Source organism: Panthera tigris, chromosome D3 (genome assembly GCF_018350195.1).
Source record: "Panthera tigris isolate Pti1 chromosome D3, P.tigris_Pti1_mat1.1, whole genome shotgun sequence".
Lineage (NCBI taxonomy): Eukaryota > Metazoa > Chordata > Mammalia > Carnivora > Felidae > Panthera > Panthera tigris.
In genome coordinates this window covers 83205646-83277734 of record NC_056671.1, presented here as the reverse complement: position 1 = coordinate 83277734, position 72089 = coordinate 83205646, and the positions used below count along the sequence as shown (strand labels likewise).

At 37.0% G+C, this 72089-nt stretch overlaps 1 pseudogene; it reads right to left on the bottom strand.

The window, feature by feature from the left end:
* Window positions 1-38427: 38427 nt before the first annotated feature.
* LOC102952321 lies at window positions 38428-56193 on the bottom strand (annotated as a pseudogene).
* Between the last annotated feature and the right edge of the window lie 15896 nt (window positions 56194-72089).

The following is a 72089-nucleotide window of genomic DNA, read 5'->3' as shown; positions in this document are numbered from 1 at the left end:
AAATCCAAATGGGGAAAAATAGCTGCAAATGCGAGCGAATATCTATTCTGCATCTGTAATTATTCTCAGTGTATCTAATGGAGCCGTTCATTGAAAGTACCTCTCTGGCACTGCTTTTTCACAAATAGGTAGAAATGAGTAAGAGACGAATGTTCATTGAGATATAAAATTTCTACTAAAACCTCACCTGGACGCACTGCAAACTCAGGAGTTGATTGTCTACACAAAACTAGGCACACATTTGGGGCTGGCTGGTAGAAATCATGAATTCGAAACAAGCAGGTTTGTTTATTTAAAGGATATATAAAGACAAAAATAATGTATTGGAATAATTGTTTTAATGGGTCAGACATTCAATATGAAAGAGAAAAAAAATGACTCTTTAGAAGAGGAAACTTAGAGTGAAATATTGTATAGAGAGAGACACACATAAATACATTCCGGTAGAGTAAAATTCATTCTGATGCTGATTATACGTTTACACAATGGAAGGTACTTGAGTGATAAAAATCAATTGCCTTTTTCTTATATTTCAGTTATCATCAAGGTATACCCATAGAAAAGGATAAAGAGTGTAGTCCAGTTTACAATGACAAGGTATAACTCCAAATGGTGGGGAAAGTTTAGAGGCTAGACCACATAATAGAAATAGGAATACTCCAAGAAGTGAGTGAAATCTCTGAAACATAAGAAGATGTGTTGCTTTGTTTCCTATATCTGAGGGAGAAAGTTCACTGGTTTGGTTATAAAAGAAAAAAAAAAAAGTTCAGTCAATTAGAGCATAACAGCCTTTTATAATATTTATCTCGGCGTGGTACAGAAACGATTTGGATTTTTGATTTCACAATGCCTGTGTATTTTTATATATTGCTATTACAAGTAATCTATTTTGTATCATTCTACATAAATAATAAGCTGTAACTTTAAATTCATTGTTTCCCCTACTTGAGTTACAAGTTCTTTTAATTTGTTGATGAAAATTGATGGGTCAAAATGGAATTTTGATGGTAAAGCCTCAGGTCATAAAATGCTTCATTTACATATCACATAGAATAGCACTTTCAATTTTTGCATTATTCTAAAATGTAACTGAGTATAACAACATTATTCTTTGCTGCACTGGAAGCGGCACAGTACATTAGCATGATTGTGGATTGATTAGATTTCATTCTACATTGATGAGTCAAAGGAGACAGCACAGGGACCGTGCTGACTCCGAATTTATGAAATGGCAAGTAAAACACTGTCCGTTAACCAAGCGGCAGTTAAAGTTATTTCCGATTCCCTGAGAATCCATTCTAAACTCTACATCATAAATACCATAGGCATTGAACCCTGAGTAAACTAAACGAAACGAAACTAAAAGAATGAAACTTGTATATCTCAACTGCAGTGATTTTTTTTTTTTGGGGGGGGGGCAGCTATTACCTCAAAGATAACAATGCTACCATTTATCTCAAGGGAAACGAAATATGTCAGCTTTACCATTGAGGTATCGCAAACCTGGCCAAGAGCGATCTAGAAATCAAAACAGCAGGATTGGTACATAGGTGATGTCCTGAACCAATCTGTATGAATACAAGGCTACTCTAATTTACATTGACACATTCAGGAGTAAATTATTGAATACTGTTATATATCAGACACTGTGTTAAGCTCTGAGGATACAGTAGTGAGCGAGACATTTTTTTTTTCTGAAACATTTTATTATTGTCCATTAAGACTTAATTTCTCAGCAAAAATTGCGAAGTTGGCGCCTTTTTTCCTATGCCTTTTATTTTCCTTTGGTTTCAAGGTCATGGCAATATCTTGTTTCTCCTTCTCACCTCTCTGACTTTTACGTTACTGTCTCAATAAACATTTTCTTTTCTTCTAATTTTAGACTTTCCAAAGGTTTTGCCTCAGAATAGCTCCCAATAGTCATATATATAGCTATGAATCCTGATCTATGTTTCAGGTTCTGATTCACTTCTGATATCTTTACCCAGATGTATGACTTACTGTCATTCCAAATATAAATATATATATATATATATATATATATATATATATATATATATATATATATATATATTATTTTCCCCCCCAGAATCCTGTCCTTTTTAGTTCTTTTTAGTTCTTTAACTGGCCCCAATAACTTTCTTTCTACTTGGTTTCAAATCTTTGGCATCAACCTTTTATCTTCCCCCCGCCCCACTGTTTATTATTTACTTATAATTAATTGCCATGTGTAGTAAATACCACCTAATTTCCTTCCTCAAAGACTCTGTTCTAATCAGGTCTTAAATACTCTTTGATACACAACCTAATAAAATATTCACACTTCATTACATGCATTCTCTCTTTCCTTTTTCTTCAGGCCATCTCTACTCTTATGAAAGCCCAGGCTTCCCTTTAATTCTAAAATATGTTCAGAAAAATGAACTTAGTGGTGCCTCACCATCTCCTGAAGTAAATGCTGTTTTCATTATAGCATTTAAGACCCTCTGTGTTATAATTACCCCGTGTTTTCCAACTCACATTATCAAGAACTGTACAGAATCTGAAATTTTAGCCTGATTTCAAGTTTCAGTTTCATGGATACCGGAAGAAAATGTGTCACTCCTGGGTCAGACACAGAACTTTGTTACTCACTGCACAGCAGGGAGCAGGAGAGGCAGGTTACTCTTGCCTTCCAAGTCCGGCTCAGTTGGACAGGGAGCTTGCATCATAGCAGAGAAACTCTCAGTTTATTTATTTATTTTTAAGATGAAATTTATTGTCAGATTGGTTTCCATACAACACCCAGTGCTCATCCCAACAGGTGCCCTCCTCAATACCCATCACCCACCCTTCCCTCCCTCCCACCCCCCATCAACCCTCAGTTTATTCTCAGTTTTTAAGAGAGTCTTAGAAACTCCGAGTTTAGGGAACCTCGGACTATTTAAGGAGGAGACACTGAGAAACCTTTCCAAAGTAGTGAAATAGTGTCTTTCATATTCCAGCCAGAAAACTGATCTTGTCTTTTCCCCCAGGCGGAGACAACACCCTTGTTTCCTAAGGCTGGTTGTTATGTAAATATCTTCAAAGACAGAGTCTAGAACAGAAGAAGTTAAAAGATGTGAAAACATGCAAAGAAGTGCTTAACTAAAATGTATTCCACTCCATTGTCTCCCTCTCTATGAACTCTGATTTTATATTAGAGATTTTATATATTTTATATATCAAGGAGGCTTAGGACCCTGATGAAATGTGGTGACCCATGTAGTGAATTGTTGCTCGGATGAATGTAAATGTAGCCGACAGGGTTTGTTTTGTGCCCACCTTGATTTTAGTCACTCGATTTTCTACTTTCCTGGTAAATAAAAAAGCCAGGCAGCCTGTTGACAACAAATATTCATATTTAAAGTTGCATATAAATGTGCACACAGATGATCCTTTAATTACAAGGGTGTGGCAGGGATAGGGGTAAAACAAGGCAAAACACAGAAGCTTGATGGTACCGGCAACCATGTCATTATCCCCATCAAAAAGCAACACGGGATCTTGTTCTGGAAGGAGAATCACATAGACCCAGAAGAATTCCTGAAGAAGAGCAGTGATCTTTGGTCAAGTGACAATAAGCAGCTTAACGAAATCTCCAGGATGGGGAAAAAGAGAATAAATGTAAAATCCTCATTATTTCATTTTACTTCCTATTTCCAGGGGCAGATCCCAAAAGCCCGATCTAGTCAGGAGCCAGAGGACATGGGAGCCTATGGATACAAATGGCATAGATCAGTCTCCTGATCCATAAATGGCATTGTTGGTTTAGCATTCTAGGGCATCCATGTGCAGAATACTTTCCTGTTACATGCAGATGACCAGCTTATACTCTAAGGGGATGGTGAAATGTTGATAGTTGAACATTTTGCAATAGTAGACAAATCAGCATCAACAAGACCATTCTTTTAAGTCCACTCATCACCATGCATTGTCTTTGCTACTATTGCCTTTTTGTTAAGTAGACCCGTTGGGTAAGTGTAATGGTTATTCAGCAAAGCTGCTGACTTAAATTTGCAGAGAGGGTAACCTTTCCCCTGATTGTTATAAGGATACCCTCTTGTAGATGCCCGGTAGGTATTTATGCAAAACATGAATATTTTCTCAATTTATGTTGTTTCAAGGAGTCTACCCAATGTACCTAACTAACCCACTCCTCCCAATCACCATTTTCTCCCAGTCCCTGACCTCCTTGCCAAGCATTAGTCAGTCTACTCTTATCTGTGACTTAACCTGTTCTTCTACATAATGGGCACATTCAAAATTCTATTCATTGGGAGAATGAATCCCTCTATGTTTTTTCAAGTCTACTCTTTATTAAAGTAAAATTAGTACTTTCCACTGCAGGTTCTTACCAACATACCACGCAAATCCTTCTGTGAAGCAGTTTGATGTTTTTTGTTTTGTTTTGTTTTATTTTTTTCCTCTTGTTAAGTACTCAAAGTAAAGGTAAAGGTGTGGATGAAAAAAATATGTATGTTGAGGTAAGAGCAAGTGTTATCCATCATGAAATTTGTGGACACTTTATGGATATACCCAAACTTTTCCATTTATATAATATGTCTGTTTTGTAATAAAATGTGGGCACTGCACATGTCCAAATGTATGGTTCCATGGGTCTGATGATATCCATGTCAATATATGATTGACAGTTTAGATTACGTAGTTTTTTTTTTTTTTGTCCTGTGATCAAATGTTCAGTCTCCACTGGGCCTAGCAGCTGGCCTAGAATTCCTTTAAAAATGAATATGAACCAATAAAAGGAAGGATAGACTTACTCAGAAACCTCGAAAGTATCTTGTGATTCTCCTGTCAGGACTGCTTGCCAGGACTTTATTCTGCACTCCTGTCTGCCTCCCACATTGTTGGAACTGCTGGGTCGTAAGTTCCAAGTGACAGGGAAGCTCACACCAGTCTAGACTTTCTGTGGAGCCTGTTCATGTTTTGGTTCTCATTTAGAACTCTCAACCTTGCAGGTTATTGCGCAGGTAGCTTCTAGGAGCAAGTTCAAATGTGATATATGTGATATATGTTGCCTTTCAAATTCAAAGAGATCCACTAAGAATTGTGTCCTCATCATGGTAGGTAGACAACCGCAGCTCAGTTCTCATTTTACAAGGCGATCCTATTCATATCAGGCTCCCTAGAAATTTCACTGGGCTTCTCTTCCACCTATGGTCAAACATATGTATTGATAAGGCCTCTAATAAATGTGCTTGCTACTCTGCTGACCAGGTATAAATAGCATAATGTTGTTAATGTTATGGGCCAGTGAAATTTTTGTGGTATATCAGAATGGCTGAAACTTCTAAGAAATATATTATGATGGGGTGCCGAGGTGGCTTAGTTGGTTAAGCGTCCCACTTCTGCTCAGGTCATGATCTCATGGTTCGTGTGTTTGCACCCCACATTGGGCTCTGCGCTAACAGTGTGGAGCTTGCTTGGGATTCTCTCAGTCTCTCTCTCTCTCTCTCTCTCTGCCCCTCCCCCATTCTCTCTCTCTCTCAAATAAACTTAAAAAAAAAAAAAAGAAATATATTATGATGATGAGCAGGAGGTTTGACCTAGCACTGAGTAAGATAATAAAAGTACACTCTTGTCCCTGTCATGAAAATGAAAAAGGTTTGTGATCTTATTGTTTGGGAGGGAAAAGAAAATACTTACCAGGGCAAAGGCTTTATACCAGCCATTACAAGTTGTCCTGATTTGCTCCAGTAAAGATACCACATCTGAACCAAAGTTGGGATCGGCAATAGCATTTAATGAAGTATTCAATGATTTGTCTTTTTTCACAACCCATCTGAATTTTCACAGCCAGATAGAGAAGTTAAATAGAGATGGCAGGAGTCACTAGTGCTGAATTTTTTAGGCCTCTACTGGAGGTTCAGAATTGTTTTTTTGTTTACTATTGGTCAGGAGTAGTCAATTTCCAGAACTACCACTTAGTCCCTCCCACATTGATAGAGCTTGTTTTGAAACCAATAAAATGGTTCTGACAACTATAAAATAGATCTATTCCCACTCTGTACTCTCTACCAGGGTGAAAGATCGTAGAATAGGTCTATAGTCCCATTATACCTACGGCTAGATTAATTTGGGCAAAGACACAATCAGACACCTGACCTCTTCATCAGTTATTTGTCTCCGTTAGTTGTCCCTTACTCTGAGGGATGAGCTTATGGACCAGCCTAACGTTAATTCCAATATACAGTCGCCCCAGAGATTTGATTATATCTATTTTTGTGGGAAACAGTGACTCTTTGGAAAACTCTGGAGGAGATTCACGCTCTATCCCCCAAGGATCTTTCCCCCAAGGATCTCAGCCTTCCAATCAGTGTAGAGCCTAGTGCTCTCCAAAGTGCTTACAATCAAGAACTGAGTAAGAGGCAGTATATCCCCACCACGGTAACTGCTGCACTTGCCCAACAATCAGGCTTTTTCCTTACAAGTATGTCACAGAAAATCATAGCAGGCTACCCAATAGTTTAACTTGTAAGGGATCCACAGAAGGATTAGCCAGGAGAGTTCCCTATGCATCCCAAACTCTGATCGCGATTTCAGTCCTATGGCTATTGTGGCAACTGGTCTCTGATACCTGAGTATCGGCACCGACCCTCCACCAATGAAGGAAAGCCTTCATTTCCAGCGAGATCAGGAAACCTATCCATGTAGCATCCCTCCTTCCTACATTTGGCCTGTGAAAGAATGCTCCATATTGAACAAGCTGAGGATTAATTTTCATTAATACTTTGTAACACAGAGAGTCAGAATCCACCCTTGCTCTCAGCCATACTTGTCTAATGATTTCAAAAGTTAAAGGTCTCTTAATAAACTTTTACCTCCGTACCTTTCCTTAACAACTCATTTTCCCTATGTCTGCTCCCTGTGACTATAAAAAGGAACATGACTGTTGCCTTAAAACTTAGTGCCACCACCACTTGATAGGACACTGCCTTGCCTTCTAAGTACTCTCTTCATTCCATATTATAACCAGTGATATTCTGGATACTTTTGTTGGCATAGTATGGAATAGATCACATGTATCTTATTTACTGAAGCACAGAGGTTAATTAACTTTCCTTTTCTTTCTTCTTACAGCATTTACTTTAGAAAACTTGTAAGTACTCTGTCTTTTTAAAATGTATGTAAATATTTTAAAAGCTAAGTAAGCCTCTTGCCAAGGTAAAGCCCCAGAAATACCTTTCTCAAGGACCTGAGAGTCATGTCTTTGAAATATATTCATCAAAAAAGATAATGCAACTACTCTTGTCCCGGTTTCTGAGGGAGGGGAGAAGCCTAACTTTAGAAGTCACCTTGCACCCAAATTACCTCCTGTCATAAAGATACAAAAAGTTTAGGGGTGCCTGGGTGACTCAGTCAGTTAAGCGTCCCACTCCTAATTTGGGCTGAGGTCATGATCGCATGTTTCATGAGATCGAGCCCCGGGTCAGGCTCCCAGCTGACAGTGTGGAGCCTGCGTGGAATTCTTTCCCTCTCTCTGCCGCTCCTCTCCTCATTCATTCACTCATTCTCCCTCTCTCTCTCTCTCTCTATCAAAATAAAATAAATAAGAATTTTATAGATACAAGAAGTTTACTTTTCTTTTAGGTAAAGCCATCTGCTGATACATGTGGTCACCCCAATTACCATAAAATGTAGGATAAACTGTGCCTGGCAACGTGCTGTTAAACCCTCTTACCTGGGGACTGGGTATTGTTCATCTTGAGAACGTGGAGGTAATGACTCATATCTGCTGGGATATAATAAAGGGCAAGATTTTGTTCCATCTTTACAATCTCTTAGCAGGCTGTCTGTGATGTGCATCACATTCTGAATATTCAGTGATAAAATTGTTGTCTTTCTCTTCTACCTACAAAGGTAGAAAGGTGTTATGGGTTAGGAGATTTTGCTTTTAAGTGTATTTTCGTAGCATTCAACTCCGCTGTCAGCACAGGATAAGTGCTGACAACAGCATGAATTAGTGTAAATGAAAGACGGAAAACCAGGAGAAGTAAAGAGAGAAGCAGCTTAAGTCAAATGTAGCAGTGAGAGGGTGCGATTCGTTTCTGCCTGTACTGGGATGTAAACTAAGACCCCTGTTCCAGCTTTTTATGCCGGGTGCAGGTATTGTTAACAGTGACACCACGGGAGTGGGGAGGAAATAGATTCTGAAATGCCCTGGAAATAGTTCTCTCTGACTTTCAGTCATTAAAAAGGAAAGAGAGAAAAAAACAAACAAACAGAATTCCCACAGGCTGGATAAGCCAATTCTTTGACAATCATGGATTGGGAGGTTTTGAGACATAGACCCTTGACTACTTCCTTAGGGTAGGTGGCTGGTTCGATTAGTAATTGATAGTTGAGAAAATAAAGGAGATATGGATTTATCTTGTACTCCGAGTTTGTAGAACGACCCACACTTGCTAAACCTATAAATACTGCATTTTTTTTTTCATCTTGGGGTTTTTGCTTATGTTTGTTCTCTATCTGGAGTGCACGTGTATCTCCACCTTTTTATAATATTGACATGCTTTCACTGATGTCAGTCTTAAATAACCACAACTCTATGAAGCTTCCTCTGGTTGCTCACTTGAATGTGATCTTTCTACAATACCTAATCGTATAACATCAAAATTATCTACATGATGCATTTCGCAGTCAAATAAAATCAGGCTTATTTAACTTGCTGCAGCATGGGAAAAAGTGTCCTGCGAGGAGTCTCGATAGTGTCACAGAAAGGGGAGTAGGAGGGACCTGTACTGGGGGTTTGAGTCTGTGCTAGGTGATTTGAAGAAGAGAACTGAGAAGCATGAGCCACTTCTGGACTGGATGATGCAAGAATGGGAGTGGGGTGTATTTTAACATCAGTTCGGAATGTAAGAGGATTAAAGGGGAGCTCAAGTTGTTGGTCAGGAGAGGGGCACGTTTGGTCACTTTTGTGGCATCAGTGCGGCCTTGGCTTCTTGTGTTTCTGAGCCGCGCTTCTATTCTGCTGGGAATGGCAGGGCCTGATGTTCACCAAGCTTTGCTTTCACTTTCTTTCATTGTCAACAGGACCCATGTCGTCTCCTTAATTATAAACCTCATCTATGAAGTAAGGTACTGAATCTTAGAGAAAATGTTTAAGCTCCCACAATTAAAATTGACAATGCTAATACAGACTCTGGAGTTCTGGTTCCTAACCCTTAGGTCCTTTCCTGAGGAATTCTATACCCATGTGTTTCTCTGTAGAAAGTGCTTTGCACTTACTTACCTGCTTCAACCAACTAGTTTCTTGTTCTGACATGATGAAATTAACCAGATACTGAAAAAAAAAATCAAAGCTCGGTAATTAAAAATTTTTAGATATGTGATAGTTAACCTAACTGCCTGGGTAAAGATCTTATTATCATAATTATTCAAGTATTCTACAGAGGTATATTGTATACTCAGGTATAGTATATACCTGAATTTTACTGTATAAAATTTTACTATATACCTGAATTTTTACTATATAAATCGTATGGAGTGATATAGTAAATCCGTAGGAAGGATTTACCACAGCTGACATATGATATAGTCATTACAGCTTTCTAATACCTACTGTAGACAAGAAAAAAAAAAGATACATGTTCTATTTTTTCTACTAAGTATCTCCAACATCTTGATCAGTGTAATGGTTCTGGGTGGTTGACAACTTGATTAATCTGAGCAGTCTCTGATCAGAAACACACTCCAACTCTTTTGACTCTGAAGGATTTTCTGTCTCCTTTGTGGATAAGATCAATCAAAACTGGGATAAACTGAGTAGATTTAGAGTGGAAGGGCCATATCTTGGTACTGAAAAATGCTGTCTTTCTAGCTCACTTTGGACAGCTTTTCTTAGAGAATGAAAGGTAATGAAATACCCTTTAAACTACCTCAAAATTGGGTCTATATACTGTTGTTTCACACGATCAGCAAAAAAAAAAAACCTCTGGTGTAATTTCTGGTCCATTTCTTAATAATTCTTCTATGCCAAACACGAGCACAATAGATATGATATCTTTTTAATGTTATTATATGTGATATAAAAAGCCAAGGTTTACTCAGTTCTTCCCTTCAAATACTTTGTTTTATTTCTTTTCCTCCTAGCTCTCCTTTAACCTCTGCATTCTAAAGATATCAAACTCTTCTTGTTTCCAGACCACCCATCTTACACCTCTGTATCAGTCTCATTAGTATTCCTTTCTCTACAGAACTCCTTTTTCTATTTTTTATCAGCCAAATTTTACATGCCTTTGAAGATTCACGTCTGATATCACCCCTTCAAATGCATAGTCCATGGATGTTCAGATACATATCTGAATGTATTGGATTCTTTCCCTACTACAGGATGCATTCATAATATTATCCTGGCGTGTTTTGTCCGCATGCTTATTTCTATACTACATGTCATGTGGCTTGTCTGAATTATTTATTAATTTATGGAATCTGTAGGGAGAAGACTAGTGGCAGAGATTTCCTAACTTTCCTGAAATCAACCTCTCTCCTAGCAAATTTCACATGCATCTTTATGCATACTTATCATTTTCACCATTATTAATATATTTAAATGTACATATTTCATAGTAGAGTCTAGTCCTTTTTTTTGAGTCACAGACGATTTTCCCAGCAGAAGGTCTGCCCATAGTATGTACTCAATATGTGTATGTTCCGTGAACTAATGAGGAAAGATTAACAGTACCAGAATCGTTGCAAGTATGCGTAATTATATAGTTGAAAGCTACATGAACTGTTTGAGGAATTCAGAATTAAAGACACAATCCTCAGGATTAGTGAAGTCATTCGCATGAAGAAAATCAGAACAGAGGCATGTTTTCAGGGTTTGTTTTATTTATAGTTTCCCCATTCCATTTCTTGTTTATTTCCTTTTCGTGTTATTTTATCTTTTAAAAATGTTTTTATAATAAAGGCATGAGACATATGCAGGTTTCCAGGTGTTTGAATTCAAAAAGGAATTTAGTTCCTATGGACCTCAGTTCATTTGGTGGCTGAATGAGAGAACAGAAATAGATTTTGTTGTAAGTCCCTTGCTACTCAAATCTTCTGTTTTAGTATTCACTCCAACTAACCTTACCAGTAGTAGCTTTGGTAACTGCCAAGAAGGTCATTTTTATTTACGAGAAAAAAGAAGAGACACAGCTAAAAGTGTACCAAAAAAGTTTGGGGGGAAAAATGGAGAAAAACAGAGAAGATGAATATTTGTCTAGGCTTATTTACAATTAATGTATTTAATTATCACAATCTGTACATTTAACTTCTTCTTGACAATTAAATCCCTAATAACATAGTCTAATCATTTCTTTCATTTAAACCCACTAGGACATCTCTTTCAAACTCATGCTCATAAAGCATTCTGGTGAATGTTTATTCTACCCATATAAACTATCCAAATTTGCATCAAAGTGAAAAACACAAATTCCTCACGCAAATCGTGATGCTAAAGTGAGCATGCTCCTGAGCTTTGACTGCATTGGGATCATCACTTGGTCAAACATTTGGGAACAAATATGGAAGCGGTGCCTGGGTGGCTCAGTTGGTTAATCGTCCGACTTCGGCTCAGGTCATGATCTCACAGTTTGTGGGTTCGAGCCCCGAATCAGGCTCTGTGCTGACAGCCTAGATAGACCCTGGAGCCTGCTTCAGATTCTGTCTCCCTCTCTCTCTGCCCCTCCCCCTTCACTCTCTGTCTCTCAAAAAATGAATAAATGTTAATTTTTTTTAACCTAAGAAAAGCTTTTGATAACGTAATCTTTCAAATACCTTTACTTTGTTCCATCCAGTTATCTCAGAGTTCTACAAATAAAGGCAAATGTTAGTTACCTGTGCATATACATAACTGAAGGGTATGAGGAGAAGTTTTGCCAGAGTGGGTATATTAATGATGCTGAAGTCTGTCACTTGACTATGATCTGGTTACTGTGCTCTCAGGCTCTGTTTTCCCTGAAAATAAGGAAATCGGGTGTCTTTCGTGTCATTTATTTCATTGCCAATGCTCATGGCCCCTCAGTATAGAAGGAATGGAAGTGAAGCTTCGGCATTTTAGGATGGTAATGTGGAAGAGGAATAGGAACTCCTCTCACAAGTCTGTAGCTCCAGCTGAGACATGGGGTCATATTTTTCCTCCAGTCAGGGTAGAAGTGACATATCGGACAGCTTGTCCCACAAGTGATAGCTACAAGCTTAACTGAAGACCGTGGACTCTGTCATGTGAAACAGAGGTACAGCCAGTTCTTGTTTTGGTGACACTCAACTAAGTTTGCTTTCCGTTCCTTCCCAATCAATCAATTTGAAATCAACACACATATTGGTGTAACACAAGGGATTGTACCAAAGTTGTTAAGAATCTTGGTGCTCATATAATGTAGACTTACAAAGTCTAAAGAAAGCTAAGCTCTAAAGAGTTTCGTCTTCAACACACCCTAGAATGTCTTGCCTACACTAAGAAGAGCATAGCGTATTATCGTCAAAACATGCTAATAGCACGGGGACCTCTGAGCCCTTCTCAGGAGCACGGGACTTTGCATCCAACCAATATAGTATCAGAAATACAGGGTATGTTCTTGGGACTGAAAGATAGGAACCCTAGTATTAGATTCAGAAAAAAAGATGGAATATATGTATGTGTATATATATATATATATATATATATATATATATATATATATATGCACACACACACATATATACATACATACATATATACATACACATACATATACATCTACATACGTATACATATATATATACATACATACAGAGAGAGAGAGTGCTACACAGTGTCCAAAATGTGTTAGTTGTCTCCAGCCTATAAACGATTTTTTTTTTTTTTTTTTTTTTGTGATCCCAGGTGATGATTTCCTTGAAAGACAATCGGGAGTCTGTTTAAGGGAAACAGTTTATGTGAAGAAAGTCATGAATCTCATTCTTACATTATTAGCTTTCATTGCTCAGTTACCTTACCACAGATTTCTCTCTCTACCATCATGCTCAAAAATGGCTAGGAAGGGGCGCCTGGGTGGCTCAGTTGGGTAAGCGTCCGACTTCGGCTCAGGTCATGATCTCACGATCCGTGAGTTCAAGCCCCGCGTCGGGCTCTGGGCTGACCGCTTAGAGCCTGGAGCCTGTTTCAGATTCTGTGTCTCCCTCTCTCTGACCCTCCCCTGTTCATGCTCTGTCTCTCTCTGTCTCAAAAATAAATAAACGTTAAAAAAAATTAAAAAAAAAATGGCTAGGAAGATTGAGTCATTTAGCAAGACGTTTCAAAAGGATTGGAGTAAAACTATATGCTCTATCTACCATAATTCAAAGAGCATGAACAATCAATATGATTAAACATCGTATTTAAAAAAAAAGTGCACAATTTTCTTGCTTACTAAATATATTGCTTCCATTTAAACCTATTGAGTTAGGGAATTCTATTTATTCTTGAAAAATTCTAATGTAACTAATAGATTTTAATTTCTGATGCCAAAATTCTTCTATGTATAATTAACAGATTCGTAAAAGAAGAATCAAAAAATCATTTCACTAAAGGTAAACAGTGAGATCAACAAATCAACATTATATAATGTATAGCATTCATATTAAATTTCATCAGGTTAACGCTCACAATTATCACCTGCACACTTAATTGATAACTATATAATGTTATGAATATTTTGTGGACTAATAAAATACAAGTGAACTTGGTGACATGGTATCTTCCAGGAAATAATATTTTCTATGAAATAATTAGAAGCACCTATTTTTAACATGCTTTTTGTAGAAGAGCTTTTATTTTTCTTTTTAAAATATATTTAGGGTAAAAATCTGCCTAGTTACTGATCAAAAACTGTATCAATGTTTTACTAAGACCATGTATCATAACAGTTACATGTGAAAAATCACATTTTTGTTGGTTTCTGTGACAGGTTTACACGGTACAATAATAGAATAGACGTTTACAAATGGGGAAGTAATACTTCCTAAATTTGTCCTTCAAATATCCCTCACTACCTTCTTTACTTTCAGATTTTACTGATTGTTTCCATCTTTTTACAAAATCTATTAAATGTAGATTATTCTTTTAAAAGCGACCTTTGTAATAAAATTCTTATAATGAGAGATATATTTCTTATTGCAATTAGTGTGATTTATTCATTACAATTCACATATTATATATTCAAAATGTAGTTTATAAAGTTACTAATGTAGTTTTAGATTATTAAGTATTGAATATCACTAAGGCCATAAAAATAAGCTTATGAAGGGATAGAGTATGTTTTATCTCCTTTTTTATAAGTTCAGATAGGGAGAATCTTTGATCTACTGTTAAATAGGTATTACAAATTAAGTAACCACTGAAAAGGAAAAGAAAATTGCAATTCAAAATTAGATATATGATTTACCTAATAATAAATATAAAAGTGCCATTTAAGATCCTCATCATTATTTAATTTATCTCCAAAGAACTCTGTAAATGGTTATTAATGTCTTTGGTAATAGGTGAACCAATGTAATATACTGCAGGTTTTTTACTGTAAATCTCCCTAGACATTAACTGATAATATTATTCTTGCATTTCTTCCCATTCTTTAAAAATAGCCTGTAACATGAATATTCTGCATACTGCAATCAGTATCTTTAAATGACTTAGGCTTTCACGTCTGTATAAAATCAAAGAAAGTAGCACCAAGATCGTCTGGACCAAGAAACAACTTTCAAATACTATCTAGTATTTTTGTAAATGTCTATCTTCATGTAACTTGCAACTAAGACCTTTATAATCCTATGTTCTGATTATCTAATTTTTCCTAACAAATGACCTCAACATTTAGTGTCTTAAAACAAACAAACCCCACATTTTATTGTATCTCTCGGTTTTTGTTTTCGTTTTATTTTGTTGGATCAGAAATTTGGGCGGTTCTCATGTGGCCATTCTTTTGCCCCACATGGCATTGACTCAGCTCACTTACTGGGATTTAGTTGGCTGATGGACTGGCAGGCATGGAGGGTCCAGGCTGGCTCTGCTCATGTCTTAGATGCCTAGGCAGGGCTGGCAAGGAAGCTGAACTCACTGGGACTATTGATTGGAGTGACTACACGTGGCCTCCCCACCATGGCGGTCTCAGGGTAGCTGGACTTCTTGGCAGCTTTTGAACTTTGAGCTAGTCTTCCAAGAGACTAACCAAAAGCTGCCAGATACGTAAGGCCTAGTGCAGGAAATTGACAATGTCACATCTATAGTATTTTATTTGTAAGTCAATGAGAGAAGCAGCCGTCATGGAGAGAAAAATGAAACTCCGTAGGAGAAGTCGCAAAAATATTGTGGCCATTTTTAATATACTAGTATCTGCCCACTGGTTATAAGTTATTAGTTACTTATATGTCTCTTACATGCAAAATAAACTCAGTTGCCCCCAAGTTCTCCAGAAGCTTCATTCCATTCCATCATTGGTTCAAAGATCAGGATCCCAGCATCCAAATCGGTTCTAGATGCAGATGAGCCTCTTCAGGTTCAGTAAAATATTCTTGCACTTAATCTATTACAGTAGTTTTCGAAAACTGTATTTTAATTTAGAAACTTTTAACTTGTTATATTTGGATTATGTATATCCTGTATACTTTCTTCTAAGTCACAAATATAATACAACTCAGCAGAAATTCTTGAATGTTATCTATAACATATATGAGTCTGTACTAAATCATTTCTGTGTATTCTGGGCTTCAGTTCCTTGAATACAATTTCTCTTGCACTGAGACCAGCAGACTACAGAGACATGTTATGTACCACCTAGGCCCCCACACATCCAGGTCATAGTGGTACAGTTGACTTAAAAACTTTGTGAGGTTTCTGTGAACTGAAATATCGTTTAATTCATTAGACAAAGTCACACATATCTCACTCTAGACTCTTTTATACTTTGTGCTGATAGTTTACTATGCAAACAACACATTTAGATACTTAGAAGCCTTTTTGTCTATTCAAGATAGGTTTAATAAACATGCCCTTAAGATTCTTAGAAACCTAACCATGGCTGCCTTCAATCTTTTTGAAATCCCAATAAAGGTTCTTCAAGCCTCAGTGTTGAGATTAACTTTCAGCCCCTGTTTTGGTGGAAGTGCTATGGATTTAACCTTTGCCTCGAAACCATTTTAAGGAAGAGATTGGGCATGAAAAATAGTTTTAATTTGTTCCCATTAATCCCTGGCTCTTTAAATGTCTTCTAAATTCTGCTTAAAACTGATTATTTACCTTTTTTGGCACCTCTTTCTCTAAGCATACCTGTCATATATGCCTAAAATAACTATTTAGTAATTTCCACATGACCATTTTCTTAGCCAAATCCAATAGGTCATAAGGTATATTTTCTATTCCAAGTATTACTACTGATGACCATGTTACCAAACTTCCTGGCCATTTATTTAGGCTCCAGTAACAACTTCCTTACTGTCTTTTCAATTCTGAGAATATCCTGAGGTCATAGAGCCCTTCTAGCCTATGCTTACCCTGTACTCCCAAAGCCAATGCCTTGCACATTCGTTTCAGTTAAAACAGCATCAAGCTTCCAGGTCAAATATGTTGTATTGATTATCTACTGACGAGTCATAAATTATTCCAAAAGATACAGACTTAAAAAAAAAATTCTAGTTTCATTATATCTGAAATATCTGTTGGTTAAATATTCCAACTGAGTAAGTTTTTAGCTCTAGAGACATTGACTGAAGTCAAATTTTGGTATTAATCCAGCAGATGGGGTAGTTTGGAGGCCCCCAGAGGGCTTTGCTCCCATATGTTGTACCTTTGCTGGGGTCCTGGACACTCAGATATCTTCAATCAGTGAAGCCTTTCTGGTAACACATATGAATTTTGGATTAGTACACAATCATAAAACTGACACATTATATTTTAATTGCCTGTTGTTTTTATTCCTCTTAGAATGTAATGTTTGTGAAATTGGGTCTTTATTTAGTTAAATAGCATGTCCCCAGAGACTGGTGGAGTGTTAGATACAAGTAATTATGTGCTGAATGAGTGAATATGTGAATGAATGACTCTGACTTGACTTGAAATGAATTCTAATAATTATTTTCCCATAACTGGTTACAATGTTTATATCATTCATTTCTTTCTTCTTCTTTTTTTTTTTTTTTAATGACATAACTGGATTTTGGAAGAAATGTCCAAATTTTAAAGATTCAAAAATGAGAAATGCAATTTTTTTTCTAAGAATAAATATAACAGAAGAGTTTGCGAGAAGCACTGTTTGTATAGAGGAGGCAAACATCTTATATTTTCGTCTGGGGCTCTTTAACAAAAATAAAGATTAAAAAGAGAAAAATAGCTTATTAATGAACATCACATGAGTAAGACCTAAAAATAAGAGTAACTCAACGTGATGACTAAGCACTCTGGTTTATATAGCATCTTCAAGAAAGAACAATACATTTGTGGAAGAATAACAGGACAGAGATAGCATTTGTAGGCTTTCTTGGGTGGCGGATGGTCGGAAGGTAAACATATGGGAGGAAACCAATGGAGTAAGTTTTGTTCTTTGCTTGTTGCAAATGGGCTGATAAGAGTCTGTCTCTAGAAAAAGGAGAACTTATATCCTGTCTTTAGGCAGAAAGGGGAGAAGGTCCAGAGAGCTTTCCCTATATTTGCTGCTTTTTAATTACCGTTAGCTGAAAATAATTTCGATGCCGAAGTAGCATATTTGGGGGTGGTGTATTTTCTTATTCTTCATTTGTTTGTTTGTTTTAGTCTTAAATAACTCTTCTGCAAGCACGGTCTTTTGGAAACAGGTCTTTTTCAAAGAAACAAATGAATATTTGCTTTGTCTGTTCTAGAATTTCTTCATAAGGAGGAGTTCAGGTTCATTAAATCTGGAAAGAAGCTGGAGTTCTTGCTCTGAAATTTTGCTTTCTAAGTAAGCCCTGGTGCTCTTAGATCGTATGTTATCCATTTGTATGACTTTCGGCAGAAACCAATAGAGACTATGGAAGGGCACGCTGAATAAAAATAGAAAACAAAATACTGGTACTACACAACTGTTTGAACTCAAGGGTACATAAACTACAAGCAGTGGCAGGTTTATGCCACTAAGTGGGCGTAATATGCATCTTGTGGTTAGAATGTCTGCATTTGTATATGGCTAGAAGCACAGTTATGCAAATAATTCAAGTCTCAGTTCTTTCCTTGGTAACACATGGCTTGAATTGGAATATGCATTAAAGTCCTCCCCCAGTCATAGACCCTTCTCTCTTACAAGAAGCACAGAAGGAAGTCTAAAGCTAAACGGGAGTGCAGTTGGATTGAAAAAACAAATGATAATTAGCATCACTGATACCATGACAGTTATGTATTTCGGAGTTAAAAGGCTACTATGACCTAATAACACAGAGGGCAAAATTAAGCGCTGGTTAAAAAGGAGTTAGGTATGCAAATTTGGGGTGCTGCCACCAGCTGAACAGATGTTTGAAAACTTAGCGGAGTGTGTTTATTCATTCTAAATATGTTTACATAATGTATTGTAAGCTATTTTCTCAAGCCCATTTGCATGGAAATGTATGTGTGGCCCTGATTCTGCCATCTTTAATCATGTAAAACTGCCGCTGGCTTCTGGTGGATTTATGCACGAGTCAGTCGTGGCGGAATCCGGCCCGTGGAGAGGGTCGCGCAAAGAGTGGAGCAAATGTGCCCATTACGCCTGCATGTTCTGTGACACAGCAGCGCCTGGAGGCAAAGCCCGGCAGGGCCTTCACAGGTCTGGAGGGGAGATTTAGAGAAAGTGCTCTGAATTACTCAGAGAAATTTAATCATTAAGTAATGCACACTCGAGTTGTTTCAGGTAATTAATACCATGCTATTTTTTTTTTTCTAAATCTATTTCTCATGCTAAATTTCTTCCTCAGTGTCCTTTTCCTACTCACCCCCACATACATAACCCCCGCACGTCTTGATTAATGACTTGACTAGTGGAAACAATACACTGATGTAGAGGAGGTCTAAATACTTAGATGGTTATCTTCTTCGTACCATACACAGAGCACTAGCAGCAAAATAATTAAGGCATTGTTTTCATACATTTCTCCTCAAATTTCAACTGTTAGTCTGGTAGGTTAAAACTTTTTGTATCTGTGCATTCATTTATTTAAAGGCTGGATAATTTATACTCCTCAGTAATGATTTCTAGCAACTGTAGATTTTTAAAAATGTTTCCGAATTAAAAAAAAATTGACAAGTTCATTTACTCAATAAAAAAAAAATATTTAGTACTTCCTGTGGCTAGATATTTGTTTCCAGCCTTCAGGAACCCACTGAAGGAATGAATGAACTAGAGGCAGGAAAAAAAAAAAAAAAAAAAAAAAAAAGGCCTGCCTTCAGGAAGACCATAATCTTTTTAAGAAGAGTACAAAGACATTAAGCAAATTAAAATCAGGAAATTATGATGATAAATTTTATCAAAGAAGAGTACAGATAAAATTGAAAAGAATCACTGGAAAGACTTACTTTGGATTGGGGCATTAATGTAATCTTTTTTTTTTTTTTTAAAGTTCATTTATTTATCTTGAGAGAGCGAGCGAGCTTGGAAGGGGCAGAGAGCGAGAGAGCGAGAGCGAGAGCGAGAGCGAGAGAGAGAGAGAGAGACTCCCAAGCAGGCTCTACACTGCCAGTGCAGAGCTCAAACTCAACAATTTGTGAGACCCTGACCTGAGCCAAAATCCAGTCAGTGGTCAACCTACTCAGCCACCCAGGTGCCCCTGTAATCATCTTTGAGTTGGAGAACTTTAACACCTGAATGATAAGTTTAGATTTCATCTTATGGAGAGTAGATCCAAATTTCCAGGCAGATAGAACAACATATGCCAAAGTTCTTAGGTAAGAAACTGCTTGTAGTGTTCGAGAAACTAAGGAAGCAAATGTGAATTCTAAGTTCACAGGAATGGCCAGAACAGTTAACAATAGATTAATAAGCATAAGTCTGATAATACACGTCATCATGATCCTGTTCCAGAGTCTAAATTTTACCTGAAGGCAATGGAAACTCACTAAGAAGCTATTAAATAGAAATCTGCCACAATTATGTATTCATCTTCAACAAATATACGTGGCTGATGTGTTGAAAATCAATCTGTGTTTACAGGAGTGAAAGGTTGGTAGATATTGCTATAGTGATGATTACTTAAGCCAGTGTGGTAGAAATAGCCATGAAATGCAGTGAATTGATTTCAGAAAAATATTGAAGTGAACATGAGCCGAGTACAGTGATGTAACAGATAGATAGCATAAAAAATTCAGAACAGTTTACACCATCAGCCATATATTGGTTTAAGCAACTTGGAAAATAAAGAGAGGCCTCGTTTCGTGAGAAGACGCAAACAAATGAAGAAATCAAACGTAACCATGGTTTGAAAAGTCCGTGCTGACATGTTGAAGCGAAAATATTAAAGAGAAAGTGGAAGTGTAGGTCTGGAGCATAGAAAGCCTCTCCAGTTAGAGAAGTGAGATTTAGAAAATCATTGGCACATAGAGAGTGATTGAAAAGTCACCGGGAGCGAAAGAAGAGAGAAGAGTAATGGGCTGTGTTAGGTCGAATATTTGTTTCGCCTTCAAATTCATGTTGAAGATTTAACCCTCAATGGGATGGTCTTTGGAGATGGGGATTTGGGAGGTAATTAGGTTTAGATGAGGTCATGAGGGTGGGAACCTCATGATGGGATTGATGCCCTTATTAGAAGAGAGAGAGCTAGGCCAGTGTAAATCCCATTAGTCGTATCTTGCGTAATAGGCACCTACCTTTTATTATCAGACTATCCTGTTACATTTGCCTTTCACTTCAATTATCACATTACTCTTTCATATGGTGAAGTTTATTCTTTTCTAAAATATCAGACCTCAGAGGTTTTCTTCATTCTCTCTGACAATTATTTTGTCCTCATGAAGCTTTGGGTAGAAATGTGTGACACCGGCCATCCTCCGAAGTTGCCCTTTTCTGTAAGCATTTTATGTTGATGTATTTTTTTTTTTTAAGTCATCGTTTTCTCTATTGTACTTCAGTTTTCCCTCCCCTGTGTTTGTATCCTCCTTCGCTTCATCTGAAGCCTACATTCTCAGAAGGTAAATCTTATCCTTTTTTTAAAATTCTTATAACATGCCCATTGGTACATCCTTTTAGTAACAATCCACACAAGGGCACTTAATAAGCAACTTTTGGTTAAGACTTATGCTGTGAAACAGCGATACAGAGAAAAAGGCATTTAAATAAAGGAAGATAAAAGTAGGAAAAAGTGAGTAATAAAAAAAAAAAACCGCTTGTATCTAATTAGGTAAGAACATGGAGTGTGTATATGTCTTATCTGGAATTTAAAACTTTGCATTATAGGACCTGTATCTTTTTTTAAGATATAAAGAAAACAGTGAGGCTTAATGAAAAGAAATGGATTATTTAGAATAATAGACACATAGGGCTGGAAGAATGTGTACCTCACTCACCATTATCCTTAGGAAATAACATACCAATGCAAAAAAGACAACAATATTTTTAGATAGATTTTTAATTATTTTTATGTATCCACATTAACCGAGAATTCGTAGATTTATTTAGATGCCAATTCTTCTCACAACTGCTGCCAACCATATTTTTTACAATGGCTCCTTTGAATGCTTTAGAAAGAAATACTCTTAGAGGATCTTTATTTAGAAGTATACATTTGCCATGATAATGAAGTTTCCTTATATATCTACTTAAATGTAGAAGTATTAAGTTTTATCAAGATCCCTTTCTTGTATTATTTGAAATAACCATACAATTTTTCTCTTTGCCCAGATATTGTATACTTATATTCTACCTTAAACTCTGAAAATATAAAACAACAAATAAAGTCTTTGTTTCTACTAAAAAAAAAAAAAAAAAAAAAAAAAAAAAAAGGAGAAGAAGAAGAAACACAACAGACCAAAACCAAAAAAGCAAAACGAAACCCAAAAAACAAACAAAACACACATGTTAGATCAGAATACAATCAAATCATACACACTGACCTAGTCATTCCAGGACCTTCACCCACATCTCAGTCAGAACTTTATTTCCTAATGTTCTCTTGAATTTTGTTTCATCTATAGTTATTTTATATTTTACTCAAGACCATTGTGTGTGCATGTGTGTGTGCACATATGTATACACACTACCATGCTGTATCCTGTCCCATGCTTGTTTCTTTCAAAAACCGCTATCTTCTTTTGTAATGTTTATGGAGAAAAACTATTATCAATTACTCTGAAATCTGGGGCATGAGTGGGAGGCAGGCACACTGATTGAACTTTTGGATCACATACTCATTCCAAATTAATTAGACTTTTTTGAAGACAATTAAGCATTTAAGTATTACTAATCTCTAACAAAATGTGTGGATGTATATTTGATTAACTTAAATAGAGTTGATTTGGGACCTTAATTACATCCGCATAATCTCTTCCACTCTGCCATATTCTAAGGGCTGGAAGCAAGTTACAGGTTTTTCCCACTCTTAAATGAAGGATGATACAAGGTGTGAACCTCAGGAACAGGGACCATGGGCCATCTGAGAATCCTGGCTCTCACGGTGGCTCTTAAGAACACAGGGTAATCAGTGGAATTTCTACCTGAGGAAGCTATCATTCCCCACTTGGGCCCAAGCTTGGTCAGCACAGGACTTCTCCCAGGTTGGGGCAGGCCACCAAAAATGAGTAACTTTGCCATCAGATGGCAGTCACTTGATTTGGAACAGAGCCCAGGAAACCCCTTGTCCATAGGCATTGGCAGTAAGAGAAGCAACATCAGTTTAGGGAGGTGGGAAGGGAAAAGCCAGTATCTCCGTGAACCTGAGGGCATAGACTTGGTTGGGCAAGCAATAATCCAGTAGACTGTACAGAAATTTAACAGGAAGAGCCGGGAGAGGAGTCAGCCAGAAGAGACTGCGTGATAAGCTCACTGCACACACTTGCTGACTGCAAGCTGCGTGCACATGTGGAGAAGACATGGACCCACCATGTGTACACGTCCCGGGTTGATTGTGAGAACGTGCACACATGCAAGGGAAAGTGAGAAGAGTCAACAGAAAGTCAAACTGGACAGATCTGAAAGCCACCTGGTCTTCGGATATGCTCCCCCAACCCTGCTTGCATCAGTGGTAGGGAGGAGGGATGGAAGAATTACTGGCTTAGATGTTTGAACCCAGACCGATGACAGTCTAAGCAGACACAGGGGAGACTCCAGGAAGAGATGGCTAAACTAATAGCAAGAGTTTTCAAAACCTGATGAGTGAGATAAGCGGTTACACACTGAGGAGAGACACGTTTCACTGGTCTACTCTGGGCAAGTTACCAAATAAACAAGCAGCCAGCCTATCAAATAAACAGCAATGGCAACAACAATTTAGAAGAGAAAGGGACTACAAAATTGTGTTCATGTAGTATTTAAAATGCTCAGTTTTCTACCAAAAATTACAAAGTGAATTCTTGAAGACATTTTTTAAAATTATAAAATATGCTGTGGAGTTAAAATTTGTGATAATTTTTCAAGAGATTTGTCGAGTGGGAATATGGCAGAAGTAAGGAGAGAGTAACTGAACCCCTTCACCAGGGGTTTTTCTATTAAGAATCATATAAAGTTGGGAGCCTGGGTGGCTCAGTAGGTTAAGTGTCCGACTTCGGCTCAAGTCATGATCTAACAGTTCGAGGGTTCAAGTCCTGCATCGGGCTCTGTGCTGACAGTTCAGAACCTGGAGCCTGCTTTGGATTCTGTGTCTCCCTCTCTCTCTGCCCCTCCCTCACTTGTACTCTGTCTCTCTCACAAAAATAAATGAACATTCAAAAAAAAAAATGAAGAGAAAGAATCATATAAATTAAAAATGATAAAGCACAGGATATTCAATTTTCCACCAAAAGCATAAAGGTGAAAAAAACTCTTGTAGTAAAATAATGTAAAGAATTAGCTTATATAAATCAATAATTAAAACAAGAATTGATTAAATTACAATATTCCAATATAAATTATTTCATATTCATTGCTTAAAAACAAAAATTATGATTATATGAGACAAAAATTATAAATACAAGGATGGGGTGTCATAATACATCTCTTGACATACAAACATGTGTATGTATGTACATATATATATACATACATACATACATGCATGAATATATATACACCAAGTCAGTGCTAAAATAGCATGCTTAGTATTGATTAGCATGTTTAGCATGATTAGCATATATGACTAAGATCATTAAATAAAACGTGGTAGTATATGAGATTAACAAAGGCAAACTCCTACTGTTGACTGTTGACTCCCAGATTATCACCATAGAAAACATTGATGGAGTAGAGTCCGTTAGATTCAGTAAAATATGGGGGGTAAAAAAACAATTTGACCTGGTATCAGTAGTGTCTGGAAACGGGAAAATTATTGAAAGGTTATTCATTATAGGATTTTAGGATCTGTGTTAGGTTATTTTAAAGCAGGTCTTGGGAGCCAAGAAGCTGACTCAGATTAGACAGTATTTATAACATATCATCTTTGGATTGAGACCAGTCTTTAAGTCTTAAAGTGCAAGGTGTGAATCAGACTTCTAAGCAAAGTATTTCTTGGAGCAAGAAGGCTCTGTTTTTATCACTAAATTTGATGCAGTTTGACATAAGGACATGAAAGTATGGACCAATTTTGTGTAATAAAGGAGGGCTGATTTCATTGCTAACTATAAAGAAGCTAGTAGGTATTATTAAATGTTTTATCCAACCAACAGAGATTACATATTCCATTGAAACTTTTATTGAAAACTAAAAAATATTCTTCTTAATGTTGTTCAAAAGGAAAATGCATGCAATTTTTTTTAACTCTAAGCATATTATTGGACTACAAAGCAAGGTTAAGTAAAAAAATAAACATGGATTTGCAAAACACTGAAAACTAACACAAGCAAATCACTCTGCTGATGAATAAATATAAAGAGCCCCCATAAGTAATAACTCTTTGATTAAAAGGCAATTAATACTAATTTAAAGAAAGGAAAAATAATAAATATACTGCAAGATACTGTGAGCTCTGAGTTCACAAAAACATGCATGTACTTAAATCAACATTTTAGAAAACAAATTCAGAATAGTTCCTTCTTCTATGTGCTTCTAGGAAGGAGTGGGAAGATTAATATGAGGGCTTTGGATTAAAATTATTTAATAATAAAGATATAAAGTAATTGGGGTGCCTGGGTGGCTCAGTCAGTTGAGTGTCCAACTTCGGCTCAGGTCATGATCTCACGGTTCGTGAGTTCAGGGCCCTCATCGGGCTCTGTGCTGACAGCTCAGAGCCTGGAGCCTGCTTTGGATTCTCTGTCTCCCTCTCTCTCTGCCCCTTCCCCACATGCATTCTGTCTCTCTCTGCCTCTCAAAAATAAAGAAAACTAATAAAAAATGAAAAAATATATCTAAAGTAACTTCAGAAGCATTTTAAGTTACACATTACCTATCATCTATTTATCCATCACTGTGTGTGTATTTCCCCAATATTAGTATTTCTAGCAAACTCAGAATTTACGCTGTTATAATGGAAGTATGTTCAAAACAATGAAAGGATCTGTGTTATTTAGTATTCTGGAACCAATTCTAGTGTGTGTGTGGCGGGGGGGGGGGGGTGGGGGTGGGGGTGGGGGGAGGGGGTGGTGATAACCCCAGGCATCCAACAAGCAAGTCTCTGGATACTGGCTGGATGTCCTACAATTTAACTCAAATCTGCCACTATCTACCAGAGCATCAGATTCCATAGGTTAAAAGGTCAGTCCCTCACATCTGCTCCCTTCTCCCATTTCAGAAGCCAGCCTCAAGCTCAGGTTGTTAACCTGCACTTCTGACCCACTGGCTCTAAGTTAGAGGTTCTCATGAACCCCTCATTGGGGTTTGATTAATTTGCTAGAGCAGCTCACAGAATTTAGAGAAACATTTTCTTACTAGATTACCAGTTTATTGCAAAGGGTATAATGCAGGAACAGCAAGAAGGCAGAGATGCACAGGGCAGTGTAGGGGGAAAGGCTATGGAGCATCCATATTCTGTCTCCTAAATCTCCACGTGTTCACCATCTCAGGAACTTCCCGAACCTGGTCCTTTTGGGTTTTCATGGAGATTTAATTATAAAGGCAGGATCAAGGAAATCACTAGCCTTTGGCAACTGATTCAAACTCCAGTCCTGCTTTCCTACCCTGGGGTCTGGAGGGTAAGACTGAAAATTCCAGTCCTTTCTCAGCTGCCATCCTAAATTGGAGTCAATAAGTCATTACATGAACAGAAGACACCTTTACGGTTCCCCTCAGGAAATTAAAAAGGTTTTAGGAAGTCTGCCAGGCACAGTGGACAAAGACCAAATATATTTTATATATATTTAGACCAAATATATAACATAAAATACATATTATACATATAATATAAAATATAATTATATATATAATTTATTTCTAAGTATAAATCACAATATCACACTATCCAATTACGCTCATAGGATAAGAAATAGTTTTTTTAGTAAACCTTTTAAAATAAGGGTATATGGTTAAATCATAATATGAACACATCTCTGAAATGTTTTTTTTTTATGTTTATTTATTTATTTTGAGAGAGAGAGAGAGAGAGTGAGCGAGCAGGGGAGGGGCAGAGAGAGGGTGAGAGGGAGCAGCAGAGGCCCGCCACGCCCCCCATACAAGGCTCATCTCACAACAGTGAGATCATGACCTGAGCCAAAATCAAGAGTGGGACGCTTAACCGACTGAGCCACCCAGGCACCCCTGAAATGTTTAAGGACTCTGAAAGGAGAATGATATTTAAGTTTTTAATTCAAACAATTAAACAATTGTTTCTAATAATAGCATTATATTATATTGCTTTTGAAGTAAACAGCAAATACAATATTAAATTATTTTATGAGACTATAATCCTATTCCCAAATGGATATGTTAAGAAGCTGAGGACAAGTAAATTATCCTAGTTAAGAAGAAAAATGCTTTCCTCACTGAGTTGTACAGACAAAATATTAATGCTTTCAGCATGGGATTAGTTAAGTGGTAGTAACTGAGAATACCTATACTGTTAATTTAGAAATAGAATATAAATATATTATTTTGCATATTGAACTCTTGAATTAACACAAGCAGGTACCATGTATATCTGCTATAGGGCCCCTTTATGTCCACTTCAGACTACATTAGATTAGATTAAAATGGGTACCATCTGGGGCGCCTGGGTGGCTCAGTCGGTTAAGCGTCCAACTTCAGCTCAGGTCACGATCTCGCGGTTCGCGAGTTCGAGCCCGGCGTCGGGCTCTGGGTTGATGGCTCGGAGCCTGGAGCCTGCTTCCGATTCTGTGTCTCCCTCTCTCTCTGCCCCTCCCCCGTTCATGCTCTGTCTCTCTCTGTCTCAAAAATAAATAAACGTTAAAAAAAAAAAAATTAAAAAAAAATAAATAAAATGGGTACCATCTAACAATTTCCCCCGGTTTCTTCCCCAAAATCAAATGGAACTGAGCACCAGTAGGCAGGTAGGTGAGGGGGTGAAAATTACGAGAGAATAAAAAGTTAAAAGATAATGTTGATTCAAATAGACTCAATGCAATTTATTCCTGTTCTTTTTGAGTGAAGAGTTTATAGAAATGACTTGAATTAGTCTGTTACCCTTGGCAGCTGCTAAACTCCCCGTTGCTCAAATAAGGGATATTCGTGTTAATTTCAATTTCCCTCAGTGATTTCATGGAACAACTACATACTCCTTTGGCTGTCAATAATTTTCGAAAAATCATAAATGCTATAGAAGAATGGGTACCGTTTTGACACTTAGGATTTAATTTAACAAGGAACACAGAAAAGCATAAAAATGGAAAAGAACAAAGATGTGTTGAATTTTAGGGAGGGGGATGGAACAGGATATAAAGGAAAAGAAGGTAAAAGATTACCATGTAAAGCGAGATTAAACAAGAAGAATGCACAGGATTCTTTCACACTTTTTATCTGTAATACAATGCAATAAAATTTACATTTTCAAGATGAAACCTGCTTCTTCAAATGGTCAAAATCTGAATTCTGGTATCCTGTTTTTTGCACATTGCTTTTTACTCAAGTCCCACTTTTCATTTTTAAAACATGGCATTTTTTACAAATAAAATGAATTGCCACGTTTTGTGAATTCATAAGTGTATTCTCACCCAAGGTGGATCTGTTGGAGTAGATCAACTCTGGATAATGCCAATAAAATATTTGGCATACTAGCCCAAAGTGCAGGTTGGAAAATTTTGCTCTGGGCCCTTTCACAATTCATCTTTGGTAGCTACCCTCTGGGCTTTACACAACAAATTTATAACAACATAGGAGCATCGTTACTTTTCTTTCCAAGGCAGTGGAGTTAAGGGGTATGCCATAAACTATAGGTTCTCTGGTTTTGAATTTTGTTAACTTAAAAAAAATTTTTTTTTCAACGTTTATTTATTTTTGAGAGACAGAGAGAGACAGAGCACGAGAAGAGAAAAGGCAGAGAGAGAGGGAGACACAGAAATCGAAGTAGACTCCAGGCTCTGAGTCATCAGCACAGAGCCCACTGCGGGGCTTCAACCCACAAACCCTGAGATCATGATCCGAGCCAAAGTCAGACGCTTAACCGACTGAGCCACCCAGGCACCCTGGATTTTATTAACTTTAAATGGGAACCTTGTTATACATAAGGTTTTCAACTTTTTATTATGATAATCAAAGATACCAAACATTTACCAACTTCACTTTTTTAAAGGTCATGTATTTTTGAAAATTCAAAATTTTAAGTGAAAGGAATAAAATGGAAATTACGATTTTTAAAGTTAATTCATTTTTGAAGGCACACTAAACTAGGAAAGACAAACTTACAAACTTAAAACTGAGGATAGTTCTTTAAATTGAATGTCACTTGACCTTGTACTAGAGTTAGAATTGCCTGATAAAATATGGACCTCCAGTTAAATTTGGATTTGTGTTGAACATTTGGGACATATCAAAAAAAAAAAAAGTTGTTTATCTGAAATGTAAAATTATCTGGTCATCCTCCTCTACTTTTTACCAAATCTGACAAACTCTAACTGGAGTATAATTTAATCATGTATTTACCAAACTTAATTTGCAGTTAAGCATTTGAAAATGATCATGATAGAACACAAAGCAGAACTGGGCATATCAGCAGTCAACAAACTTGCGAAATGATCGACGCTTTTTCTAAAATGGTACCCTGTTTTTCCAAACTTCTCTCTTTATATATGTTTTAAAGTTTCTTTTCATATAAGTAGAGAAATAAGGTTTTCTAAGACAATAAGCTGAGGGATGATTAAAAATAAGAATTTACTAATATGACCTGATACAAAGCAATTATATAAATCTATTTTCAAATTTATCCTGAGAATAAATATAGACAATTATAAAAGGAATTTTGAAAACTAATGATAAAGAGTGATTTGCTATGCCAGAACTAAAATACCCCAGCACTGACTGATTTATAGAATGGCATAATAAATCCAGAATTAGACTCATGGATTCAGTGTAACTTAATGGAAAGCTGGAACTTGAAATAAATTGAGAAATTTTGAATTAATTAATGGTTTACAGTCAATTTAATATCTATTTTTAAACAATAATAATCACTCACAAGTTAAAATCTCATCTCTTTATAAAAATAATAAATTCTATGAAACAAATACTTAAGCCTTCAAACAGTAAGAGAATGCGTCAAATATAGAATTTTAAGTCAGCTGATATATGACAGATTAATACATCTTTTAAAGTTAGCTAACAAATTGTAAATACTTTTGTAATTTTTGTATGACATAAAAATTATATATACAGATTAAAAAAATAAAGTGGAAATTTATTTCTCTTTCATATGAAAGAAGTATAAAATTAGGCTATCTAGGTCTAATAGGGCAGCTTTCTAATGGTATGGGACTCAGGCTGTTTCCCTATAGATATATTGCTGTTCTGCCATGCTCTATGTGTGGCTTTTACCTCCAAAACCACCACATAAGCACCAGCCTTCATATTCCAGTATGGTCTTTATCGTATTGAGGTATGTCCAATATGTTCAGTGTATTCAATGTTCAATATGTTCCCTCTAAACCTACTATGTTGAGGACTTTTCTCATGAATGGGTGTTGTACTTGGTCAAATGCTTTTTCTGCATCTGCTGAAATGATCATATGGTTTTTATCCTTTCTCTTTGTTGATGTGATATATCATGCTGACTGATTTGCAAATATTGAAACAATCTTGCATCCTGACAATGAATTTTTTTGATATATTGTTGGTTTCAGTTTGCTAATATTTTGTTGAAAATCTTTGCATTTATATTCATCGGACATATTGACCTACAGTTCTTCTTCTTCTTTTTTTTTTTTTTTTTTGGTAGTGTCTTTATCTAGTTTAGGTATCAGAGTGATGCTGGCCTCATAGAATGAATTTGGAAGCTCTTTTTCCTCTTCTAGTTTTTGGAGTAGTTTGAGAATAATAGGTACTAACTCTTCTTTAAATGTTTGGTGGGGGCGCCTGGATGGCTCAGTCGGTTAAGTGGCCGACTTCAGCTCAGGTCATGATCTCACGGTCTGTGAGTTCGAGCCCCGCATCGGGCTCTGTGCTGACAGCTCAGAGCCTGGAGCCTGTTTCGGATTCTGTGTCTCCCTCTCTCTGACCCTCCCCTGTTCATGCTCTGTCTCTCCCTGTCTCAAAAATAAATAAAACATAAAAAAAATTTTTTTTAAATGTTTGGTGGAATTCAACTATGAAGGCACCTGGTCCTGGATTTTGTTTGTTGAGAGTTTTTTATTTACCAGTTTCACCTCATTAGTGGTAATTGGTCTGTTCAAATTTTCTATTTCTTTCTGATTCAGTTTTGGGGGGTTATATGTTTCTAGACATTTATCCATCTCTTCTAGGTTGTCCAATTTGTTGGAATACATATTTTTTATAATCTGTTAAAATTCTTTGTATTTTTTGTGGTGTCTGTTGTTATTTCTCCTCTTTCCTTTCTGATTTTTATTTGAGTTCCTTTTCCTTCTTCCTCCTCTCCCTCTTCCCTCTCCTCCTCTTCCTCCTCTTCTTTTTCTTCTCCCTCTTCTCCCTCTTGTTGTTGTTGTTCTTCCTCTTCCTCTTCCTTCTTCTTTCCTTCCTTCTTCCTTCTCCTCCTTCTTCTTCTCCTGGTTAAAAGTTTACCAGTTTTATTGATCTTTTCAAATGACCAGACCCTGGTTTCATTGCTCTGCTGTATTGTGTTTTGTTTTTGTTCTAGTTTCCATTTTATTTATTTCTGTTCTAATCTGTATTATTTCCTTCCTTCTACTTCTTTTGGATTTTGTTTGTTCTTACTTTTCTATCTCCTTTAGACGTGAGGTTAGGTGGTTTATTTGAGATTTTTCTTGCAACCTGAAGTATGCCTGTATTCCTATAAACTTCCCTCTTATAACAGCTTTTGCTGTGTCTCAAAGGTTTTGGACCATTGCATTTTCATTTTCATTCATGTCTATGTTTTTTTCTTTTTTCTTTTTTGCTTTCTTGTTTGAACTATTCACTGTTCTGTTTAGTAGCATGTTATTTAACCTTCATATATTTGTGTTTTTGCCAGATTTTTTTCTTGTGGTTGTTTTCTAGTTTCATAATGTTGTGGTCATATAAGATGGATGGACTTCAGCCTTTTTGAATTTGTTGAGATTTATTTTGTGGCCTTAAATGTGATCTATTCTGGAGAATGTTCCATGTGCACTTGAAAAGAATGTGTATTCTGCAGTTTTAAGATGGAATGTTCTGAGTGTATCTGTTAGATCCATCTGATCCAATGTGTTATTCAAAGCCACTGTTTCCTTGTTTATTTTATATTTGGATGATCTATCCTTTGATGTAAGTGAGGTGTTAAAGTCCCCTACTATTATTATATTACTATGGATTACTTCCTTTTTATTTGTTATTTGCTGCTTTCTATATTTGGGTACTCCTGTATTAGATGCATAAATATCTATAATTTTTATATCTTCTTGTTGGATTGTTCCCTTTATGATAATATAGTATCCTTATTTGTCTCTTATGAAAGTCTTTGTTTTAAAGTCTATTTTATCTCATACAAGTATTGCTACCCTGGCTTTCTTTTCACTTTCATTTGCCTGAAAAATGCTTTCCTATCCTTTCCCTTTCAACCTGCATGGGTCTTTAGATCTGAAATGAGTCTCTTGTAGGGTGTCACTTTCATATCCATTTTTTCACCTTATCTTTTTTGATTGGAGTATTTAGTCCCTTTACATTCAAAGTAATTATTGATAGATATGCACTTATTTCCATTTTGTTACTGGTTTTGTGGTTGTTTTCTAGTTTTTCTCCATTCCTTTTTTTCTTGCTCTCTTCTCTCATAGTTTGCTGGCTTTCTTTAGTAATATGCACTCTCTCTCTCTCTCTCTCTCTCTCTCTCTCTCTCTCTCTCTTTTCATGTCTAGTACTTGTTTTTGATTTGCAGTTACCATTAAGTTTGTATGTAATATACTCTGCAAATATAAGTCTATTTAAGTTGATGGTCACTTAAGTTTAAACTCATTCTTTACTCTCCTCCCACTCTTGTTGAGGTATATAGGGTATTGTACTTTACATCTTTTTATTTTGTGAATCCTTCCACTGATTATTATTGATATACCTAGTTTTACTGCTTCTGTACTTCCTTCTTTTCTTATTCCTATGTATGGTCTTTCCTTTCAACTCAGAGAGTCCCCTTTAACATTTATTGTAGGGCTGGCTTAGTGATCATGAATTCCTTTAAATTTTGTTTGTCTGGGAAACTCTTTCTCTCTCCTTCTATTCTTAATGATAGCCTTACTGGATAGAGTATTCATGGCTGCGGGGGGTTTTCTTTCAGTGCTTTGAATATATCATGCCATTTCCTTCTGGGGAATGCCTGCAAAATTTTCTGCTAAAAAATTCGTTGATAGACTTATGAGGTTTCCTTTGTATGTAACCATTTTATTTTCTCTTGCTGCTTTTAAAATTCTCTCTTTATCACTACTTTTTGCCATTTTAATTACTGTGTGTTTTGGTGTGGACCTCTGTGGATTGATTTTGCTGGGGGCTTTCTGGGCCTCCTGGATCTGAATTTTTCTTTCCTTCCTTACGTTTGGGAAGTTTTCAACTGTTATTTCTTCAGATACATTTTATGCCCCCCTTTCTCTCTTATTTTCCTCTGAGATCCCTGGAATGTGAATATGATTGTGCTTGATGGTGCCACTGAGTTCCCTAAGTCTATTTTTATTTTTTATTATAATTTTTTTCCTCCCTCCTGTTCAGTTTGATTTCATTCTCTTACTCTGTTCTCTGCTTCCTCTAGTCAATGTATTTTAATTTTAAGGGTCTCACCGAGGTCTCCACTCTTTTCTCAAGTCCATGGAGTATCTTTATGACCATTACTCTAAGTTCTCTATCAGTCATATTACTTGTCTCCATTTTGTTTAGGTCTGTTGTGGTGATTTTGCCTTGGTCTTTCATTTGGGGTATATTCCTCTGTTTCCTCATTTTTTCTAAATCTCTGTGTCTGTTTCTGTGTTAGGAAAATCAGCTATATCTCTTGCTCTTAAAAGTAGTGGCCTTATGAAGAAGAGGTCCTGTAGTGGCCTACAGTGTAGTGTTCCCTGCTCACAAGTACCTGGTGCTTCAGGGGTATCTCTGGTGTTGCTTGTGCCCTACTCTTGTGGCTGAGCTGCTTTTTCCTTCAGTTCAGTTGTCTACGATGGTTCGCTGTGCCTGTTGTGGGCAGGGTTTGGTCCCTGTGTTGTTAGTGGGACAGTCTATGGCCGCCTTGGGCTTGCGTTGAGTCAGATCAGGAATTTGCCAGAGATGCGGTTGCAGCAAATTGCTGGGTGCCTTCTCCATGGTGTCCCCTGAGAAGCTTTTGTTGCCGGGTGGGGCCTGTAGTCAGACCAGAGGTCTGCCTCCAGCCCCTCCTGGACCATGGTTGCACTGGGGTGTGTGGTTATCTTACCCTCTCCCTGGGGCAGGAGGCAGTTTAGAGTAGTGCTGGTCCCTGTAGGGGCTGCTTGCACCCTGACAGGCTTTTGACACCACTTTGGATGGGTTCTGGCCCAGGACATATGGAAGGAGGCAGGTCCGCCAGAGAATGGAAGGGTAAGAAGACCCAGTGTTAGCAAGGTTTGCACAGGTGTGTTGTAGGAGGGCACCTGGAACCAAGACCTGGCTGGAAGGGGTATGTTTTCTGACCACGGGGACAGGTTGCACTGTTAGCAAGTTATGTAGGGAATGGTAGCACTGTGCTGGTTCCCACAGGTGGCTCCATGTCTAGGCTGGGGGGCGGGGAAGGGAAATGGCACCAGCCAGCTCCTTTGTTCCTGGAGAAGTCTCCCATCAGTTCTTCTCCTCTAGCACAAGCTCAGAGATTAGTAAGCAACTCATCGTCCCTTATACCCCTGGTGGTTTTCAAACTACTGCTCTTATGCTGTATCTCTAAGGGACTATTCATTTTACTATCTCTTCCAGGGTGGAAAATCAATTTCCTGTTGTCCTCCCAGCTCTCCCAGAGCCAAGCCCACTGATTTTTAAAATTCCAAGTTTACTTAAGCTATGCTGATTGTAAGAACTAGTGAAACTATCCCCCTCTGATTTTCTGTGGATTCCTAGTGCCTAACGTGCTTGGCGTGATGTCTGGTCCTTTTCTTTTCCATGCTCAGGTGTCTCTCCCTTCTGTAGACAGTCCCACAGGTCCATTTGTCTCCTGAGCATATCTCTGCCCTTCCTACCCTCTTGGATGTGGCCTCCTCCCTACATTTAACTGCAGAGAGTCTTTTCTTCCAGTCTCTGGATTGTTTTCTGGGTCATTTACTCTGATGTGGGTGTTATCTATTGGGATCAGTGAGACAAGGTGAGCTTAGGGTCTTCCTCCTCTGCCATCATCCCTGAAAATCAATATATATAGATTTTTTTTGAAAGTAACTAATAAAACTAGGAAAAAGGCAAAGGACATGAAAAGCCAAGAAGCAAAAAAAATAATTTTGAAAGGTACAATATGATCAACCTCTTTAATAGTAACATAAATGCAAAAAAAATGCCTTTTGTTTCACTAAAATATGAGGAAAGTTATCAAATATTGAAAGAGCCCATGGGGCACCTGGTGGCTCAGTTGGTTAAGCATCCGACTTCAGCTCAGGTCGTGATCTCGCTGTTTGTGGGTTCAAGCCCTGTGTCCGGCTCTGTGCTGACAGCACAGAGCCCGGACCCTGCTTCAGATTCTCTGTCTCCCTCTCTCTCTCTGCCCCTCCTCTGCTCACATTCTCTCTCTCTCTCCCACTAAAATGAATAAACATTAAAAAAAAAATTTAAAAAAAAGAGCCCAAAGGCTGGGGGATACATTCTATTAATGTGTGGACTAGATAATGTATACAACCTATTTTGAAGAAGTATCTGGAAATAAAAAAAAAATTTAGATCTATGCCATTCAACTCATAAACACCTTATCTTGAAATATATGCTAATAATAATGAAACAATGCACTAACATACATGAAAATAATCACAACAGTTTTTATATTAAATATTGAATCGAGGTTTTATTAACCTTATTAAATAATTTGTGATATCTTTTTATAATGGTATTGCATATAGACTGTATAAAAATGAAACAACTAGGGAAACCTGGGTGGCTCAGACAGTTAGCATCCAACTTTGGCTCAGGTTATGATCTCACGGTTCATGAGTTCAAACCCCGTGTCAGGCTCTGTGCTGACAGCTCAGAGCCTAAAGCCTGCTTTGGATTCTGAGTCTCCCTCTCTTTCTGCCTCTCCCCTCCTTGTGATGTGTCTCTCTCTCTCAAAAATAAAGCTGTTTTGTTTTGTTTTGTTTTAATGAAAGAACTAAATGTATTGACATAAAAAGCAACTAGTATTCTGTCATGAGAGTAGGTACCATATGGTATGTTTGACATAATCCAATTTGCTAAAAGAATAACAAAGTATAATCAGACAGATAGACAGAATGTGAGGAATATACCAAAATTGGGTTGTTCTGTTAGGTTGGTACAGACCTAGCAAACAATTCAAAGGAGGCATATAGAATGATTTTGTAAGTCGAGTAGTGCCTTTTCCCAATTCTTTTCAAGTTCCTTAAAATGGTGGGCTCAAAGTTTGGTGATAAATGTCTTTGAGAAGAGGAAAGAAACTTACATCTTTATATTTTTTAATAATTTCAGGCTGATAGTGGAGTCGATTTAAGCCTTTAATTATCTCTCCACCCATGGCCTTCTTAAAGGCCATATTTTAATTATGTTGTTCAAATGCCAAGTAACGCATTTGGCTGGAATTTTCTTTTGCCTTAGCACGATATTTTTGGGTCTGTGTTCATCATCTATTATTCATTTATTGTTTGGTGGGGGGGGGAATTATTTGTACCTTGATTTCCCTTTGGTCCTTCCCCCTCCACTACCGTGAAGGATAGACAAAAATCATGTTCCGATGAAAGAGTCGTTGGTTTTGTTTCTTACAATGAGCTGTCCACTAGAGTGCCCTCTCTACTCTTTTTGGTTAACCAGAGATCTGCAGTCTCAAGGGATGCTTTCCTGATTTCAGCAGTCATTCATGATAGGCATTAATCTTCAGCATTATAGCCTTTTATTATTTTCCTAAAATGCGTGAAGTCTGTTAGTCTTCATTCTTTTTTCTTTGTCTCCCTTCTGAGCAAGTTATTTTGTGAACGTTGACAGATTCTGAAGTTTAGAGATAGACAAAAGACCCACAATAGTCAACATAATACTGAGAGAGAATGAAGGTGGAAGACTGATGTTATCCAACTTGAAAACTTACTAAGAAGCTATTGTAAACAAGTCGGTGTGGCATGGGTAAAAGAACAGACAAGTAGGTCAGTGGCACAGAATAGACAGGCCAGAACTAGATCCACACAAATATAGTCAACAGATCCTTGACAGAGGAGCAGAGGCAACACAGTGGGGCAAAGTGGTCTCTTCAACAAATGGTGCTGGCACAACTGGACATCCACAACTAAGAAATGAATCCAGACACAGACCTTAAATGTATTACAAAAATAAAATCAATATGGATCACAGACCTAGATGTGAAATGTTAAAAGTATAAAATCCTACGAAGACAGCATGGGAGAAACCTGGCTGACCTTGAGGATGATGATGACCTTCAATACAACGCCAAAGGCATGGTCCATGATAAAAATAGATGAGCTAGACTTCATTAAAATTGAAAACTTCTGGCTCCACAAGAGGCAATATCAAGAGAATCAGAAGACAAATCACAGAGGAGTGGGGCTTATTTGCAAAAGATACATACTATAAAAGACAGCTATCCAAAATAAAAAGAACACAAAAACCCCAATTAAAAAAATGGGCCAAAAACCTTAAGAGACACCTCATCAGAGATGATATACAGATGGCAAATAAAGATGAGAAGATGCCCCATATCATATGACATCAGGGAAATGCAAATTAAAACAGCAATGAGATACTACTGCTCATCTATTAGGATGGGCCAGATCCCAAACACTGACCACACTGAACGGTGGCGAGGATGCCGAGCGGTAGGAACTTCCAGACATTTCTGGTGGAATGCAAAATGTCACAGCCATTTCGGGAAGACCGTTTGTCATTTTCTTACAAATCTACACATATTCTTACCTTATGATTCTATGGTTGTGCTCCTTAGGATTTATCCAAGGAATTGACAATTTACGTTTACACAAAAACCTTCACATGGATGGTTCTAGCAACACTATTTAAATGCCAAAACTTGGGAGCAATCAAGATGGCCTTCCGTAGGTTAACGGATAAATAAACTGTGGTCCATCCAGACAGTGGACTATTGTGCAGTGGATTTCTAGGGCACCGAAGCCACTCTATCTGATACTACAATGATAGACACAGATACATCTGTCCATCCAAGCCTATAGATTTTATACCAAGAATGAACCTGAATGTAAATTTTGGACCTTGGGTGTTAGTGATGTGTCTGTGTTGATTCACAAAGTGTAACAAAAGTACCATTCTGGTGTGGGATGTTGATAGAGAGGCTGTGGGTCTGTGAGGGCAGAGAGTATATGTGGAATCTCTGTACCTTCCCTTCAATTTTACTGTGGACCTAAAATTGTTCAAAAAGTGTCTTTAAAAAATATATTAGCTCTGGGTAAATTTAAAAAAAAAAGACATCTAGAAACATGTAAAATAGGAGTTTGTGTTAAATTTTAATTATTGTGGCCAAGAAAGTTAGAAAAAAAAAAAAAAAAACCCTGGATAGTTGGGCAAAGTTCAGGAGAAAGAATACATATAATGTTAAATAATCTTCTAGGAAGAAGAAATACAAAACACCAAGGCCCTAAGGTAGTGACTTTCAACTAGAAGCTACTCTGACCCCCTTGGGCTGTTTGGCAGTGTCTAGATGTAAGTTTGGGTTGTGCAACTGGGGGCAGGGCTTTCTTCTGGTATCTAGCGAATAGAGGCCAGTGGTATACAGAACAGTCCCCTATAGCAAAGAATTTTCCAGCCAAAATATCCGGTCAGTAGTGGTGACGTTTGAGAAATCCTGCTTTCGGATGACAGTGTGCCTGTCCTTTTGCAACATAGCAAGGAGACTGGTGGGGCTAGATCAGAGTGAGAGGTGGAAGGCCCGGCTGCAGAATATGGGAAGTTACATTGGAGGGGAGAGAAAGCACATCCTCTCTGAGAGCAGGGCAAACCTGAAGGGTTTATCGCACAGCAGTGCCGTAAGCCTACGTGTGGTTGAACAGGATCCATGATGCTGGAGAAGGGTACTGTGCTATGATAGGCAACTAGGGGGGAGCCAGGCAGCCTATGTGAGAAGCTATTTCCAGTAAGCAATAGTGTCGTCATGGACCATGTCATAGTAATGGGGAAGGTGAAAGGTGGCCAAAACTTGAATACCTTTGAAAGATAGAAAGAAATTCTCACCACATTAAATCTGGGGAGAGACACAGAGACAGAAAGGGAAAGAGAGGGAGTTTGAGATAAGGAGAAAAAGAACAGCAACAGGAAAAGTACACCTGCCATTGTCCAAGACAGAAAAGGCTCTGGTCAGAGGTCTTGACCGTCAGAAGCTCAGTTCTCTGTATTAGTTTTGAAATCAATTGTATTTTTATGTCAGTATATCTGAATTCCTATGATCGTGCCTGTGTTTCACAAGCTTGAAAACATCTAAGAAAGAAATTTGGGGGTTGAGATGGAGTTTAGGTGTCTAATTTGTATGTTATAAATGCAACAGTTGAAGAAATTGGAGATATGTGAATAGAGGAGCTAGAAACCATAGAAGAGAACAGGCAGCAGCTTCCTGATTTTGATGACCTACTACATGGAAGAAATACTAAAATTATTCAGGAGCGTTCCGTAAGACACGTAAGCACAATGGGAAGAACTTAATAAAATGGCAGATTTTAACTCAAAATAGTGAAGAAAAAGAAAAAAAGACAAGTACCTTAAAAGCCAAGGAATTACCAGTTAGTGAGCTTTTTGTGTGCTATTAGTTTGTGGTAAACGTGGATGATTGTCTCTCAGAAATATTCTTGGATTGTAAGAGAGAGGAGATCCTTAACATCCTATTCAGCCTGAGTATGAAGTAGAAAAATCTTTTTGCTGCCTTTCACTACTATGTTGCCAAGTTTTACTATTAATATGGTCTACTAATATACCACACTCAGGTCCTTGGCTGTCAGGGAATGTGAAAAATATGCCAAAATATATTAAACAATACTTATCTACAGTGGAATTTACTATATGTTAGTATGAGTCCTAGTTTTATGAAATGACTCTGGTTCAATAAACAATATTAAACTATCTTTTCTTGATTCTTAGTGAATTAACATGGACCATTTTTTCCCTGGAAATCTGCACAAAAGAATGATAATTTTCACCCCAATATAATTACTTTTGCAGCTCTTTTCCCAGGTGCTGTTGTTAAAGAAGGTGATGTCTTCTAGACTCAGAACTGTCTGAAGAAATCTATTTTGTTAGTTTTCTCTAGTCAGCACTCTTTAACATTTTTGGTGAAAGATAAATATTATCTGGAGGGCATTGTACACTTTGTTCTCCATTTTAAAATGTGCAAATATAAGAAGCGAGTGTCTATTTTTTGCAATTATTAACTTTTTCTTGAATAAGAAAGATGATTACAGCTAAATTTCGTAACACTTGTCACTTAGGAATTTAAGAATGCCTGAAGCAATCTGAAACTACTTCAGCTGCTTTGGGCTATTTTAGAAAATAATTTGATACATTTTTTTGAGCATTCCAGAGGGGTATGACCCTTTCCCTTAATGGCTGTAGCTTGAATTCTTACATAAGTACTTTGGTATGGAGGTTGGTATGAAATATGGAAGAATATGTGAATAAATGAATAATTAATAATCATCAATGATAAGAGTTTGTGGTATAGCGGATTGAGATTCAAAAGCTATCGCTTCCATTATTTTGAGAATGTTTATCATGATATTACTTCCTGAGAATCTTGGTTTGCACTGAATTTTTCTTCTTTAAAATCAGGACTATAGTTGGCTGATAAGGGAAGACTTCAGGCATTTTTATCAGCTACACTCTGGCAGGACAGACTGCTGTGACAGGTAAAAAAAAAAAAAAAATACCCCCCTAAGTGTTGATTCTCCTTGCACAATTGGTTCATCATTTTGACAGACAAATCAACCCAAAAGGCAAGGAAACTATTTTTGGATGGTGCCTTTTTTTTTTTTTTTTTTTTTTTTTTTTTTTTTTTTTTTTACAGCGCATACCATCATTGTTGTCAAAACTGGTTGGAAACGCAGACACAAGCCTATTGTATACTTCTGTTTTATTTGGCAGAGTCAGAATAGTTGCTATTATATGGTAGGATATACACCTTGCTTATTCCGTTAACACATTTCTCACAACACACCGGAAGCATTCGCATGAATAATAATTCTACAGTTGGGAGTTCAAATTCTAAATTGTCTTCAAATACAGCATTTTAAACAAAAACAGGAAAGAATTGGGTTATCCAACTTATCCACTAAGCACAGAAGCTTGCAGTAGACTTGAACAGGTAAATCACCTCTCTGTGCCTATTTTCTCATATTCAACAAGGGATGGTAATAATATACTCCTTATGCTAGTGATGGGAAAGGAACATACGAGTACCTTATGTGAAAGTACTGACCAACTGGACATGTCTGTGTGGATATAAGGTTATTTGCCATTATCAACATATCACGCTATGTAACATCTTCTCCCTTCATTAAGCCTAAACACCATCCTTCTAAGGGTAAAAGAGTCTTTCTCATTGGGTCAATCATTGAGCCCACTTTTATTGTGCATAATAGGGTTAATAAGGGGATACAGAAAAATAGAGAAACCCAAGAGAATATGGTATTATCCTAAGAGCTAGTTTCTGTTAAAGAAAGGAGAGTAAATGAGAGAACTACTTTAGTAGAATGGAGGGAGCAGTGGTGTGTGTGTGTGTGTGTGTGTGTGTGTGTGTGTGTGTGAGAGAGAGAGAGAGAGAGAGAGATTGGTAGCTTTGTGTGCATCAAGAGTTAAATATTGAAAGCAACTGTCACCAGTACGTGTGAGAAAGGAATTGCCTGCAAACACCAGGGCCAGGTCTAAGGGCCTATAAGGAAAGTGAGTTGTGCAAGTATAAGGTTGAATGCTGTCCTTAAGTAAAATTTCAAGCCTTTGTTCATCGTGGATGTTTTGCATTAACTTTGACTTTTCAATGGTGCATTGAAAGGACCAATTGGCGTTTGTCATTGGGAACTTTTAATGCCTGCTTAAATTTTGCACCTATGGTCTTGCCTCACTTGCCTCACGCTATTCTCTGTCCTGACATGGCAACAGAATGGAGGAAGGACTTTTAGAAGTTTTTTTTTTTCTTTTTTAATACATACAAGGAATTAAATCTCTGCTTCCCATTTTCTCGTAGACTTAGATAAAATTTTGTTTCAAATAATTTTGGGAAGTCTGGGCACCATTTCCTTGAATGTGCCTCCATTTAAAGGTAAAGTCATAAGCCAGTTTGTTTTCTCTTATTGCTGTTGTGTGTTTATTTGTTTGTAAGAAGTTACATAAGCTATAGTAAAAATTCTAACTCAGAAATCAGAGGAAAACCAAATGTGGTACTTACATTTAAGTTATGTAACATGTTTTGTTAACTAAAAGCTAATTGTGCCTTTTAAGAAGAAGAAAGAAAGAAAAGAAAAAAGGGGAAAAAGAAAAGAAGGAATAAAGAAAAGAAAACAAAAGAGAAAGAAAGCAAGCAAGCAAGAAAGAAAGGATAAGAAAAGAAAAAGAAGGAGTGAATTTCGGTAGACAAAGAACATTAGATTGTGTGATGCAAAACAATATAAACATTCACAAGTGAAAATAAGAAAATCATCATTATTCAGGCAATTACATTAATGAGAAACCCAACTGGAACAAGACATACACAAAAAAGGAGGCTGTGATAAAATATATATGAAAGAGAAGTCATTAAGATATTTCATATTTTCATGGACAACTAAAAACTCTAAATGGTGATCTGGAATGAAAATGGTGACGTTTGAAATAATTCACAATATGTTCAGGAGTATCTCCGTTACCTTGCTTTTTCCAACACATGTTCACAATTTGACAAAGTCTCAGGGAGAAAAAGGAGGAGGTCCCCATGATGGAGTTTCTGGTGGAGGGATGGTGGAATAGAAACTATCATGCATCTTCTCCCCTCTTTAGTCACAGCTACATATCATTGATTTCATGTCTCAACTTGGGGCTGGCCATCCAAGCAGGATTTCATTTTTTTTAAGAAGCTCTCCTAAATCTTTATAAAAGCTATTTCTTTGAAAACTTTTAGAGTTAGTCCACAAAATTTCATTTTAAAATTCAAATCATGCTGTTTCTAAATTTCTTTTGAAATATCAGTAATTTGAAATAGACTTCACACACAATTTTTTTTTATTTTTGTTTAATTAAGCCGTGTGTCCAAAAATAAGACTAGTTTAGGAGTGATGTAATTGCACAGGGAAAGGTAATATTCCATCGCTCTCATTCTATAAGTTGCATAGAATGTTGAGATACTGAATTTATATTTGGTTAAACAGTGTTGCTAGCATTACTTTTTCTAAGTTCTGAAGCTAGACTCTTAAGAGTATAAAGTCCCAAAGATAAATATTAAAGTTCAAACAAAAAGAAATTGCCCAAAGAAGCTATCTTTGATCAAACATGGTTTATTCTTGTTTGAAAGACTAAAAGAATAACTAAAGAATACAGCAACAGACTCAATGGAAAGAATTTCACAAAAGAATTTATTTGCAGTGGACTTGAAGAACAAAGTATGGCGGTGTAAGTTTAAGACATTCTTTTGCAGATATCCCATCCTTCATTTTGTCATATGAACAAGAGAGATTCTATAAGCCTCTGACTCACCCTGGGACTCTTATAAGTTCATTTTGATCATACCATGACTCCAAGTGTCCCTGCTCCTATCTTGGCATTACTGATAAAAGTAACACACTACCAGTCATCCTGTAATTAAAAGAAGAGTTTGAAAACACTCTTTGGTAGATTTTGTGAGTTCCTAAAAGAATGTTTCAGTATATTTCTTGAGTTTCTAAAGGGAAAATGGGGAGAGGAAGAAGACAGTGGATAAGAAGATGGGGAAAAGAAGAAACTGTAGTGGAGAAAGATTGAGGGGGAAAAAAGAGTAAAACAGAAAAAGAACCAGGGATGGAGAAGGAAACAACTGAAAAGTAAAAATTAGTTTCTTTAGCCATCTTGGATGTTTCATATGTCACTCTAAGTCACTTTTGCCTTAGCAGAAAAGTCACTAAATTGTCAAAAAAGAGGGAGGAAAGAGAGAAACAGAGGAAGGAAGGAAGGGAGGAAGGAAGGAAGGGAGGGAGGAGGGGAGGGAGGGAGGAAGGGGGGAGGGAAGAAGGGAGAAAGGAAGGAGAGATGGAAGAAGGAAATTCTTTTCTAGATGCCAATCAATATTAGATTTAAAATTTCAGAAGTAGTTGGCTCACCTTGCCCTAAATTGAAAGCTTTTGTGTTCCAATTCATTCTATAAGAAAGGAAAATGAAAATGGGTAGTAGGATTTAAGCAATTCTGGATCCACGCTCCACCTCATTATTGATGGGGAAAGTTCAAGGTTGAAATGGAGCAACTAATAGATTCCCTCCACTTTCTAATCAAGTCTTATGTGTCTTTGTGTGTGTGTGTGTGTGTGTGTGTGTGTGTGTGTGTGTGTGTGATGTTTGAAAACAGTGTAAGGGATAGCCAGAAGCTGATAGTTTCCAAGTTTTTTACATTATTTTTTTAACTTTAAAAAGAAGAGTATTATCCCCATTTTATAGGCAGAGAAATTCAGCTTTAAAAGAAATAACTTGTGCATGGTCATAGAGCTATAAACTGTTAAACCAGGCTTTCAACCTAAACCTTTCTAAGTGCATTTTGCATCGTTCAGCTACTGCACAGTTATATTTTCATTCCTATATCCAACAGGCCTTTTCCACTTATTAGCTGACATTATATTCTGCAACAGGTGAATTGGTGGATCATTTCGTCTTTGAAATCCTTGTTTCCCAAGATTGGCTTAACATCATTCTCTCTTCTGAGCCTTTTTTTAAAGTCCTTTCTACCACTTGGCCGTCTATCCCAACCCCATGGCCTTTGTTGCTGTAGTTGTTGTTGTTGTTGTTGTTCTATATTTGTGTGGTGTGCGTGTGTGTGTGTTTTACTCCAACCTAGGATTCTCTTGTAAGCTATTTCTTTTCTCTTTCTACATATACTATGACTTGGTTAGAGATGCATTCCATCCTATAGTGCATATAGTAGTGCAATTACTACCTCTAGGCAGAGACTGTTGATTCCCTAACTACAGTCCACCTCCCTGTCCTTCATTCTGTATATCCACCGACAGTCTAAAGTTCTCGAATTTGCTTTCCCAGGCGTTTGAAATGCAAAGCTCAGCTGAGTTATCCTTCACTCCAAAACCGTTGTTGTAGTTATATCCCCGATAGGAGTGATGACAAACAGCTCACAACCAAATGTGCGAAGTCGAGAGCATCCTACCAATCCTTGGTGATGTTATTATTCCTTTGTAGCCTTAAAATAAGTGCTCTTTTGAAAGACATGGGTAACCTCTCCTAATTCCTGTGAGGACCAAAGGACATATTTCTCAAATGTAGTATGTGACTTATATCATCAAAGCCAAACGAAGGCTACTTTTCTTTTTCTTTATAGGGTTTTGCAAACAAAAACAAAGGACAGACTATGACTTAAATGAAGGATCTTTATAACAGCAGAAAGATCGGCAACTCAAGAGACCAGCAGTTGCACCCCTGGTTTCCTCAGGCTGCCATTTGTTGCTTGGATACATACACATCTTTGTTTCTGGCTGTGCTCTCTATGTGGGTCTCCTGTCTAACAGCCAGCGTGCGACCAAGGAAGGGAAATGTGGTGCCAGCATTCCAGTGGCGGGGTGATATATAGAACATAGTGATTTTGACTTTCTTAACTCTAATTAATTTCTTAAATTTTTTTTTAATGTTTTTATTTATTTTTGAGACAGAGAGAGACAGAGCATGAGCAGGGGAGGGGCAGAGAGAGAGGGGGAGACACAGAATCTTAAGCAGACTCCAGGCGCCGAGCTGTCAGTACAGAGCCTGACGTGGGGCTCGAACTCACAAACCGTGAGATCATGACCTGAGACGAAGTCGGACGCTCAACCGATTGAGCCACCCAGGTGCCCCTAATTAATTTCTTTTTTAAGGACAGTTGTACATTCACAGAGCCGGAAAATTGCTATTCAAAATGTCCCTAAGGCACTGATTCTGAAAATGTAAAGAAAGTTTCACACATTCACCCTGTACCTCCTACCCCCTGAGCACCCTCCCCCCCACACACACACACACAATTGCTAGGAAACAAAGAGTGAATAAGATAATCAACAATATTGGGGCGCCTGGGTGGCTCAGTCGGTTGAGCATCTGACTTTGGCTCAGGTCACAATCTCGTGGTCCGTGAGTTCGAGCCCCGCGTCGGGCTCTGGGTTGATGGCTCGTGAGCCTGGAGCCTGCTTCCGATTCTGTGTCTCCCTCTCTCTCTCTGCCCCTCTCCCGTTCATGCTCTGTCTCTCTCTGTCTCAAAAATAAATAAACGTTTAAAAAAAAAAAAAAGATAATCAACAATAGACCTGACTTCAGGTAGTAGAAATTATCTGGGATTGCACACTGTTTTCAGTATTGGCTGTTGTATCCAGAAGGTGTGGGAACTATCTGGAAGCCATATTAGCAAGGAATAAATTGTTCGTTGGTAGGGTGGAAATGCAGATTATTTTTATGACCTATTCCAAAACAAATTCTAGTCTGAGAGTCAGCTCTGTTCCCTAGTCATACAGGCTCACTCCGCAAGACAGAGCAGAAGGCAACGTGCTAGTCTATCTTATGTCTTGCTTCTGCAACAAACAGGTATTAAGAGCATGAAGTAGGCCTCGGGAGGTGTCCTGACGCTGCTGACAAGAACGACTTTGTTCTGGGAACACACACGTGTCCTTTTGTTGTTAGGATGAGCTTCTGTTAGGATTTGGCCTTCTGGGAAGAAGCGGCTCATAGAGCCTGCCCACCAATTCATCAGACGTTCGTCAACATCACCTACGAATAGAGTTGAGATTCTAGCTGTGGTTCCCAGCCCCGATGGCTGGCTGCACCACCGGACAGAATTAATGGAATGTTTGTCATTATCCTCCCTTGCACCATATGTGCCTTAATGACAGGGATGGTGTTTAATTAATCTTGGTGTTTCTAGAATCCATTCACAATGTCTGAAACATATTTGGCATTCAGTAAATGTTGCTAATCCAAATGACATTAATTAAGCTGCTATGAATTTATCTTCAAGCAAAATTCTGGCTTTTGTTTTAGTTATAAATCAGTGGCTATCATGCAATTAAGTAAGTGTTCTTTAAAAATTAAAGGGGTTAATCCCAGCTGAAATACTTAAATATTGAGGAACGTTAAATAGTGTATTACTTTGCTGGGGCTGCCAAGACAAAATATCACAGACTGGTTGGTTTAAACAACAGAAATTTATTTTCTTATGCTTTTGGAAGCTGGAAATCCATATCAATGTGTCGGCGGGTTGTTTGCCCAGGACCACTGTCTTTGGTTTATTGATGGCCACCTTGCTGTGTGTTCACATGATCTTTCCTCTGTTGCAACCTTCCCTGGTATCTCTCCTTTTCCTCTAATGACACCGGTCCTATGGTTGAGGGCTCTACCTCATTTAACGTTAATTCCCTCTTTAAAGACCCTGTCTCCAAACACGGTGGCTTTGAGGGTTAGGATTTCAGCTTATGGACTTGGGAAAAGCACAGTTTTGTCCATTACACACAGAATAGCGTATCTCTCTTCGTTTGTTTCAGGTATATTTTTTATTACTTTATTCCTGTTCAGATCATGCAAACATATTTAAGTCACAAGGAATATGTGGTGTCCAACAATGAATGTGATTTCCCGATGTCTGTATTCAGTAGAGGAGCTAGAAGTGAAAGGGTGTGACATTTTAAATCCAATGTGTACTTTTGTTAAAGATGTTTTATATCACTTTTCATAATATACTGTCTTGCCAAAAAAAGTAAATAGCTTTATTTGCCCTGAGTTCCACATATAAAAAAGGGTTGCTTACGTATCTTCAAATGTGACTCATGCTATTATTTTGTGATGTCAATGATACGTGACATGGTAAATTGCATAACACTCAAAACAAGTTTATCTTGACATTTATGAGTAATGACATTTACAGAGAATAAAAAAATGAAATGGTTTATTGTTTTGTTTTCTCAGATTTCAGAAACATTATTAGAGGCTTCTAAATCAGTATAAAACTGGGAAACACAGACATTTAGATGTTGAAAAGGCTAAATGGATTTAGTATGCTTAAACTACCAAAACATTTATTGCACCCCAGATTGTATCCAGACAAGAAACTGTGTCTTTTAAAAAACACACAAGCAATAAATGTAAAAATGGAAGACCCCATAAAAGCTTTAATTTGTGATAATTTTCAACATATGTTCAGTAGCAGTGTCTGATTTAGATGTCATCCATACACAGTCATAGCTAGTCATTGGCTTGTCAAATTTCATATTAATCTCTTAGTCCATAAGAAGAATGATTTTTTTAAAAAAACTAAATAAAAGTGTGCATGGGTGAGCCAATCAGTAAAAGAGAGAACTGAGTTTCTCGGTAGCTACATAGTTCTCTAGAAGTGAATTAGATCACTTTGGAAATAATTAACTCTTATGCAGAATGTATCAGATCAATAGAGCCTCAAATCTATTATAAATAGGTGAAACATACATCTATAAAAAATAAAATCTTGAATCAATGTAGCAGTTAGTAGGCATACCCTATAGAATCATTTCCACAAAAGTAAAGTAGATGTTTTTTGATACAGTGCTGGCAAATATTGCATACATTATTTTCTATCTGCAACAACCTTTTAATGTAGAATGTAATACCCTTATATTAATGATAAGACCTCAGGGTAAATATGATTCTTAAATATCAGCTGCATAGCATATGCAAAGGTGAATTGAGATTCAAACATATCAGACTGAAAAGGCAGTACACTTTGTATTACTTTTAATATTTTTATGATTTATGCTGAACAGATCGATTCAGCAGGAATGTGGCATGGCACTTGGCATCCCATTGGGTATCTAATCATGTTTATTTCAGAGGATTTGACTGACTCCCTGGAAGCACCAGCTTCCTAACCAACAACCCAATGCCTGTCCCCAGTTATAGTAGAAACCACACTCCCCAGGAGTGTGTGCAAAACACAATCAAATAAAAAGAAATAAATGTGCTTGCCTTTCCTTGGCTAAATAATTTAGTCAAAGTGAAATTCTGCTCTCAGTTTAACATCTGTTAAGAATAATTGAAGAGTTTATAGTCAGTACTACTTCCGTTCCTATGCTTTTTCTTCTTAAATGCATGTATCTCTTCCTTGCTCTCCTACTCCACTTGTCGCTAAAAAATATATTTACCAGTATTGTTTTTTAGAAAAACCAACTTAACCTTGGCTTCTTCTTTCAAGTTCAAAAAACACAATCTTCCTAAAGATTTAAATTTGAGCCTTTAGATCAAAGACAGTATGCTTTTACTGGCTGGAGATTATTATGAACACAGTCATTAAATTATTAGTCTTCATAGGTGAAATTAGAGAACTATCTACTTTAGAAAAATGATTCATAACTATCCTCTTTTATTTCATATTTCACAATAAGATGAAGTTGATTTCTGCCACTGTTGAATGGTAAATGTATAATAACCTTCTTGAGAAATTGGGATCCTATTTAACAAGTGGTCCAGATTTCACATGTTTTGGATTTAAGAAATATGCTCAAACTGGCTTTTGTGCTGTGTCATTCTCTAAGACATTTTGACTCTCATTTAACTTAAATTACAATCTAAACAGGCAAGAAAAAATTGCATTTTATTTTTTGTTAGGAGAATTCAGTGGAATGATACGGAAGTTTTTAACGACATGAATATGGCTTATGACTTTGGAGAAGGTAAAATTACTAGGCAAGTGTTGCATAAAAGCAGAACACAATGCAGCCTTTGAGGGGACTGACTCTTGTGAACCCAACCTGAATGGCTCTATGTTCCCAAATTGCTGATTTGGAAACATAAGGGGTTTAGATCACACACAAAAAATGGCATTTTGAAACAAATTTGCCTTTATACTCTCTGGTCATAGCCTTGGGATATGAATCATTTTCCAAGCAACATTCCAAAATAAGGGAAACGTTCATCACAAGTTGGAAAACAAAATCTACAATGAGGAGAATGATAGGAAGATGTGATGAAAACATCATTCCATTGCTCGCAGTGTGTTTTATGGTTACTCTGTTCTATCAGTATAAGAGATAAACCTACACATTGGAAAAAAATGCCCTCCCCCAAGTGTTAATTAACTCTATGCTACTTTAAGGAGAGTGACGTAGCAAAATGATGACTGAGCAATAACACAGCAAAGGCAAAAAGAATCAAACTCCCAAGTGGAGTAGTGTGGGGGTGGGAGAGTTTCCTCATGCATTCTCTAAGCTGTGCTTTTCTCACCTTTTGGATATAGTCTCTACTCTTTTTCCATCCTTATTAGTTATCCTGGCTGTTCTCCTCTAGGTCAGGACCAAACATCTGATATCAAATATGGTTTCGGAAAACAAGGCTCCATGAAAACACAACGAAGTGGAATACTGGAAATCACACGGAGAATAAAATGAGAAACTAGAAAAATGTTTGGTAAGTTATCCGATTTATCTGTGCACTGGTTAATAGATTAATTGAGAATATATGGGTCTTGTTTCTAACTCTTTTCCCAACTAACTACAGGGATAACTCCTTAACCTCCATCTACCTCAGTTTTTCCATCTGTAAATAGAGAGAGTGAAACTTGTGGTCCCTGAGTTTCTATCTAGGGAAATATTTTATAAAGTTTTCACATAACTCTGTGAATTGTCATAAAGTGTGATCTATATTGTGGAAAACTACAATTCAAACAAAAACAGTAAATGATGTCTAGAATGATAAACTATGAGATAAACAGAAATTTCTCTCTCTTTATGTAAATGCTGCTAAGAGGAAAACAAAGGTGCAATCTAAATTATACTCTCAGGACAGTACATTTTAATGAGAGATTATCTGAGACCCTACAGAGGCCCGGGAGATGGGCCAGGACTAAACAAAAGATAAGAAGGAATGATCCTAGCAAAATTGATCTTGATACCATTTATTTCTCTAAATCAAATATTTGGCTCAAAAATCATACAGAATGGTGGATGGATTGGGATAATAATCTCATAAATAATTGTATCATAGGACTAGATACATAAAAATGAATACATTTTCTGAAAGTGAAGACAGAGTTTTATTTTTCACACGCATTAGCTACACCTTGATTTCGTGACTGTGACAAATATTTAGGGCACGTCTAGTCTGGACGTATTTCGAACATTATATATATCATAAAAATGTTCTATTTTGAAAGACCGGTACATTTATACAGATGTCAACACCAACTACATGTTCATTAGTTGTTGCCCATGAAACACTATTCAAATACTTCAAGAAAATAGGTGTGAAAAACACTTGATACAGGAAAATACTTGAATGTAATAAAAATACAGAAGGTGTTTCATCATGAGCTCAGTTAGGTGGATCTGAAAATTCTCAAGGCAAGAATCATTGTCACATACCATCCATCCCCTTCGCTTAGCCCCTCATTGCCAAAATGTGCTTCTTCCTTTCTCTATCCAATCCCTGCACCGAAGTAGGGAGCAGAAAGCATCACTGTCCTTAGGATGCCTTTGTATATGTGGACTCCCAGCAGCTTTCATTAAATTACCCTTCAAGAGAGGCTTGATCTTACCCTAGGGAATGCTTGGGCCCCTTTTGCTACTAAGATTCTTTTTTTTGTTTTGGCTTTTATTTTTATTTATTTTTTTTTAATATAATATATTGTCAAATTAGCTTACATAAAACACCCAGTGCTCATCCCAACAAGTGACCTCTTCAATGCCTATCACCCACTTTCCCCTCTCCCCCACCCCATCCACCCCCAGTTTGTTCACTGTATTTACGAGTTTCTTGTGGTTGTTTCTAACTATTTTCCCCCGTACACTTCCCCCATGGACTTCTATTAAATTTCTCAAGATCCACATATGAGTGAAAACATACGATATCTGTCCTTCACTGACTGATTTATTTAACATGATACCTCCCGGTTCCATTCATGTTGCTGCAAAATGGCATGATTTCATTCTTTCTCATTGCCAAGTAGTACTCCGTTGTATATATAAACCACATCTTCTTTATCCCTTCATCAGTTGATGGACATTTAGGCTCTTTCCATAATTTGGCTATTGTTGAAAGCGCTGCTATAAACGCTGGGGTACGTGTGCGTTCTTCTCAAAGCTAGTACAAATAGTCCTAAATTTTGTGGGGAATCACGAAAGACCCTGAATAGCCAAAATAATATTGAAGAAGAAAACCAAAGTGGGAGGCATCACAATCCCAGACTTTAGCCTCTACCGCAAAGCTGTAATCATCAAGACAGTATGGTATTGGCACAAAAACAGACACATAGACCAATGGACTAGAATAGAGAATCCAGAATTGGACCCACACATGTATGGCCAACTAATCTTTGACAAAGCGGGAGGGAGTATCCAATGGAAACAAAGACAGTCTCTTTAGCAAATGGTGCTGGGAGAACTGTACAGCAACATGCAGAAGAATGAAACTAGACCACGTTCTTACAGCATACACAAAAATAAACTCAAAATGGATGAAAGACCTAAATGTGAGACAGAAAACCATCAAAACCCTAGAGGACAAAGCTACTAAGATTCTTTAATTCTGACTATGCTTTAGTGTTATTTTGGGGTCACCCCAATTTGGGCAAAAAAAAAGTCAGATAAATCGTGATCTCTTGGGTACCACGCGATATCTGAGAAATCTGTGAAACATGCTACACATTTTTTAACGTTAGATTTAATTTTTCTTTTCTCCACCACCATTGTATTCCTGCATCTCCTCATTGTCTTTTTCTTCTTATGGTTACATATACCACATATTCTCATTTACCTCTAACATAGTAATATATGCAAACACGCCATAACTTTTTATTGCATTTCTCATGTGTATAAACTTTCCCAATCTACTTGTAAGCTCTGAAGCCTAACCTGTGTGTTCATCCTCACAAGCCTATAGTGAAACACCCCTGTACGATTCACTGAAACAGTAATAGCCAAGATTTATTGAGTCTCACCCTGTGTGAGGCTGTGTGCTAAGTGATACTATCTCCACTTATGAGGTAGAGGAAAGCTTTGCGGAGCTAAGTGGCTGATAAAGACAAAGCAAAGATCAGAACACCACCTGTTATGGGGCGCCTGGGTGGCTCAGTCGGTTAGGCATTCGACTTTGGCTCAGGTCATGATCTTGTGGTCTGTGGGTTCAAATTTCATGTCGGGCTCTGTGCTAACAGCTCAGAGCCTGGAGCCTGCTACGGATTCTGTGTCTCCTTCTCTCTCTGCCCCTCCCCTGCTCATGCTCTGTGTCTCTCCATAATAAATATTAAAAAAAAAAAAAAAAAAAAAAAAAAAAGAAAAGAACACCACTGTTAGACTGCAGGCCGGGACTTTCCACTGATTTGCAGGTATAGATCTATCACTTTCTATCATTCTGCGTATATTTATATCAACTGAAAGGACCAGAAATACAGACCCCGCACTTAACTTTGTAGTGTTTTGTCTTGCTTTCCTCAACCACTGTGAATGTGTGCTTCGGGATTTATGGTTTGTTCTATGTGCTGCGAATGTGAATTTGATCAAAAAGCATACAACCTAACCTGTTAGCTATGTGAGTGGTTATCACCAGGGCACTGAGTATGTGAGTACTCTGTTTGCCTGCCCTATCTAAGCCTTGGTCAAACTGTGACCAAGACTTGGCTCCATTCAGGCACAGAAGCTCCTTACTTGTCTTATCAGACCCCTCCATTGCCACCTTGTGCTGGGAAATGATCGATGGGAAGAAGACCTTCACTCCCAGGGACTCCCAGGCAGTATTTCCAACCACCCATTCTGAACTATTGCTTCACTCACAAAGGCATCTGTGATCTTTCATGCCACCTATGAACCACTGTCCTCAAATAAATACATAAATAAAATGCTAGGCTATAATAAATTAAACTAAACTAATATAGCCTGTCTTTGTCAGGCATCTTGGGTTTGGTAAACTGTCTGGGAGTGTCGACCCAACCCTGATGTACCCACCTTGAGCGAATGGCTCAGGTTCTGCCACAGGAAGCCCAGGAATCTGAGGGGTGATGATCGTCAGGAGTCTTCAAACACACCAGTTATGTTAACCCACTCTGATGAGGGCCCCAGTTTCCCCCAGTTATCTTCTGAATGGTTTTGTCATAGCAATGTTTGATTTTCTTATTTTGCTTTGAAAAACACACCTTTATTAAAACAATTTGTGTAGCAAAATATTACAGGAGGGTCACTCCTAAAGCGACCTTGGTTAGCGACCTCCTATTGGTTAGATGTAGTAGATTCTCTCCTTTGTGTTCCTCCCACAGGACCTGTCCCTCCCTGCATGTATACCCATTGTGCCATTTACCAAAACATACTGAGATCTTATCTGACCTGAATTTCTTTCCTTTGGAAAGGGCTTTGTGAGAGCAAGGACTAAATTCATTCATCCTTGCATTATTAACACCAAGCCCAGTGCCTGTCACATGGTGGGTACTCTAAAAAGCTTGAATGCACTATACTTGAATTTAGAAGGAATCACTGTGTCTTAGTGGTTCAGAGACTCCTCTCAGTTTTAAATGTTTGCTGTGAATTTTAAACTATATTTCAGAAATCTGTGACAACTGCTCTTCAGTGTTAAAAATTCTGTAAATCTCCCAAGTTCTACAATAAACAACTGTTCAAAAGGGCAGATCTTTAACCCTAGTGAATGAGCTGTCCCTTAAGCTTTGCTTACAAACCTGCCTACCTTTGGGGCACCCGGGTGGCTCCATTGGTTAAGTGTCCAACTCTTGATTTGGACTCAGGTCATGATCTCAGGTTTGTGAAATCCAGCCCTGCATCAGGCTTCATGCTGACAGTTCAGAGTGTAGTTTAGATTCTCTCTCTCCCTCTCTCTCTCTGCCCTTCCCCTGTTCTTGCTCCATCTCTCTCTCTCTCTCTCTCTCTCTTTCTCTCTCTCTCTCTCTCTCTCTGTCAAAACAAAACAAAACACACATGCACACACATACACACCTACCTACCTTTGTCACATTCCCTGTGTTTCCATTCTGAAACAGTATGTTCAGTAAGTTCCTTTTACTGATTCCCAGCAGTTAACAATTATACCGCATAGTTTTATTTTTCCTTCTGTCTTCGGTCCAGCTTGTAGACTTCAGGACAGTACATGCTGAAATCGACTGTCAGTGATATGTCAGGGATAGCTTCATTGCAAGAAATAGGAACAAATATCCTAGTCTCTACCTTCTGAAATTTTATTTTTCTCACTTTTTTTTAAGTTTATTTATTTTGAGAGAGAGAGAGAGCTCTGAAGGGGCAGAAACAGAGGGGGGGGGGGGGGGGGGAGAGAGAGAGAGAGAGAGAGAGAGAGCGAGCGAGAGAGCGTGCCAGCCCCAAGCAGGCTCTGCACCATCAGCATAGAGCCCAATGAGGGGCTGGAACTTGCCAACCATGAGATCCTGACCTGAGCCGAAATCAAGAGTTGATCCCTTAACCAACTGGCCAACTCAGGTGATCCCTCACGTGCTTTTTAATGTAATTGCCAATTTCTTTCATTCTGTAGAAAAATATGAGCAACTATAGTGAGTTTGTTTTCTATTAGACATTGCTCACGTCATATGAGAAGGGGGGATTTTCAGTTAAAATATTGCCATATATTTAAAGAAGGTATTTGGATAAAATGACATTGGAAAAAAAAAATGCCTCCCTTATAAAGAGTTTGACCATCTATTGACAATGTGACCTGAGACTGAGAAGAAAATTAAAAAAAAAAAAAAAATTAAGGGGAGAAATAAAAGTTACCTCTTTGAAAAAAATTATTTTTTTTTGAGAGAGAGAAAGAGAGATACAGAGTATGAGCAGGGAGAGAGAGAGTGGGAGACACAGAATCTGAAGTAGGCTCTAGGCTCTGAGCTGTTAGCACAGAGCCTGATGCAGCATTCGAACTCATGAACCATGAGATCATGACCTGAGCCTAATTTGGATGCTTAACCGACTGAGCCACCCAGGTGCCCCAAGAATGTCACCATGTCTAAATAACAAATAATCCTTGGCATCTAGAACTAACTTGGTGCTTCCATATTCTGGGAGAACTTTATCTCAACTTTCATGTAAACTCTTTCATGCTAACACGTTGAATTTCTCCACCCCTTCCTTCAGAGCCCAATCCAACAGCCACCACTGTCGCTTCTAATAGTTTTCCTTGAGAATTTTCTGGAAGCATAATGCTTCCTTTGGTTACAGTTTCAGCTGCACTCCTTTCAACTAAAACTATCAAACAGGAGAAGAAATTTTCTAAACACCTGTCCCGCCATGACTCTGGCCACTGCAGTTCATACTCTGCTCTGAAGCTGCTACCAACGCAAGGGGACCCATGATCCAACCTATCCGGTGGGTGGCTCAGTCGTTTAAGTATCCAACTTTGGCTCAGGTCATGATCTCACGGTTTGTGAGTTCGAGCCCCACAGAACAGAGTCCTGCTCTCTTCAAGCCCCACTGTCCGCACAGAGCCCGCTTCGAATCCTCTGTCCTCCTCTCTGCCTCTCCCCAGCTCGCACTCTCTCTATCTCTCAAACATTTAAAAATAAATAAATATTAAAAAAATTTTAAAGGTATTATGATATGAAGTAACATATACAATTTAAATGGGATAGAATGCAAAAGATATTTTCAAATGACATATCAGAGAAAGGGTTATTAGTATCCAAAATCTATGAAGAACTTATCAAACTTGACACCCAAAAAACAAATAACTCAGTGAAGGATAGGGCAGGAGACATGAATAGATACTTTTCCAAAGAAGACATCTAGATGGCAAACAGAAACATGAAAAGATGCTCAACATCACTCATCAGGGAAAGACAAATCAAAACCACCATGAGATACCACCTCACGCCAGTCAGAATGGCTAAAATTAATAACTCAGGCAACCACAGATGTTGGCGAGGATGTGGAGAAAGAGGAACCTTTTTGCCCTGCTGGTGGGAATGCAAACTGGTACAGCCACTCTAGAAAACAGTATGGAGGTTTCCCAAAAAATTATGACCTAGCAATTGCACTCCTAGGCATTTATCCAGGGGATACAGGGGTGCTGTTTCAAAGGGGCACATGCACCCCAATGTTTATAGCAGCACTGTCAACAATAGCCGAAGTATGGAAAGAGCCCAAATGTCCATCGACTGATGAATGGATAAAGAGGTGGTACATACATACATACACACATACACAATGGAATATTACCCAGCAATCAAAAAAGAATGAAATCTTGCCATTTGCAACAACATGGATGGAACTAGAGTATATTTTGCCAAGCGAAATAAGTTACTGAGAAAAAGACAAGTACCATATGATTTCACTCGTGTGGAATTTAAGAAACAAAACAGATGCACATAAGGGAAGGGAAGAAAAAAATAATATAAAAATGGAAGCAAACTATAAAAGACTCTTAAAAACAGAGAACAAACCGGGGGTTTCTGGAGAGGTGTTGGGTAGGGGGAAGGGCTAAAGGGGTGAGGGGCATCAAGGAGGAAACTTGTTGGGATGAGCCCTGGGTGTTATATGTTAGTGATGAATCATTAACCTTTATATCTGAACTTATTATTACACTATATGTTAACTAACTTGGATTTAAATTTTTAAAATAAATAAATAAGTAAATGAAAAGGTAAATGGAGTTGTCTGATATTCATTGTAAAACATGTAAATTATAAAATCCAATTTCCTTTCTATTTTACTGGTATTTCAAAGATATAAAAGATATATTAATGAGTTATGAGGAGTTATTATGAATTTGCTCCTATAATTAAATAAGCTCCTTCTCCCTTTTTTTTCTGACTACAAAATACATATAAATCCACATGGCTATTTATTGCACCCAGAAAAATTGACACACACATACACACAGGTACAATCTTTATATAGTTTATTTAAAATGTTTCATGTTGTACTTGTTTTCTTTCCAGAATTGTACCAATGATAAAATTATTACTTTTTTTAATAATCTGTAAGAATTTTGAAAGAGTTTAGTCCTTCCGTCTTAAAGACTTTTGTTCATTCTCTCTGCATCCTACTAAAAGAAGTGCAATATTATATTTAAATAAGAATCCTGAGACCTCAAATAAATTAGTATAATTTCAATTTCAGCTGGATTTTGGTGAAGTTCATAATATTGACTACTTGTTAATTTAATTGGTGTATATTATTAGTGTACTGTACTATATGTGATCTAAGCAGTCCTCAGGTACTGGTATTTACATTGAGAAATAAATTTACTGTAAAGGAGAATCTAGCAAGGAATGTGAGTCATCAGAGAGAAGTGAGAGGGAGGAGTCAAGTGAAAAAAAAATGTGTACATTTAAAAAATGGAGAGATTCTACCTCCATCCAATTCAGCTAAGAGAGTAAATGATACAAAGACAGAAAATTTCCCATTTGGATACGGTGGAGTTGTGGGGGAGGCCAGTGGTGGGAGAAGGCAAACCTGATTGGACCCTATTCAGGAGAAAAATGGGGTATGATGTGCACCAAGAATAAAAGCAACACCATCAAGACATACTTACATAGAGCAGAGCACTGGGACAGTATATGAGGGAGATATCTGGTCAGAGGAGGGTTATTATATAATATTGAGATATAGTATCTTTATATGCTGATGTGAATGTGCTAACAAATGATAAAGGAAAAATGGTGGCTCATTTCTGGAGTAAGTTTTTCATCTAGATAATAATTGAAATCCATCGCCAAAGTGCTGTACTTGGCCTTATATATTCAGGACAGTTATTCCACTTTAACAAGAGGAAAGACAAAGTATATGGGTCTCAGGCAGAGTGGGAGATTTAATGAACCATTAAGATGAACCATTGGCAGGATGAGCCATTCCCTTTGGTTGCTTCTCTTTCCCTAGTGAAATAAATCAAGGACATCGTCTGTGAATATAAAAGGAAGAGCCTGTGATGGAGAGTGTTTTGACTAGAGAAAATTAGTAGGCTTGATCACCCATGCTGAGAAATTCTGGTGATAAATTCATAGTGAGATAAGGTAGAATGGTTAGCATTTCACTTTGAACTGCTCAAATACAGACATTGAGTAAGTGGAGGTAACTTTCAAGGTAAATGTAACAGAGATAGAGAGAGGAACAAGGGAGTTGAAGATGTGTGCAAAGGAATGATTAATTTCAGAAGCTTTGGAATCCTAGCTGGAAAGGGAGGAATGTGGAAAGACAGTAGAAAGGAGATGGGCAATGAGTAATTGATAGGCCCAATGGACTGGAGGTCTCTGCTGGGGCAAAGAATGTTTAGAACTTTACTATTCGAGGGGTGCCTGGATGGTTCAGTTAAATGTCTGACTTTGGCTCAGGTCATGATCTCACAGTCGTTGGGTTTGAGCCCTGCATCGGGTTCTGAGATATTAACTAGAGCCTGCTCCAGATTCTTTGTCTCCCTCTCTTTGTCCTTCCCCTGCTTGTGAGTTATATCTCTCTCAAAAAAAATATAAACATTAAAAAAATACTTTACTATTTGAATTAATTGTAGCACTGTGTTTAAATTTTCTGTTGACTTTTTAAGTATGACTATTTGCATTAACTTTTTAAATTAATTTTAATTGTGTAGTGATTGTTCTTGGGGTATATTATGCCTTCTTAACTTATCACAGTCCACTTAAAGTTTCTAATATTTTATATAAAGTAGAAGAAATTCAAAAGAGAATAAATACCTTCCCACCCTATGTGTGCACATACGTAACATAATGTGCATATATACAAAAATCTATAACTATTAAGACATAGCTATAGTATTTTCTTTAAACAATAATATATCATTTAAATAAATTAAGAGGTAGCATAAATATTTACCAAAATATTAAAAAAAATGTTTTCCCCCATGTTTGCCATTTCTGATGCTCTTTATTCCTTGCTACAAATCTGAGTTGCACATGCTATCAATCTGCACAGACTCAATAAATTCTTTTATTGTTTCTTGAAGAATAGGTCTTCTGGTGAGAAAGTCTCTCAATTTTTATCTTAAAATTGCATTTTGCCTTACTTTTGAAAAATATTTCTTTCTGATAATGTTTGTTTTCTTTTCAGAACTTGACAGATATTGTTCCACTGTCTTCTGGTCTTCTTTCTTTCTCTTTTTTTAAAGTTTATTTATTTATTTTGAGAGAGAGAGACAGAGGGAGAGCAAGCACACTCACAAGTGAGGGAGGAGCAGAGAAAGAGGGAGAGAGAATCTCTAGCAGGATCTGCGCTGTCAGTGCAGAGCCTGATGTGGGGCTCGAACTCACAACCCGTGAGATCATGACCTGAGCCAACATCAAGAGTCGGTCGCTTAACCGACAGCCACCCAGGTGTCCCTGGTCTTCTTTATTTCTGATGAGAAATCAGGTGGTTTACAACATGATTTTACTGTATGTGATCAATCATTTTATCTCATGCTTATTTTGATATTTTCCTTTTATTTTTGATTTTTAGTAATTTCATGATTTGATGTCTAAGCATAGCATTCTTTCTATATATCTTTCTTGAACTTTTGTTAGGTAGTTTAGGTAGTTTTATTAGGTTTTTTTTAGGTAGGTCAAAAAAAATTGGGGAAAATTTTTAAAGGCTTCTGATTTTTTTAATGTTTATTTATTTTGAGACAGAGAGAGAGAGATCCATCACCAACAGGGGAGGAAGGGAGGGAAAGAGGGGGAAAGAGGGGGAGAGAGAGAGAGAGAGAGAGAGAGAGAATCCCAAGCAGGCTCCATGCAGTCAGTGTGGAGGCCAATGTGGGGCTCGATTTCACGAACCATGAGATCATGACCTGAGGTGAGATCAAGAGTCAGACACTCAACTGACTGAGCCATCCAGGTGCCCCAAATTTGGGAACTTTTTAGTCAATGATTTTTCAAAAAACATTTTGGCCCCTTATCTCTTTTCTGGACCTCTATTGGTTGTGTCCCAATGTTCTCTGAGGCTTTTCTCATTTTTCTTTTTAATTTTCTATTTTTCTTCCTTTTCTGAAAATCCCATGATGGCCAATGGTCCATATCCAAGTTCACTAAGCCTACCTTTTGGCATTATTTGTCTGATCTTAAGTCCTTTCGATGAATTTTAGTTTATATATTGTAAATATCAGTTTTAGAATGTTAATTTCTTCTTTTTTTCCCCTATTACTCTGTTGAAATTCTCCATCCCCAACCATATTTTTTGTTTACCTGTGTATTTAAAGAGTAAATATCTCTAAGATTCTGTCTGCTAATTCCAACATTTGAATCATCCTGGGGTTGACTTCTATTGAAAATCATCTATCTCACTTTCAGAATTCATAGCATGTGAGAAATGCTAGAAATACACAACTACTATTCTAAAAGTCCTTCTGGAAAGCAGTGTCCTAGGAAATTTACTGATAAAGATCCTGTTTTATGCTAGTATTGAAGAGTTGATGAGTTGAAGGGGTTTGGATCAACAGAGAAGAGTAGGACTCTTAAAGATATGGAAGTGAGGAAATTAATTCTGATGGTATGGAGAGAAATTTGAATAATCAAGTCTGTTATCATCTCCTTTTTTTTTTAATTAATTAAGTTTGTTAAGTAAACTCTACACCCATCCAGTGTGGGGCTTGAACTCAAGACCTTGAGATCAAGAGTCATATTCCACTGACTGAGCCTGTGAGGTGCTCCTATAGTTTTATTTTCTTGACTGTGTTTTTGTCCAGTATTTGCAATTTAGAAAATTTACTGTTATAATTCCCGGTGACTAATGGACTTCATGACATGGAAATTGTGATCACATGGACTGACTAAATAGCTAAAGTATTTGAATTCTTAAGCAACAAAGACCTTACTTACATTGATGTAATTGCCTTTAGTAGGAAAGAATGGAGTACTTTGTAGGACACACATTGTTTTCAAATAAACCCAAAGTAATTTTCTTTGAGAAAGTTATTTACTGATATATATATATAAATTAATGGCTTCAAAAGTACAGTTCAGAACATATTTTTTTTGAGAAACACTAAATGACATTTTTTTGATATTTTAAATAGATAAATGTCAAGTTACTGGTTAAGCTAATTTGGCTGTTGTCATTTTTCTTGGGAACTTTGAAATGTCTTTAAAATACAGAGAGAAAAATTTATTTATTTTTTCTTTTAAGCTCAGGTACAATAAATAAACAAATTCATACATACAAACATACATACAAGCATACATAGAGTGCACATTTGATTTCTATTCATGAATAGCACTTTATTATAATTCTAAATACTATTTAAACATATTGGATAACATATATAGTCATAATTTTACAATCTAGAAGTTAATATGAAGTAGACTTTATGCTTGAGTTCATATAAAACAAAGTTTGATGAATATACATCAAACTTTACACAATATACAAATGTGTGTATAGTTGTCAATTTTTAACAGGTCGTATACTGATTCATGTAATATGTGAAAAAAAGAAAAAAAAACAAGTTTTTGTTATCAATGTATGTAAAAGTAAGACAAGCCCCTTACATTTGTGAGTAGAAAATGTGGGGGCGCCTGGGTGGTTCAGTCAGTTAAGCATCTGACTATGGCTTAGGTCATGATCTTAAGGTTTTTGATTCAAACCCTGTGTCAGGCTCTGTGCTGACAGCTCAGATCCTGGAGCCTGCTTCAGATTCTGTGCCTCCCTCTCTCTCTACCCCTCCCCAGTTCACACTCTGTTTCTCTCTGTCAAAAATAAAATGAACAATTATTTTTTTTTTACAAGAGTAGAAAATGCGAATGGAATTTTAAGCCATTATTGCTTAAAGAAAAAAATAAATTAAAATGAAAATCATGTTAACTTCTACCAATGTGTTTAACATATATATATTTCTGATTAATATATATTTCTGATATATTTTCTGATCAGAATATACATACATATATATTATAATTAGTATGCATACCTGAATATAATATTATGAATATATATATTTTTATGACTAAATACTATGGCTTTAATTATAACCCAATGAGTTTTTCCATTTCTGAAAAATGTTGACTCTATATTTCTCAATACTTCCCTTGTAAATTAAACTATAACAAAGAGACAAAACTAAATACCCCAAGATTTTGGTTTTTATTTAAAGAATATACTCTGATTCACTTTGTTAAAATGATTGGACGATGTAGTTGCTATAAGAGTGGGTAAACTCAATTGTTCACATTTGAAATGAAACAAATGAGTAGCAGTATTACATGGTTTAATTCCCATTAGAGCCAGGAGAGATACTGAAAATATTGACAGTTGTTTTGGCAATGGCACTGACCAACGAGAGTCAATTCACCATCCCATCAACATGGACACAGGAACCCTTTAGAGACGACACTGGCCGGCAACAGGTGGCCAGGATATCATAGCAGATCAGCTGGAATTTTATTCTAAATGTACGTAAGATCTAGATCCTCTTGAGAAAAGAAGCGCAAAAATATCAGGGAGCATACCCAAGAAAGTAATCCACTTTGAGTATTTTTTTAAGTGAGAGATAGAAGGAAATATCTAATAGGAATATTCATGCTTCATACTTGATATTGCAAGGATAACGTTTTGCTTATTGGCATCTGTCGGTCCATTTACTTTGAATGTATAAACATATATATATATATATATATATATATATATATATAAATATGATTACACGCGTAATTTTATGTCAACTCCCTAAATCCTCTCTATCTAAGCATATAATCTGAAGGCATGCTGGCCCAAAGCGAACAAGGGCTGTCTGCAAACATTGAGGGCATCTCTATTAGTATTCGCTTACTGAATATTATTAACCTAGTGCGCTAGGTACAGTTACTTGAGTGAACATAAAGCAATGAAAACACATGAGATGACACTAAATGTTATACAGGGGATTATGATGATAGGATGTGGTGGTAGCAGGTGGTTGAAAGCTACATGACTTCAAGCTTTGATTGAGAACATGCATTTTGCAGTCCCCTTTTAAAGTGGCTACCTTCCTGGAAAAGTTCTACTCATTTATCAAAACTACTCAAATATAACTTCCAATCTCGTGCTGCCACTTACTTCTTTTGTAATAATGAGGGGCTTCTTATTTTGTATTGGTGCTTTGTAGCTAGGACTGTCCGACTTCACTCATTTCATTGCCCTAACTGTTCACATGTCTGTCTCTTCCACTCTTCTGTGCCTCCCTAGACGGAAGGTGACACTGACTGCTTATCCTTGCATACCCCTGCCTGCTGCTGTATGAAGTAGGAAAATCAAGGCCATTATTCCTCTTCTGAAGGCTCACTTGAAAGTACATTCTAAGAAGGGGTTATTTATATATTTGTGAAGACGCTTTTAGCAATAAATGGAAACTCAAATACTAAATCACCCCAATGCGTATAATTGAAATTTCATGACTATCTCTTTTTCATTGGTATGAAAATTCACAAAGATATTTTTGGGTGTTCAAAGAGTAAGCTATACAACATTGGAAAAGCTATACAACATAGCTAAAACAAAACAAAACACTTGGTAAAGAACTTCAAAGAATATAGAATAATTTGTCTTCTGGTTGTCAGTGTAGTTTTTTGGCATGTAACAGACTGGTCTTTATTATAGTAACACAAGAAAAATAAGCCTGTGGTAGAATAATCTTATAATATGGTGTAGCCACCGAGGCTCATTTATTATTTGACCCCCGAGATTGTTATTATTTTCTCAGGGGGACTTAAAATTAATTACTCCAAGTTCAAATTTAAGGAATACAAAATAAAAAGCATGCCCAATTACCATTAATTTAATAGGTATTAATTACATAGGTTATGTTTAATTGGTAATGCTTTTAAACTTTATCATAGGAAAGATATTTAATGCCATGCAAGCTTTTTATAGCAATCAAGTATTTTCTGAATGTTCTTGGTAACAAAAGGTAGAGAAGTAGTAATTTTAACTTTTAATTTTACCATCATACCTGAGGTTTATTAATGGTCTATCAAGACAGTTAGGATGCACACTTACTATTTGATGTTAAAACGTGCATTAGCAGAAATAGAGTAGATTGAAAAAAATTATTTTTGATAGACAATAGTATTTAGCCTTATGAAAAATATGTAGTTCATTAATAAGTAACTAGTATATATTTGCTTTATTTTAAGCAGTTGATGTACTGCTATTTCTTCCTTCTGGTAATAAAATTCAGTGTGTTAGCAATCAAGGTCATTACTAAAATCACAGCAATGTATGTAATGAACTGCATTAGTGTGTAATAGATTTTATATATTTATATATCTGTATAATTACTTTAAAAACATTTACAACTTACAGTCTCTCTATAGTACTGAATGACTTCAGTACTTAAAAAGTGTTACCGATTCCCTGTGTGCTTAACTCAACCAGGAAATAACTTCAGCGTTAATGAGAGAGGAATTTACTGAAATTATCTGCAAAAACATGACTGAATGACATGGAGTCAGTATAGGTGATCCCTTAAAAGTCTGAGGCTTCTAATAGTTCGAAGCATAAGGATAATTAATTGTTAGAAAATCTTGTTAAGGTAACATAATTTTTCTTCCGGACCGCAAAACCATAAAATGTATCTTCACTGATAAGGCACATTTAGAATAATTCTCTTTTTCATGTTATAAACAAAGTTAAAAATGGTACAATACAGGAATTAAACTTTGGAGCCACGAGAAGACAGGAAGGAAGCTTAAATGCATAGCACTAAGTGAAAGAAACCAGTCTGAAAATGCAACATACTGTATGATTCCAACTGTATCTACATTCTGATGAAGTTTTGGAGTGATGGTGGAGGGTTCAGAGCTGATGGCCAAGAATGAATTCTTGAAGATGTCTTTGGTGCAAATAAGTGATTTTATTTAAGCACGGGGACAGGACCTGTGGGCAGAAAGAGCTACACTGGGGTCATGGTGACAGGTAACTGATTATATACCCTCAGGTTGGGACGGGGTTGGGGATAGAGTAAGTGTCCAAGGAATTTTGGAAGCAAGGTTTCCAGGACCTTGAGGGACTAGGTTAGGAAAACGCCATTTATTACCATTTAGTAAAACCTCAGTCATGAGACCCTTAGGGTGTATATCAGGGGGCTATAAGCTTGGAGTACGATTGCCAGCACATGTTTTGGGGCAGCTGAGATAAAGGAAGTAGACTTACAGGATCTTTGAGGGATCAGGATAATATTAAGCTAAGATTCTCTTTTGCCCCTAGCAAAATGTCATCATTGAGGCAGCTGAGCTCTTAGAGCGGGGTCACTCTGCCTGTTTCAAGGACTTGCCAATGGGCTGTAGGCAGTAGGGGGATTTAATTTTCATTTGCTTTAGTTTCCCACATCACCGTGGCAAGCACTTAAAACCCTTTCCTTTATTCTTGGGTAGCCAGGAGTATCCAAGGAATATCACACATATTCCACCTGGGGGGTGGTGTGTGTGCTAGTCTGTACATTACCCTCCGCTTGCCCCACACTCCCTCATCAATTCTAGAAAAGACAAAATGATGGAGACAGAAAAAGATCAGTGATTGGCAGGTGTTAAGGGTGAATAGATGAACTCTAGAGGATTTTTAGGGCAGTGAAACTACTCTGTATGATATTATCATACATGTCTTTATACCTTTGCCCACACCCACAGAATATGCAACACTGAATGAACCCCAATGTAAACTATGGACTTCAGATGATAATGATGTCAATGTACATTCAATTTGTGGCAAACATACCACTCTTGTGGAAGCTGTTGATGTTGCAGGAGGCTGCGGGTGTATGGGGCAAGCAGTAGATGGAAGTTCTCAGTGCTTTCTACTCAATTTCGCTGTGAACATAAAACTTCTCTAAAGTGGGGTAGGGGGCAGGGAAGAATTTCCAGAATAGCAGAGTAAGGAGCTTCATTGTCCTTCTCGAGTTCTACCTCAGTGCTCTATTTGGGGCAGGAAGCCAAGAAGATCGGATTACATTCCCCTCCCAGCATTCAGCATGAGACTACATTTACCTTGTGAGGGCAGGCTGCCCACTTTCCTCATTCACCCAGCCCTCTTTGGCAGACTTCATGTCAATCAAGCGTGATTGAAGATTGTGTTTCCATTTTTCCACCAACACTGCCAGATAGACCTTAAAACATTTACTAGAGATAAAGAAGGGTATTTCATAATTATAAATATGTCAATCATCAAGAAGCTACAATTATAAACAAACATGAACCTAGAAACGGAGTCCCAAAATTCAGGAAGCAGAAACTGACAGAACTGAAGAAAGAAATATACAATTCAACAGTTACCACTGGTGACATCATACCACCATTTCCAACGATGAATAAGACAATGAGGCAGAAGATTAAAAAGGTAAAAGAAAGTCTTAACACTATAAACCAATAAGGTGTAAGACACCTATGGAATTCACCACACTCAAAGCAGCAAAACTCTTTTCTTCACAAGTGCCCATTGAACATTCTGTAACATAGACAAATGCTAGAACTTAAAAGTAGCATAAATAAATTTAAAAGGGTTGAATTTTGCAAAATATGTCCTCTGAGAAGAATGGAAATACATGAGAAACTACTAACAAAATGATATTTAGCAAATTCACATGTATGCGGAAATTAAGTGCACATCTAAATAAGGGACCAAAGAAGAAATCACAAGGAAAATAAGAAAATATTTTGAAGCAAATGGAAAGGAAAATGCAACATACTAAAACATATGGCATAGAGAGAATTCCTTTCCTCGAAAGGAATTTATGGCTCATAAACATTATATTAAAAAAAGGAGAAAGGTCTCAAATCAATAACCTTCTAATTTAAAAAAAAATAGAAAAAGAAGAACAAACTAAACTCAAAAGAGACAGAAGGAAGAAACTAATAAGGATTCAAGGAGAAATAAGGGAAATAAAACAAGAAAAGCAATAGAAATAAATAAAAAAGTCAAACCTTTGTAAAAATCAACAAATTGGCCATCCTGAGATTGTGCAAGAAAACAAAGGAGGACACTCAAATTCCTAAAATCGGGAATAAAAGAGGTGACATCACAATGGAACTTACAAAATTACAGAAGGTAATAGTAGGATAGTAATAATATAAGGTAATAGTATGGACAACTTCATGCCAGCAAAGCAAAAGCAAATTAGAACAGAAAATCACATAAAAAAAGAACAGATACATAAACATTTGAGTCGGGCATGCAGGTTCTGTTTTCTGTTGCCTATTTCTAATAACTACTTAGGGAAATTGCATGTAAAAATATAATATTTGGTCCTTGATAAATTCCACCTCTGAATGTCTACAACGACTATACCGCCACTCTGCTCCCTCTGTAGACTTAATTATTGCCCAACTCACATCGACTAGTTATTGCTAGATGAACTTGCCATAAGCGAGTATACGATTGTCATTGAAACCAGGGCCTTTTTGAGGGTGTAGAAGTTGTTATCAAAAGTATGTGGATACAACACTTAACAATTACCATTCCAAGCACACCTACCAGCAATAAGTTTCAAGGCAACTTAATCGTGTAATATTTAAAGCAAGTCCATGAGTCATGTTGAATAAAAAAGAATTAGGGGCACCTGGGTGGCTCATTTGGTTAAGCGTCTGACTTTGGCTCATGTCATGATCTCGTGGTCCGTGAGTTCGAGCCCCACATCGGGCTCTGTGCTGCCATGTCGGAGTCTGGAGTCTGCTTCGGATTCTGTGTCTCCCTCTCTCTCTGCCCCTTCCCTACTTGAGCTCTGGCTCTCTCTCTCTCTCTGTCCTTGCAGAACAAATAAACATTAAACAAAAATTAAAAACGTATACAAAAGAATTATATTAATCTTTTATAAAGCTTGAGAAATGTATACACAGTCCAGCATTTCATGTCCTGTGCTTGGAACAGAGTTATGGATTCAGAGACTATCAATCTCAATAGCACAAACAGACACAGACCTTTATGTTGCAAAATTGGTGAAAGTACCAAAATATTTCTTAGCTTTAACTTCAAACAAAACTACCTTCTATCTGCTAAATGCCAGGAATCTTTGAAATTCCTAAAAAAGTCAGAAGTCCTTTCAAGCCTGCATACAAAAATATTATCTTTAAGAGATCGTTTTTCACAGTCCTGAATCCCCCAATGAGATGCTATCTTCTTCAGATAAAGGCGTGTTTTTTTTTCTAATGTGTCCTTGACCTTAAAATTAGCTTCCGTCTTGAAATTTCCTTTAACTAATTGTACTAAACAAGGCACAATGAGAACAGACGTGGACCATATGTGGTCTCATATGTGGCTTGTAATTTGTGTGAGACGGATGTAAGATAAATAGAGCATACCTTTTTTCTTCTCGTATATGACCCATGCATTTTCATCCTAGAAAGCCTGAAATGTGCTCTAATACCTGGTTGTATCTTTCCGAACACACTTCTGAACGAAGCTGGAGCTGCAAATCTTTAAAAACAAACAAATGGAGAAAAACAGACAGAAATGTTCCTTAAAAATGGCATGGTATTACCTATTTTTACTTTGAAATTACTTGAAATTTGTAAGCAAGTTTTATCAGCCCCTCACTTTCATGTTAGGTGGGATATCCATTGTGAAGGGGTTTGTGAAAGCATGTGACATTATTGCTGTTTATAAAAGGATAGACATCTCTTTGCTATTTGGTATTGTAGTCATCTTGTGATAACAATTTTTTTAATGTTTTTATTTATTTTTGAGACAGAGAGAGACAGAGCATGAGCAGGGGAGGGGCAGAGAGGGAGGGAGACAGAATCCAAAGCATTCTCCAGACTCTGAGCTGTCAGCACAGAGCCTGATGCAGGGCTCGAACTCACAGACTGTGAGATCGTGACCTGAGATGAAGTAGGACACTTAACCGACTGAACCACCCAGGCGCCCCTTTAGATAACAATTTTTATTTTGGGGCTATATATAGCATAAGTTTAAATCATCGAAATAAATCTTTACTAAGTATCTATTTATGGAATGAATACATTGAAATATTTAATATTTAAATGTTTAATTGAAATATTTAATATTTAAATATTTAATTGAAATATTTAAATATTTCAAAGATGAGCAGGCTGTACTTACTACTTTTGGTTGAAGAACCCACATTAATGACATGAGTGAAGAAAGATTCGATATCACTTCATGTTAGTATCTCATCCATTTATTGTGTATTTACCTGATGCTAGGGACAGTTTTTAGGCATCGGGTATCTAAAGCCAACCACAGCAAATTACATTTTAATTAAGAAAACAAACAATAAGTAAATCTTTATATACATAGATACAGATATAAACATAAGTTTAGGGATAGACCTAAAACCATGGAAACACATAGAGATAGATGCAAAATAGAGACATGCTTTTAGATAATGGTCATTATAGTAAGAAGTCAGTCTGGGAGACTGGAGACATATGGAAGCTAATTCTATGATGCTTGATAATCTTCCTTCTCACAGAAATGTTTTCTTCTTTCTGAGGTTAAGTGTTGCCAAGTTGAATTACGAAAGAGAATTTCTAAAAGTCTTAACATTTCAAAAATAACTGAATCTTTCATATATACATTTGTCCTTTTTTTCAGACTGTGCAAAGATGATATATCCCTGCTTTCTGAAAGTGGGTGTGTCACTGCCTTTCAGTTAGTCTTTATTAAAGATTATATTCATTTATGTCCTATTCCTCTGCCTGCTTCCAAGCCATAGGGATTTTTTGACATTTACGCTTCATTTGTTTAAGGTCTTACCTTATATCTAGATTAGCACTGGCCATGTTTTATACACAATAAATACCTGATGAATGTAACCAAAATGATTTTAATTAATTCCAAAAGCCTCATTACTTGAAATGTTAGGAAAAACAATTATAGTAAAGTTGGAAAATATACATATATAATTTGGTTTTTATTAGTTATGTAAAATAATACTTTATTGAATTATTAAGGGGGGGGTGTAAATTTAGAAGTAATTTTAAGCAGCAGCAGCTTCCGATTAGTCCCCAAATTTATGTCTGAAAACATGGTAACAGATTAGGCTATGCCTTTTGCATCCCATAAAATAAGTGGAGAAGCTTGTCCTTTGACTGCTTGTTTATTAACTTGGGACACAAAGCCTGGAGAGCTCAGTCTGTAGAGCATTGGATTCTTAGTCTTTAAGATGTGCTGGCACTACTTTGGTTAATCAGAGAAGTCAACAATATGAAGGACCCAAGAAAACTAGCGACCATAATGTCATTGAAGGTGAAAACAATGGGATCTTATGTAGTTACTGTGTTTACTATTCTGCACTTGATCTTAGCCAAAAGGTGGAGAGGCCATGTGTGTTTACCATTCTGGATTTAAAAGATAGTTTACAGTTCTTTGGAATAACATCCATCCATATCATCTTTCCTGGCAGTGGAGAGGTGGAATGTCCAAAAATTAAAAACCCAATTGTTACTGGAAATCAACAGGCATGGATAGCATCCACCAAAAGGAGAGACTCAGGCTAAACCCAGAGTTGGAAGAAATAAATACCTGCACAGATTGTTAATGTTTGTTATGAAATATGTTAGCAATATCCTATATTTTGCTTAATATTTATTGTTTACATTTTTGAGGACAACAAATAGAAATAGAAATGTTAATGAAGAATTTGAATTTGAAATATTTTTTGGAAGATAAGTTGTGTATAAAGCGTGTATTGGCTGAAAAAAGACAGAACGTGTCGTTAAATAGATACCAGTATTTTAGGAAATCATGGAAAGACATAGGAAGTGCCTCTACTTTTTCTTTTCAAAAATAGAGCTTGCTTTTACTAGACTCAAATTTATATTTCAGTGTTGCTTTTATTTTGAAAACTATGACAATAATATCGATTTGACATCTTGCTCAAGAAGTTCAACTTTATCCCCCAAGTGGAGGCAATGTTAAAGCAAAGTGATCCCATAGTAATTTAACACTGGGGAATTTGGGAAGGGAAGGGAAGAAAAGGACTGGAAATTGAAAGACAAAGAGTACAGAGGGCTGAACGTACCAGTTGGTCACGTTCATTTGTAATCTCATGATAGATTTTGCGTCGGAAACGAAAATCCTAATGAGGCAAAAAGCAAGCAAAATAACTAAAGCGAAAGCCACACACATCTCTCCTTTGACTAACGGAAATGCATCTTTCCTTTACAAAGTTTATAAATCGCCACTAAGATATAAAGGCAAAATTGATACGAAGGGATGCTTAAGTGACAAATGTGACTTAATCATCATCTGCGCACGAGTAAGCGGCTCATGTACC